This window comes from Taudactylus pleione, unplaced genomic scaffold (assembly GCF_031769625.1).
Source record: "Taudactylus pleione unplaced genomic scaffold, aTauple2 ptg001032l, whole genome shotgun sequence".
Lineage (NCBI taxonomy): Eukaryota > Metazoa > Chordata > Amphibia > Anura > Myobatrachidae > Taudactylus > Taudactylus pleione.
The window spans coordinates 11,638,972-11,711,060 of NW_028285433.1; the positions used below are offsets into that span (position 1 = coordinate 11,638,972).

Genomic DNA, 72,089 nt, shown 5'->3' on the forward strand with positions numbered 1-72,089 from the left:
AAATAAATCCCATGCTGGAAGAAACAAGTTGATGGATTAACGTGAGCAATAAATTAATAAACAAGTATGTGAAATGTTTTCTTCTTTATAATAAACTTTACAATAGAGTCTTTTTTTTTCTAAAAAAAAAAAAATTCTGGTGCACTACAAGTGCTAGTGGCAGGTATGTCGTGCCAGTATACTTTGGAAGTCATAGTTTTGATGGCACTTGTAGTTGTAATCAACATGGTAAAAAAATTTAGAGCTGCAAGGGTTTGCTGGAATCAGTAGTGCACCACGATTCTAAGAAACTTTCTACACTGCTTAGGTTACACAAGGTACGTGGAGGATTAAAAAATAACATTGCCAAAGTTTTCACATTACTCTGCTCCCCACAAAACGTACTGACGCATATGGTATTGGTAGTAGATCCCCCCTAACTCGATGCCTACTAGACAGTGCTTGAGCTCAACAATAGGTTTGCAGTCACCATATGTGGCTCGGTACTTCTAAAACAAACTTATGCACTCGAAATTGGGCACACAATGCAAGTTTTCTCAATCATGATTGCTCTAGTGATTATTTGGGAAATGTATAAAGCTACTCTGTGAGGTTAGATAACCAATCTTGTAGTCATCTATAGTCATCTATATTGCTTCAACTGCTTTAAAACTGAGCTTCAGAAGGACAACAGTCATGACCTCTACTACATCTCACAACTGTGTGACCTATCAGGGAAATGGACAAGCTACTGCTGGAAGGAGGCTCCATTCTCTTAGTAACACAAGGTCCCCTTTGCAGACTCAGCAAGATATCAAGGGGCCTATTTATAAAGCTTTTTTTTCATAAGTTATGTAGAAACTGTAGTTTCTACACAATTGTATGTTTTTTTTGCTATGTACTAATAGCACAATGCAGGTGATTTCACAGAAATCTCTGGCAGAGTGCTAATTAGCTCTGCAGATTGCAGGACTACGATGTGACCCCTATGTACCAAGCCCATGGAGGCTTTACGCACTGGAGAGAGATCTTCCGATCTCTCTCCGGAAGCTTCCAGACGGTGGCGGAAACTGACACTATGCGTATGTCCAGTGTCAACTTCTCCTGGAGAAGTATTTCACAAATTTGAAAGACTTCTACAAAATGCAGGGGATTTAACTCACAGTGACAGCGTTTATTGCAACTGCTATCCCTGCAAGTTTCCCTTAGTACATAGCGGTATCAAAAATCTAAATATCCCCAGCTAAATGTAACTTAATAAATGTGACAGCTCTGCAATTATTAATACATAGGCCCCCAAATCACACTTATACCACTAAATGGGAGACAACTCCAACTACCTTCACTTTTGATATACGAGGATTCTATTCGCTACCTTTACCACTGTCCATTTCGATATCTGCATTTCCGCCTATGCCTTATTATTGTATTAATACCAGTTACTTTTGTGCACAATGTCCATAAACAGGCCTCTGCTGTCCTCGTGTGGCTACATGTAAAATAGAAATCTACCAAGTTTCATGATAGATGCTACAAGAGCAACCATGCAATGCCCATCTATTTTGAGAGCTATATTGTAAAACAGCAAAAGGATTTACTGTAACCCTTTTATTTGCACAATTCCCAAATACCCATTATTTAGAATGATCAACATGTAAAATATATTAAGAAAGGGCACTACCTTTGAGACACACAGCACCTTACATGACTGGAGAACAAAGGGCCTGATTCAGCTTTGGAAAAAGAGTGAGATTTAGCACTTAACTGATCATCTTGGTGAAACCATGCTGCACTGCAGGTGGCGCAGATTTAAAATGTGCAGAGAGATTTACATTTAGGAGGGAGATGTCCTAACTGACATCTACATTATAGAGCAGTGTTGGCTAACCTTGACACTCCAGCTGTTATGGAACTACATAACCCAGCATGCACTGCTACAGTTTTGCTATTAGGGCATGCTAAAACTGTGGCAGGGCATGCTGGGATATATAGTTCCACAACAGCTGGAGTGTCAAGGTTAGCCAACACAGTAATAAAGCTGTGCAGTATTTGTGGGCTACATACAAAAGCAGCCAGTATTTACACTACATGCAAAAAATGCATGTATTTACACCCCTTGCATTGCAACATGGTTTGTCCAGGTACACAGTTAAGTGCTAATTCTCACTCTATTCCCAACTCTGAATTAGGCCCATAGTCTCTAGAAACTAAGCCTTCATTGACTCTATAGCAAAGTGTCAGGATCCAGTTATCCTTTCTGTAGGATTTAAATTGGTATGTGTTCCAACATATCAAGAGTTTAAGGTCTTGCAGCACCTCTGCACCTGGATATGTGATCAGTGTCGCTATGACCTGGCTGCGCTTCCATGAGATATGGGATCAGAAGACCCACCAGGTTGCTCCAACACTATGACACTGGACACAGCGCTCGCCTGGTCTCGTGACATCACTAATTGGAGGAGTGGCATGGTCCAATGAGTCATGTTTCCAGCTGTCTAGGGCTGATGATAGGGTTCAGGTGTGGCGCAGATCCCATGATGCCATTAACCCGTTATCAACAAGGTACTTCAGGCTGGTGGTGGTTCCATAATGATGTGGGTTGTATTCATGTGACACTGGTTAGGTCCGCTGGCCCACCTGAATACATCATTGACATGTACCACTCTGCTCTAATTGTGTGATGTACCTTGTCGTTTACCATAGGTCAGGATTTCTGCCTAACCTTGTTTGAAAACCATGCATTGACATCACCATCATGCACTATGTCTGCTGATAGCATTCTTCCAGTGCTCCTGCCTCAGCTGACCTTAGCAGCCTTTCAGGGACTTGCAGCAGATTCTTATCCCCTGTGAGAACCCCCAACTGGTGCCAGAGCAAGAGTTGCTTCTTTGTGTTACCTGGTATTCTGTCAGTGGTTCCTTTGTGCAGTATACCATTACTGTTATCAGGCCCCATATCTACAGTTGCTGTTTTCTCCTGATTCCTGTGTCCTGTGCTGCCGAATGAATATCAAGTTTTCACAGAGTACTCACTCAGCAAATGTCTCAGTTGCTTCTTATTCTCCAGCCCAGTGCAATCACTAGCTGCACTGATTAGGTTTCCTTGGTGAGCTTAACTTTCAGCCTGCTGTAATCAGCTCCAGCAAGTCTGTTTCTGACCTTGGCCTTGTTCCTGTCCCGTTTTCGTCTAATCCCTGGTACTGCGTTTGGTAATCTGGTTCTGACCTTGGCTAACCTGTGTGACCTGCATACGCCTGCTCCCTGGTACCGTCTTGTCCGTTTGGTTCTGACCCAGCCTGTTGACTACGCTGAAAGTGTCACAAGCCGCCACACTGCGAATACTGTGCGAGGTGAATGGCCGGATGAGTGTTCGCTGAATCTCCGTCCATCATTCTGGGATCAGTCCGGATTGGCTCTGGCATCTATATCCTTCTGGTGCAAACGCTGCTCTGATGCCGGTGAATAGAGTTCATGTGTTTCCGGTTTGGTGTTGTCTCCTGTATCCAGTCGAGTACCCAGTTCTGTAATCTTTTGCTATCTGCCGTTTGTGTCATCTAGGCGGCACGATCCACATATCTACTACCTGCTGTTTGTGTCATCCAGGCGGCACAGGCCGCACTCCTGCGTCCAGCGTACGCTGCCCAGCATACCAGCGCCTGTGTCATCCAGACGGCACAGGTCGCACTCCAGCGTATCATCGCTTGTCATCCAACCGGCACCGGCCGCACTCCAGCATCCAGCGTATAACCGCTGGTGTCAACCCGGCGGCACAGGCCACAGCCTACCAAGGCTGCTACACGGCCCAAAGGCCGCATCTTATTCTACAGCCCTCAGACCACAGCCTGCCAAGGCTGCTACATGGCCCAAAAGCCGCATCTTATTCTTCAGCCTTCAGGCCACAGCCTACCAAGGCTGCTACACGGCCCAAAGGCCGCATCTTGTTCTACGGCCCAGAGGCCACAGCCTGTCAAGGCTGCTACACGGCCCAATGGCCGCATCTTGTTCTACGGCCCAAAAGGTCAGAGCCTGTCAAGGCTGCTACACGGCCCAAAGGCCACAGCCTGCCAAGGCTGCTACATGGCCCAAAGGCTGCATCTTATTCTACGGCCCACAGGACACCACCAGCCCTCAAGGCTGCTCCACGGCCGCAGCTAGCCAAGTATACCAGACCTCAAGGCTGTAGCGGGACTTTATTCATAATACTATACCTCAGTTCATAACATTATCACCGGCCACAGTTGCTCTGAGAATGTTTTGTTACAGTGAGGTATTCTTCAGTTTTTCCTGTTAATCATGGATCCTGGTCAGAATCCTGCACAAATTCTTGCAGGCCAGATTCAGGTTCTGACCCAGAAAGTGCAGGAGCTTTCCCTCCGAGTGGAGGAGACTCGAGTGGCTCCTGTCCGTCCTACCTTAAACAAGCCTCAATTGAATATGCCGGACCGATTTTCAGGAAAGCGCAAGGATTTTCTAAACTTTAAGGAAAGTTGTAAACTTTATTTTAAGCTCAGACCCCTATCCTCAGGATCCGAGGTTCAATGAGTCGGGATTGTGATTTCCCCAAACTTGGGCCCTCAGCCTTCCCTCCACTTCAACTGCATTTCTGACTGTGGACTCCTTTTTCACCGCCCTAGGATTACTGTATGACGATCGGAAAAGAGCAGCCATGACTGAGGCTAGCCTGAAGTCCTTAAAACAGGAGAACAGGGCAGCGGAAGACTATCGTACGGAATTTCGTAGGTGGGCCGTTGACTCTGGATGGAACAACTTAGCTCTCTGCAGTCAGTTGCGGTGGGGACTTTCGGATCAGATAAAGGACATCTTGGTCCAAAATCCTACTCCAAATATCCTTGATGATCTGAGGAGTCTGATCATCTGCATTGATCAACGCCTCCGGGAACACAGGTTGGAAAAAAATTTGCTATCTCTGGCTCCTCGATCTCCTCTTTGGATACCTTCGACTGAACAGGAAGGACCAATGCAATTGAGGGCTTTCCGTCTTCCTGCAGAAGAAAAATGAAGGAGAGGCACACTGGGTCTTTGTATGTATTGTGGAGGAAAAGGTCATATAGCTCATCGTTGTTCCGTTAAGTCGGGAAAAGGTAAGGTGTAGGTGGTAGTGGGGAGTTGCATCTAGGCCTTGCATCTATCTCTCCAGAAAATTCTGTCCTTTTTCCCACCATAATCAAGTCACCATACGCTCAAGTTCATGTTCCACCTTTGTTGACAGTGGGGCCGCGGATAACTTCCTGGAACTGGCGTTCTTTGAGAAACTAGGACATACTCCTGAACCTTTGTATAGTCCAATCACAGTCATTGGTCTGGATGGAAGAAATCTCTCCAAAGTTCCGATTTCTTTCTGAACACCATCATTACAGATAACTGTTGGAGCTCTACATCTGGAACAAGGAGAAGAGGATGAGTGAAAGATGGCATTTAACACCCATTCGGGACATTTTGAATACCTGGTCATGCCATTTGGCCTCTCCAACGCCCCAGCCGTCTTTCAAGATTTTATTATGAGGTGTTGAGGGATTTCTTGGGAGTCTTTGCAGTGGTTTATTTAGATGACATCCTCATCTATTCTAAGTCTGTGGAGGAACATCGAAGACATGTGAGGCAGATCTTGCAAAGATTACTGGATAACAATCTGTATGCCAAACTGGAGAAATGCGAGTTTGATGTTAAAGAGGCCTCATTCTTGGGCTACAGTATTTCTTTGCAAGGTTTCTCCATGGACCCTGGCAAGGTGAAGGCCATCCTGGACTGGGAGCAACCCACTACGCTTATGGCCATCTAGCGGTTTCTGGGTTTCGCTAATTACTATCGCAGATTCATCAAGTCCTTTTCCTCCATAGTCTCACCCATCGTTGAACTAACCAGAAAAGGAGCTGAGGTCGCTAACTGGTCGCCTGGGGCCAATCAAGCCTTTGTCATTCTGAAAGTGGCTTTTGTGTCTGCTCCTGTCCTCCGGCATCCGAATCCAGAGATTCCGTTCATTGTTGAGGTCGACAGGAGATTGGAGTGGGCACTATCCTTTCTCAGAAGGATATCAAGGATGGCAAGCTGCACCCTTTTGCTATCTTTTCCTGGAAATTCGGTTCGGTGGAGAATTATGACGTTGGCAACCGACAGTTGTTGGCTATTAAATGGGCCTTTGAGGACTGGAGGCATTGGTTAGAGGGGGTTAACCATGTGGTGATGGTTCTCCCCGATCACAAAAACCTGGCCTACATCGAAACAGCGAAAAGATTGAATGCGAGGCAGGTGCGCTGGGCCCTATTCTTTACCTGGTTTAACTATGTGATCTCATTCCAACCTGGGTCTAAGAATATTAAAGCGGATGCCCTTTCTCGAAGCTTGTCAAACCGAAGCCCCTCTTAGAAAGCCATCAGGTGTGCTTTTTGTCCCTGAGAGACTTTGCGAAGCTGTTCTGAAGGATTTTCACTCCTCAAAAGGTGGAGGGTCCTCCCGGAATTTCTAGAACTTTGAAACTTCTGTCTCGTTCTGTTTGGTGGCAGTCCGTGTCTCGAGACACTCGTGAATTTGTTTTGGAATGTGTCTGCTCTAGAAGTAAGACTCTCAAAACTACTCCTCGTGGACCCATATTGCAATGGACTTTGTCGTTGACCTTCCTGAGTCTTCCCGTTGTACTGTCATCTGGACCATTGTAGACCGGTTCTCCAAAATGGTACTTTGTTAAGAGGAATAAAATGCACCATCTGCTAAGGAATTGTCAGCACTCTTTTTACAGCATGTCTTCAGGCTTCATGGGCTTCGATTGGATACCGTCTCAGATCATGGGACACAATTTGTTGCCCAGTTTTGGAGATGTTTCTGTGCGGATCTGGATATCAATGTTAGCTTATCCTTGGGCTATCATCCACAGTCCAACGAAACGGGCCAATCAGTCCCTGGAACAGAACAGTACCTCAGCTGTTTCATTTCAAAGTGTCAAGATAACTGGGTTCCACTTATGCCATTTGCAGAATTTGCATATAACAACTCCTGCCATTCTGCTTCCTCCGTCTCTCCTTTTTACTGCAACTCTGGGACGCATCCTAGGAGTAACTCTTTTGAATCCTCGACTAGTACTACTTCTTCATCATCCGTTTCTAGGCTACGGTCAGTCTGGAGGAAGCTGCACCATGCTCTCCTTCAAGCATCTGGACGGTCCAAAGTGTGGGCTGACAAACATCATAGGCCCAGTAAGTTCAGGGTAGGAGACTTGGTATGGCTGTCAACTAGCAATATTAATCTTCACCAGAAGTCACAAAAGTTGGGGCCCAAGTTCATTGGCCAAGTTAATCCTGTGGCCCTGTGGCTGAAATTACCGAGGACTCTTAGGATCAACAGTACTTTTCATTGTTCTCTCCTGAAGCCAGTGTTCCTGTCCTCCAGGCTTACTCCTAGGCATTCAATCAGGCCTCCACCAGTACTCGTCCACGACCGCCAGGAGTTTGTCATGGAGAAGACCCGAGACTCCTGAATTTCTCGTGGATATCTTCAGTTTCTAGTTCACTGGAAAGGGTATGGACCAGAGGAGCGTTCCTGGGTTCCGGAGAGGTCTTTGCATGCTCCTACCTTGAAGAGAAGATTCTTTGAGAATTTTCCGGACAAACCAGGGTCTAGGGGTTCTTTAACCCCTCGTCAAGGGAGGGGGTATTGTCACAAGCTGCCGCACTGTGAATGCTGTGCGAGGCGAATGCCAGGTGAGCGTTTGCTGATCTCCACCTACCTCCTGTCCATCATTCTGGGATCAGTCTGGATTGGCTCTGGCATCTATATCCTTCTGGTGCAAACGCTGCTCTGATGCCGGTGATAGCGTTCACGTGTTTCAGTTTGGTGTTGTCTCCTGTATCCAGTTCTGACATCTTTGTGTTTGTGTCATCTAGGCGGCACGATCCGAATATCTACTACCTGCCATTTGTGTCATCCAGGCTGCACAGGCCGTACTCCAGCATCCAGCGTATCACCGATTGTGTCAACCCAGCGGCACAGGCCACAGCCTACCAAGCCTGCAACACGGCCCAAAGGCCGCATCTTATTCTACGGCCCTCATGCTACAACCTACCAAGGCTGCTACACAGCCCAAAGGCCACATCTTGTTCTAAGGCCCTCAGGCCACAGCCTGTCAAGGCTGCTACATGGCCCAAAGGCCGCATCTTGTTCTATGGCCCAAAGGCCACAGCCTGCCAAGGCTGCTACACGGCCCAAAGGCCGCATCTTATTCTATGGCCCACAGGCCACCACCAGCCCACAAGGCTGCATCGATGGCGGCAGCTAGCCAAGTATACCAGTCCTCAAGCCTGTAGCGGGACTTTATTCATAATACTATACCTCAGTTCAAAACAGAAAGTCTTCTTCGCTCCATCGAGTTCACCAGCACCTGTATAGGGGACGCAGCCAAGTACATTCCTTCTTGCGAGGGTCGCTGGTGAACACCGCCGACATATTAGACTCTGCTACCTCAGAAATAGGTCTCGCCAATTCCCAAAATATGGGTTGCCTCCATTATTTAGCCGAGAGTTTTGACATACCTACTACATTGCAATGATTGATGACAATGTGCAGCCCTTTGTGGACTTCATGTACCCCCACATCTATGGAATATTCCAGCAGGATAACGCACAGTGTCATCGGTCCCAAGTTGTACAGAATTGGTTCGAGGAACTTTCTGAAGAGTTCAAACGAATGGTGTGGCCACCACATTCACTTGACATTAACCTAATCGAGCATTTATGGGACGTGTTGGAGGTCGATTTTCACCCAAGATCCTGCACCTACAAATTTTAAAGGAGCTGTGGGAAGCTATCCAGACAGCATGGGTCATCATCGCTTCAAAAGTCTTCCGTCCAGTTGTGGAAGCAATGCCACGTCGATTTGCTGCACTTTGCCAGGCTAGAGGAGGTCTTACATGATACTGGGCATCTATCCCTTGACTTTTGGCACTTCAGTTTACAACAATCCATAGCCATACATTGTAATGCATATCTAGGACGCAATATATGCTATTATACATATACAGGTTGAGTCTCCCATATCCAAATATTCCGAAAATACGGAATATTCCGAAATATGGAATATTTTTAGCATGACTCATATAGTGAACCTTTGTTTTTTGATGGTTCCATGTACACAAACTTTGTTTTAGACACAAAAGTATTAAAAATACGGTATCAAATTACCTTTAGGCTTTATGTATAAGGTGTATATGAAACAAATGAATTTCAGATATGTATACAAACTTTGTTTGAGCCACGAAATTATTGAAAATATTGTATAAAATGACCTGCAGGCTGTGTATAAGGTGTATATGAAACATAAATGCATTCTGTGTTTAGATTTGGGTCCCATTCCCAAGAAATTTCATTATGGTATGCAAATATTCCAAAATGCGGAATACTCTGATATCCAAAAAACACCCTGGTCCCAAGCATTTTGGATATGGGAGACTCAACCTCTATTTAAAATGATAAATTAAATCCAATTTATTTTCTCAAACTAATTGCTCTTAAATAAAAACGACCAGCGATGCGTGCTCCCGCTGGTCGTTTTTGACATTTATCATCGCCTGAACATGCTGGTCAATCTGCCGATAACGACACATTTCCCATGTTTAGTGATGAGGGAGGGTGCCTACACTGAACGGCTGATCGTTCAGTGTAGGCACAGCACAGACTGTGAGACGACTGCATGATCACAATGTCGGAATCGTGCAGTCTTTTCACAGTCTGCTAGTGGATGTGCCCCTTAAGACTATTGCTGGGCATACATGGTTCAATTATCAGCTGATAATCAGCTGATTGGACTGATAATTGATTAGTGTATTGCCGCGACTGAGCAGTAAATCATCTGTCAATAGAGATTAAAGCTCCCCTTTTCTGATTTCTGGGTTTATTTGCAAGCTCAACACCAGTTTTCTAAGCCTCTCTTTGGTGGAAATGCAGTTTAAAGGAACTTTCTAGGAGTTACAGGTGCCCCTCAAGTACTTGATGAAGAGATGTAAATCAGGCTTGAATTTCCCACTCATTATTTGCTTTGCTTGCACAGCCTTGCTACTTTCTCTTGTAAGGTCAGATAATATGCCAAGCAGATTGTGAAATGTCCATTTTGGAGGATCCAGATTTCCTAATACAAGATACATTACTTATACCCTTTTTCCACCAAACAAATAAGCCGGGTTATTGGTAGGGCAACCTGGGTTGACGTTTGGTGTAAAAGGGACTAATAAAAATAACCCGGGACGAGTTAACTGGAAATCCGACCCTGGAGGCTACCAGGGTCGAACCCGGGTAATGGTGCGGTGTAAGCAGCGCAACGCGGGTTATATGACCCAGGTTACGCAAAAAAACTGATGATTGGAGCTTCTGGTGCACTCAGAGATTATGTCATCTCTAAGCGCCCTGCAGAGCTCACAACATGGCTGCCTGGACACATGCAAAGGTGAAGGAGCTACTGGCTATAAGGAACTCAGGAATTCTGAGCTACACAGTGGTAACTCATCGGCCATGATTGATGCAATGCAGTGAACAGTCCACACCCACTATTGATGACCTCATCTACGTGAGCCTGAAAAAGGCCATTTCTAATGACATACAAAAGCCCTTGGCCCTCATTCAGAGCCGCTCGTTAGCGGCAGTACGCTCGTTCCGAGCGATGTTTGCACATCTGCGCATGCGTACGCTTTTTAGTACGCATGCGCGAACCAGTCAGTGCGGCCGAAAATCCTTTGTACGCTATATAGCGAGTGCCTGCTATTTTGAGTGACAGAATGAGGCGTATGTGGGTGGTAACAGGGGAAGGTGCTTGAAAATGGGGAGTGGAGATCCGAACGCAGGCGTGCTTAAAGGTCAAAACGGGCGTTTTATGGGTGTGTATATTTAAAACAGCAGCGTCATTGACCACGTCACTGGGTTATTTTATAGCCAGAACTGCACGCAAATTTGTGGTAGCAAACACCAACCACAAGAATAGCGAGCAATTCATACGCTGGTCGATGTACTCGATTAATCTAATAAATAGCGGACATGACGTAGGATGCGTGCGGCCAGGGGGCGTTTTTAACAAATAAACGAGCGTATGTTTTGCTCGTTCGTTCAGACTTAGAGGTGTGAACAGACTGCAATGTGCGTACGGATCATTTGAATAGCCACCCCTTGTTTTTAAACGAACGACCGCAAATAGCGAACGGCTCTGAATGAGGGCCCTTGTTTCCTAACTCTCTCTCTCCACTCCTCCACATTTATTGAATAAGAAAACTGTGACACTTGCTGCTTATTATTCCTTATTTCTGTATTCACCCTTTTATTTATTTCCATTACTGGAGTTAAGGTGTCAAAAAACCAGATCTGGATGACACTGTACATCATTAAATACAGATTAATCTGGAAAGATAGAGATCATTGTAACCATATTACTATTGTTACATTGTGAAATTAAACATTTTGACTCAAGTTTAGTGCTGTAATACAAAAAAAAACACAAAGAAGTGTTTGATCTTTCATTTTGTCAGATTAGTCAATACCTGAGCATTAGAGGTTTACTAATGAATTCATAGTAGACGGAAAACTTGCCTACATAATATGAAGCAGTTATGTCACACAACTCATTTATTTTGGTTCTTCAGCTTTTTCCCTAGGAAGTCTCCCAAGGGCATAAAACTCTTCATTGGGTCGCAAATCAGTTAAGTGAGCAATACGATTGGCCATGGCAAAAAAGGCAGTAACCATGGCAATATCCCAGGCATCTTCACGGTCCAAACCATGTTCCTCCAGTTTGCTGAAGTGCTTCTCCGTTATGTTTTCAGGTTTGGCAACAGCCAAAGCGAACTCTAGCATGGCTTGTTCTCTCTGGCTGAGATCAGCTAGATCACAGTTGACAACAACCTAAATTAAAAAAGTAAAAAATAGAAATAATTAAAAATAAGCTTGACAAGAGTAACAAACAGTTGTGTAGTTTTACAAGACATTTAGGTTTAACTCTTTGGCAAACCAAAACTGAAACTGCGACCTTTGATTTTTAGCCATCACCTGATGTCCCATGACCAGCAATCCAAACCAAAATTAATAGTGACCAGGAATTGCCCAAGGTATTTAGAACATAGCTTTAGCATATTGGAGGGCCAAATTAAGCTAAGCCCTCTATTCTCTAATCAGCACTGGGGGGGGGGGGGGTACATACAGTACATATAACAGCCATAATATTACTCAAATTGTGGTATTTCAGTAAATAAATGTCACTGGTTTACCTGGTCAGCCAATGTTCTGTTCTTTGAATATATTCTGTGTAATGCACTGTGAGCTGTTACACAATATGGACATCTGTTGTTTGCGCTGGTAGCTACAATTATTAGCTCTTTATCAGCTTTAGATAAATTGCCTGCAAGAAAAAGGAACATTACTTTCCATTTTACATCATCCCAGCTTTGCTTAAAATTTGGATGCATCTTGAAATAATATTTAATTATCACAAAAAACAAGTCCAGTTATATTTATGTATCATTGTACAGTAAATATTAAAACCTCTCCTCTTTATAACCTGCCACCAGAGGCATAACTAGGGTATTTGGTGTCCAGGGCAAGATGAAAAATGGCACCCCCCAACTGTTTGCCTAAAAATAAGCGTGTCCACATGCCACAAGGGGCGTGGCCACTGGAAAAGGGGCCTCGTCACTCTGGGAGCACTCCATTCCATTCCAGTTTGAAACCCAGGTAGGACTGTACTTTAGATTATGGAAAATGTGAAGTAGCTTGATATAGTTAGAATTCACAGGCTTTCGCTGTACAGCCATGGCCAAAAGGGTCAACACTGCAAATATTGACTCTTTGCATAAATTTAATGTAATTGTCAATAAAAGCATTTGACAGTTATGAAATGCTTGTAATGTTACTTCAGTACACAATAGTAACATCTGACAAAAAGGTCTAAAAACACTGAAGCCGCAAACTTTGTGAGAACCAATACTTGTTTCATTCTCAAAACTTTTGGCCATGGCTGTAGTAGCAGGTGGCTCCATTTGTAAGGTGACTGACTGCAAAGCATGAAGGTGCTAAATTCGAATCCTAGGTATGACTGTATTTTAGATTAATAAAAATGTGAAGTAGCGAAGTAGCTTGATATAGTTAGAATTCACAGTCTTCCCTTTTAATAGCAGATGGCTCATTGGTAAGCTGTGTGACTGCAAAGAATGAAGTGACAGGTTCGAGTCCCAACTATGACTGCATTTTGAAATGTGAATAGGACTACAGGGGAGGAGATGTGATCAGACGCAGAGAGGAGATGTCGGGACTCACAGAGCAGGAAGCTACATTGCCGAGGGACGTTTCTTCTATAACGGCAACCTTCGGATACGCTGCCCTGCCCAGTGGTTCCTGCAACGTACCCTGCTTAACGCCCCCTAGTTACGCCACTGCCTGCCACACACTCATGTACAGAGTAGTCCTTCCTCAGGTCTGACATTACTAAAGGACAGCACGGTTTACATGAAAGAGGGCAATGCAACTCATTGCAAACAGGACTCTACTATAGTATATCCATCTAGTATAACTAGAGCACTTTATTCTACTCTAATAAATGAGAATAGATGGACTGAGCCCTACCTTGCTATGAGCTGCAGCAACTGCCTTCACATAAATAGTGCAGTTTAGCTGTAGGCAACAGCAGAGGTTCTTTTTTAAATTTCAGATTTTTGATGACCCCATCACTATTAAAAAAAAAAAAACAGTCTACCATGAATGTAAAGTAGTTAAATGCCATCTACCTGGATTTACCACATAGGTTAAACATATTTTTTATTCCCCATAAGGCAACACACCTTATGGTAGGTTTATATTAGTATACCAAAATACGCACTGTGCATTATGCTCAGCCGATCTGCAGATGCCAAAATCCTGGCCCAATCTGATAAATCGAATGCATAATAAATACAGATAAATATAATGGAACATACAATAAAGTTTGGAACATTTATTTGCTGTAACATAAGAGTTTAACACAATAAAAATGGATTAGTGGCATCACATATTTACAAGAATTCAGCTGCCAGTAAATTCACCTTACTTCCAACCAAGGTTACAAAAAAAACAATATGCAGAGCTCTGTAGTAATACTGCACCATGTTTGTATTTGTTTATGTTTGCAAGTAAGTTCTTCACCTACAGAAAATGAAGTTAGGAAAAACAAAAAGTTTTGCTTACCAGTATCCTTGTTTATAATGACATCATAATAAGCAAAAAATGCTCTGAACTCATTTGGCCGATGCGCCATCACTTTAAAAACATTTGGCAAAAAACCACTCTAAAAAGGCAGAAGAAATAATAGATTTAAATACTAGTAATAGTAAAAAAAAAAAAAAAAAAAAAAAAACACAAAAAACCCACATTCAACATGGACATACTGTACATTGCGCATTCCTACACTTATCCCTGCAACGCTTATAAAATTCATATCGAACTCGTGTGAAATGCATTGTGTTTGCCTATTGTAACACAAAAACAATGCCAGCGTGTTTGAGGCCTTCAGTTTATTACAGTGTTTCCAGTTGCAAGTTGAATATGATGGCGTTATATAAATAAATGTTAAGAAATAAATAACCACCACATATGAATTATGACTGGGAAAGGATCTTTTGAGGTTCCCTGCTTTGGATGCTGTGAAATAACAGAGTCAGATTCCAGGAACAGAGGTGATCTAAAGTAAATGTTACAAACCTCCCAGAATCAGACATATCTAATTTAATAAACAAATTGGAAAAGGTGTGCGGCAGTGGGGAGCAGTCATGTAGCAATAGGCTAGCCACACTTACGACATAGCAATCCAAAACACTAGGCCTCCCTCAGCGCCTATCCCTTGAAATCGCTGTTTAGTTACCATAGGTAATATGGAGTTTGTCTGTGGCACCAGCTCCACATGGTTCAGCAGAACATACCTCTTGATTCCCTGCAAGTCGGGACAATCATGTCCACTGCAGGGCATTCCTTTGAAATTGAGATTATTCCGCTGAAATCGGGACTGGTGGGAGTTTTGATATTGTAATCAGTTTTCTTCTCTGTCTACGAGTGGGGTCTATTACTTCCCAGTGCCTCGCAATACCTGTATCTACCAGTGACATCCACCCAAGGACTAGACTGACTGGAAACTATGGGGTATATTTACTAAAGTGCGCGATTTTAGAAGTGGAGTTGTTGCCCATAGCAACCAGATTCTACTTATCATTTATCTAGCACCTGCTAGAAGGTAATAGCTAGAATCTGATTGGTTGCTATAGGCAACAACTCCACTTCTAAAAACCTGCATTTTAGTAAATATACCTCTAAATATGAATGCCCTGTTCCAGTACAAAAATACAAAACAAGACAAACACACGTCATCAGGAACACCGTTTGGCTCATGAGGTGATTCTTTCAGCACCAATCTCTAATTTACTCATTGCATCTGCCACTTTGGCTGCCCTTTAGTCAAACCATAAACAAAATATTTAAGTTTAGTTTATGCTGTTAACTCTTCATTCATTTGCAATAAAGGAAAACTGAGATTGCAGTTAGGTTGGAGCTCATTGGCATGGATTTTCTATGACCTACCTTTTGAGAGACTCGAACTGAGGGCCTGATTCAGACTCTGGTCTAATGTGTACCGGCCGCCCGATATGTCGGCCCATGGGTGGGGGGGTCGCCCGTCAGAACACTGCGTACACACGTCGTTTAGAGGGGTTGAGGGGAGCGGCAAGCTGGGACACTGAACTTTTATCAAACCACCACATACTTCCTAGTACATAAGCTGTAGGAACATGCTGTACTCTTTTTTTGTTGATATACATTTATTCTATTAGTGATCTAAATTCTAAGAAGCTTTTTCCCAACTGTAGCTGTACATGGGCAAACTGGAGATGGCCCTGGGTAGCCTTACTAATAAACCATCACTAAAATACACAAGTATATAATTAGCTAAAGAATACTTTGTGTTTTATTCATCCAGATATTTTGCTGAAGATTTTAAAAATCAAAGTTGAGCAAATAACGTAAAGCTTTAATATAATAACATGTATTTGAAGGATATATTTAACCCAAATTTAAAACTGTGAGACACATTGCTTCTACAGGTATAATTACCTTCCTCTCTACTTCTTCCATCAATTCCACTATATCATATGGTAAGTCTTTTTTGTACGGAATAGGGTAGCGACTGATTGGCCTCTCAGATTGTGTAACATATCCATGTTTTCCTCCTGCAGTAGCTCTGGGTAATCTCCAAATTCCATATGAAACATTTACCAAAAGATTCTATAACACAATAAGAGGACAAATACACATTTTTAGATTAGTATGCAACATAATCAGGGAACTTGGGCGATTCCAAATAATACATTTTTGCAAAATATACCCTGAGAAGTACGGGGGAGAGATTCGCAGAGACAGAGCTTTCTTGCAAACTGTCCCTGCATGCGATATTTGATACATCTTTGAAATGTATTCAAATATCGCATTGCGCTTTTTGGGCAAATTTATCACCTCTGAGATGCGGATTGTGATAAATATGCCCCTCAGACCTGTCCTTCCCTTCCTGTCATTCGTTAAACATAAAGACCTTTATATAATAGCCTGCAGGAAATAGTCTAAAAAACATCATATTCACATAAATGTAACATTTTATTGTTACTACTGACAAAACGAATTAGACAATGAAAATAGCTATTAATTTTTTTTTAATCATCATCAACTTTTATGCATATGATCTCACCAAGTGTCTGTAGCGCCATACAGAAAAAAATAGAAAGATAATTAAATGTCAATAGGTTAAAACAGACCATAAAAGGTAATACAGATGTGTTCACATACATCTTACCTCCTTGCGCATTAAACAGCCCTTCTAGTTGTGCCATGCCGTGGAGTGACTCGTTAGTGCTGCGCATCTTTTCATGTGACTTTTTACCTTCAAATGCATCTAAGTGATGTGAATCGATAGCAAGCTTCTGCTGATTAAAATGATATGCAGCATGCCTATATTCTGTGTGCAACTGCTGGTGTATCTGCATGTGAAACTCTACGTTACAGTGTCACATCCAGATACAGCCACAGTCGCACAGAATATGGGCATGCCACATATTTTAATCAGCAGAATCTGCTTGTGCATCACTTTACGAATAAGACACATTTGAAGGTAAAAAGTTGCACAAAGAGATGCTTGGTGCTACTGAGTAGCACGGCGTTCACTCATTATATTTACCACGACCTATAGCACTCGGAGGTAAGATGTATATGGACGCGTCTGTATATCAAACATTGAAATAATAAGACAACAAAGTGTGCCTCAAATTAAAACCGTAGCACTCAATGACCCATTGCCCTAAGAAGGGCAGGCAAACAGGATCAGAGTTGCTGACTGTGAGTTTGAGTGCACTGGAGACAAGAATAAAGCTGCAAGAGAACAAGAGGATGGAGGGCCCTGCTCATGAGAGTCCATGTGGAGTTGGAGGTACAGTATACAGAAACTGGGAGGTGAGCTAGGAAGAAATGAGAAGGAAATACAGAGTTGAAATTCAAGAATGTGAGGAGAGCTGATTGTCTTTAAGGAACATGTGCATTTTCAAGACATGTTAAAAACAATGCAGGTTGGTAGCTAGTCTGATAGGGTGGGGGAGCGAGTTCCAGAGGAAAGGAGCACTGGAGAGGTCTTGGATGCGGGTGTGGGAGGAGGTAATCAGCGCACAGGCAATGTGACAGAGGAGGAGTGAAAAAGACAAGAGGGAGTGTGGATTGAAATGAGGTTGGAGATGTAATAAGTAAAGGAGCAATTAAGTGCTTTGAAAGTTAGGGTGACTAGCTCAAACTGGATTCTGTACAAGAAAAGAAGCTAGTGAAGGAGTTGGTGGAGGGGTTGAATCAAAGCGACAAGATAGGAAGATAGGCCAAGCAGCAGTATTGAGGATAAATTTAAGAGGAGAGAGAAAGAAAGAACAGAATGGAGGAGGTTACAGAATGCCAGGTCGGAGATAAGAAGGGCTTGGGAGATAAAATGAATGTTGGCAACAGTAAGAAAAAGGTGTGAAGGAAAAAGGATCCTGGCTAGTGGGGTAAGGTAGGACAAGTAGCAAGTGCGTGTGACATCCAGAAGCAAAGATAGACAGTAGGAGATACTGTAGGAGATGAATTGGAGATATATTTGTATATCATCACCATATAAAGGTGGTATTAGAGGCCAAAGGAGCTTATAAAATCTCCAAGAGAAGGTGTACAGAGAGAAGAGAAAGTGACCAAGGACAGAGACTCGCGAAACACCAACAGGAAGAGAGGAAGATAGTGAGGTTGATTTTAAAGTCCAGACAGAAGAGGAGGGGTTAGAAAGGTAGTAGGAAAGCCATGAGTGGGCAGTATCATGAAGCCCAAGACAATTAGGGGTTTAAAGCAGATGGCGGTGAAAAGCAGCTGACAGATCAAGGAGGATAAGAATGGAAAAGTGACCCTTAGATTTAGCAGTCAAAAGGTAATTAATGACCTTGGTAAGGGGAGTTTTGGTGGAGTGACATAAGCTAAAGCTAGATTGAAGCAGGTCATGGAGGGACTGATAGGAATGAAAAAAAGATAAGCAATGTAAGACAAGACATTCTAAGAGTTTGGACACAAAGGGGGGGATAAATGGAAGGGGGGTTAGAAGGGAGTCAGGAACAAGAGATGTTTTTTAAATTTTTAAAGGGGGAAGGAAAGTGGCCAGTGGACAGACCTTAATTAGATGATTGAGATGGGAGCAAGCCTCAAAAGAGAGGGTGAAGAGAAGGTAGGAAGGAATGGGGTACAAGGGACAGATGGAAGGGGGGAGAAGGACAAGCCATGACAACATCAGTAATATGTATATGGTGCACCATATACAGATTCCTTTCCTCGTCTTTGTCTGTAATAAACGTATCTTCTGGATCTGTGGTAGCACCCCCTATTAGAATTAAGATTGAATAATCACTGTTATTAGGGGCATATATAATTTTGGTATATTCTATTATTCCCTGTGCAACAGATCTCTTTTTCTACTTTATTGAACAGTAATATCAAAGCAAGCCTAAAATAACCAACAAAGAATGTTTTTCACTACATTGGAAGTCTTTTAGTTTGGGCTGAAACAGACAACTGCTTTGTTGATGCCCTTGTGCAATAAATGGGAAGTTCATGGGGTAGTTAACAACAACATTGCTTCCTGTAAGACTCAGAAAAGAGGAAAGCAGAAAGTTTCAGAGCTGTAAAGACAGTGCTGTAAAGACAAATATAATGCTATAGTTCGCTTTCCATTTACACTAAACTTTATTGATAGGTCAAATGTACAAAAATCCAGCTTTCTGCGGGGCCCAAACATCAACAATCAATTTCGGGAAAACCCGTTTTGCAGATGATTGTGTAAAGATATTTGCAATGTATGGGGTTCACCAATTGCCGATTCTGACCAAAAAGTGATAGGAATCTGTAAATCAGGGTGTCCAACATGCTGGATTTCACGACCAATTGGGGATATAGATTGCCATGTGTGGTACTGATCAGCCGAACTGATGAGCCTTTAATGATCGTCTGATCTGTTATTTGCTGAAAATTATCTGCATATCACTGAAAACTATCTGTAATGTATGGGCACATATTGGTGGATTGGAGAAACGGGAAATCAGGGGGAAAAAAAACAATCGAATAGGTTTTTTTTCTGAATGCTGATGTAAGGTGTCAGGATGCAGTTTGTGATCAGCCGCTACTCACCTCTGCGCCGGCGTCCTTGGGCTTAGGTGTTCAGTCGCTAGGAGTGGAGGTGTGTGGTGACTGAGTATTCTCCCTGGGGTCTGCTAGGGCTTCCGTGCATGCGTCCTGGTTTCTGGGTTGCCAGGCATGGGCTCAGCCATGTTGGTCCATATTACCTGACTAGTCTCTCCCAATGGTAGTCCTGTAGTCACTCAGCTGATCCTCTGATCCAATGATCAGCTACCCAGGAGTATTTAAGTCTGACTCCAGGAACAGGAAACTGCTGTTCAACTTCACTGTTCTAGTGACTGATACTCAACAGTGTTACTTTGTGCTATTTCCTTCAGAGTGTTGCTTCAGCCTACTCACAGTTCTCCAGTATTTCTTGTATTAGCTTCCATGCTATTTCTCATTCTGAGACTTTAGCTCTCTCTCAAATTCCAGCGTTTTATGTAATTATTCCTGTGTGTCTTGTAGTGTGCTGCTCAGCCTCTATTGCAGCTTCTCTGTGGTACTGAGGTGTCAGGTTTCCTGCTAATTACTAGTTAGATGGACTTCTACCAAATCCCAGTACATGCCTTTCTCCACATTTCTCAAGAGTTTCTCTGTGCAAATCAGCACCTGGATCTCTAGCAATTACCAGCACATGTCCCTGTGTTCTCAAGCAAGCCTGCAATTAGGGTCTCTAATACCTTTTACACCAGAGCTAAAACCCAGGTTTTTGAAGGGTTAACCCAGGCAGCTCCCTGGTGTAAAAGGGGAGAGTTGGATCGCCGGGTCAAGTGACCCGGCAATCCAACCTGGGTAACTAGCAGGGTTTAACACAGGCGTAGCCCGTGAAACCCTGCTGTGAGAACAGCGCACTCCGGGTCACGATGACCTGGAGTGCCCTGCTAGCCAGCCGATTGGTCCGGCTTCAGTGGCACTTGGAGATGACGTCATCTCCAAGCGACCACTTTCACTCCGCAAAAGCCGGGTCTGTGCAGACCCGACTGCGGTGTGAGCGGCGCTGACTCGGGAATATCCCGAGTCGGCGCTGGCAAAATTCCGGGTCTGATCCGGATAGGAACTTTGTTCCAACTCCGGGTCAGACCCGGAATTTAGGTGGAAAAGGGGTATTACAGTAGTAAGCTCATTTCCAGTGTTCAAGTATTTAGTTCATCTCCAATATTCAAGTATTCAGCTCATCTACAGTGTTCCAGTATTCAGTCCAGTGTTCCAGTATTCAGTTCCTTTCCAATATTCAAGTATTTAGTTAATCTCCAGTGCTCAAGTATTCAGTTAATCTCTTGTGTACTAGTTACAGTGTCATCCTTGTTTCCTCGTCTCTCCCAGGTACCTAGTCAGAGGGCCGCGACCTGCTCACTCGGTGTGGCAAAACCCACATGCCAATTATAGGGGTCACTGGTGAAGACCACCAAGTGGGTTAGACTCCGCACCTCTGGCTAGATCTCACCAACACCTGGGTTTGACCTTTATTGGGGAGACTAGGACTGTCACTTCCTAGCCATCCGAACCCCCTGGCTCACCGTCCTCCACAGAAGAACTCTTGCACCGGATCGTGACATATGGGCCCCATTATAATACAATAGCAGTCAATGAATTTTCACAGAATAATTTAACGGAGAAAGTTTTGTATGATGTTGCAGCATCATGAGAAAGTAACAATGTGACTCCCTGAAACATGTACTGTAACACAGTCTTAATTTCTATCATGTTGTATAATCCCCATGAAATCATACTAAACTATACCTAAATCTGGATTTAATGTATTGATGGACCACCACATATAAACACTTAATAGTTTTTAATTTGAACCTCCAGTGAAAGCGAAAATAAATAACAGTATAAATCAGGGGTAGCCAACTCTGGTCCTCGAGAGCTACCATCAGTGCATGTTTTCCAGGTCTCCTTACAAAATAACAAGTGAAATAATGAGCTCCATCTGTGGATCTTTTCAAATATGTTAGTGAGTAATGAATACACCTGTGCCCCTGCCACGTGGTCTGGAAAACATGAACTGTTAGTAGCTCTTGAGGACTGAGGTTGGCTACCCCTGGTATAAATCATGCTTACCTGCATTTTAATCTTCTTGGAGGGGTGGTCCAGCTGGCAGGTGCAAGGGGTGTGGTGCCACAAATTTTCTTGTTGTAGTACACTCAATACCATGATTTCGATTCCATGGTTTAATCATCGCAACCCACTCAATATTGTGATTGACCAACAGGTCATGCAGCCAAGGTGACACTATTAGCAGCAAATTGTTTTAAGTCCAGATCACCACTCCACTGAGGAAGTGAGAATTATCCAGGAGGCTGGTCTATCTCCTGGGAGTCTGGGTAGGCTCCCCCAAAATCCAAGAGTCTCCTGGACCTTCTGGGAGAGCAGGCAAGCATGATGTAAATTGCCCATCACTCTCTTCTGGTGTCCAGGACTCTTTTGCTGCCGACATGCAGCAGTACAATAGCAGCTACATTGCCAAGTACACTCCATGAAAAGCTAAAGCACTTGTTAGAAGGCACATAGGTTATAGAGATAGATTTATATTTTATACTGGCATAAGTCTGCTACCATGACAGTTATCTTAGAGCAGCAATGACATATTTTAAAGTTAATTTAAATAATTTAAAAAAAGCTTAATTTTATTTTCTTGGGATACATGCTTTAAAATGTGTTGTATGATGCTGTATACACAGAGGGCAAAATACATTACTTAGAGCAGCGGTTATCAACTGCAGTAACCAAGTACCAACAACAGGTCAAGTTTTCTAGATTTCTTTAACCATGCACAGGTGAGTTAATCTATTTTGCTTGGTCAGTAATTATCCCACCTGCTTCCACTGACAGAAATCCTTGGGTTGAGGTTGAAAACCATTGCCTTAAGCTGGGTAGGGATGTAGTTATGATTCCAGCGGTGGGAAACCGGCGCTCAGAATGCCAGCACCGGAATACCAACACCAGTCTGAATCCCGGCGCCAGCATCCCGATGGTAAGTATTGGGATTTGGGGGGGGGTTAGGTGTAGGCTGCGGGCAGGGAGGGTTATGGGTAGGGTTAGCCTACTTACCGGTAGGTGTCAGCATTGTAACCCAGTCGGGATGCCAGCATTGGAATTCTGAGCGCTGGCATCCTGTACCCAACCTGCTAGGTACACACTTCTTACCAGACGAAACGGCCGATCAGTCGATTTGGTAAGCAATACAGACTTATCAATTGGCAGCTTGATATGACATTTAAATTTGCCCGCCCAGTTGGGATGTCCATGTCAGCGGGTCGCCCGTACACATATGCAGATGCACAGATATATCTTTTCAGATATACTGGAGGGGCTGCAGGGCTAACCTCATATGTCTGTGAACGACTTACACAGACATATGAGGTTACACACCCGCCAATCCACTACAGATATATCTTTCGTCATTCGATCCTGATATATCTAGTAGTGTGTACCCTGCATTAGATGCAGAAATGTATGCTTGCCTATTATACAAGCTGGACCTTGCTAGAACCTAAAAACTAAACTTGAGGTGTAAAATAAATATTTGCTCTCAAGCCGGGTACACGCTAGACATATCGTCCACATCGGCCAGTGTGTACACGCTACAGATGTGTCCTGCTACATCTTTGCCGATCACTCTACAAACGTGCACACGCATTCCACCATGCAATTACACGCAGCAGTATATGCTATGGCGCGCACTACGATCGCACCATGCACTATGGCGGCGCAGGTGCGAACACAGTGCAGGTATATCCGCTCACAGCTCGCACCATGCATGGCGTAATTTGCTGCATATGCAGCAAAGATGTAGCAAGACACGTTTGTATGTCGCTGACTGTGCGCTCCCACACGACTTCGTTAGCTGGGGCCATGCAGCTGAATGCAGCATGGACCCCACCGTCGTTCCCGGGCAGGGCCGGATTAAGGATTGTGGGGGCCCCGGGGCAACTAAGTTGTGGGGGCCCCATAGAAAAAAAAAAAGTAAAATGCAGGATTTAAGTGGGGGAGATTTTATATATATATATATATATATATATATATATATACACACGACAGGCTCAATCCACGGCACTCGACCATCTGGGGTGCCCTTGGTATGTGACCACACCATCTACATAATAAATATCATACAAACTCGGCACTCACATGCTTTTCAAACTGCAACTCCTTTGAACATAGGGAATGTTGGTTCCAAAATATTGCAATAATTTGTTAAGCTGGCCACTGCTTCACGGTCATTCCCATCTAGCCAGTCCCTACACTGATTCTCAGATAAATGAACTTGATCTGCCATCTTGGCCTCAAGCTTGCATACATTTTAAACAGAAAACTGGGTCCTGCCTTAAAGAGACAGGACCACACCCAGGGCTATCAGTTAATAAGCACCTGGAAAAAGAAAAAAGTTTGTCTTACATTTGAAAAACAGGGTGCCCTAGCAAGTGTGACCACAAAATTTAAATAAACGACAGGCTCAATCCACGGCACTCGACCATCTGGGGTGCCCTTGGTATGTGACCACACCATCTACATAATTTTATGGTGCTTATTAACTGATAGCCCTGGGTGTGGTCCTGTCTCTTTAAGGCAGGACCCAGTTTTCTGTTTAAAATGTATGCAAGCTTGAGGCCAAGATGGCAGATCAAGTTCATTTATCTGAGAATCAGTGTAGGGACTGGCTAGATGGGAATGACCGTGAAGCGGTGGCCAGCTTAACAAATTATTGCAATATTTTGGAACCAACATTCCCTATGTTCAAAGGAGTTGCAGTTTGAAAAGCATGTGAGTGCCGAGTTTGTATGATATTTTTTTATATATATATATATATATATATATATATATTATATAGATAAATAAATTGAGATATATAAATATATATATTAATAGATAAAGATAGAAATATAGAGAGAGTGGGGGGAGGGGGAGAAAGGGACAAGGAGAGAGAGAGATGGGGTGGAAGTGAGACAGAGAGGGAAATAGAGGAAGGGAGAGAGAGGGATGAGGGGACAGAGGGGGAGAGAGAGATGGAGGAAGGGAGCTCGCACACTAACCTCTTGCAGCTGCAGCAGGCAACCCTGCAACCGTTCTGATGGGGCAGGCACTTCACTGCATTAAGCCTCGCCCCCTACTCGTGCACCCGCGAATCGCGGCATTGTCAACAAGGGGGCGGGACTTCCATACAGCCACTGTCGGGTGAAACTGTGGCAGTGAGGCTGTGATGCTGCCGGGACCGGAAGCTGGCCAGTGTGAGTGGCCAGGTTCCAATAATTCTTGTCAGTGTGGGGGCCCCAAAGGTGTGGGGGCCCCTGGACGATCGCCCCGCTCGCCCCTCCTATAATCCGACCCTGTTACCGGGTCCCGTCGCGAACGAGATCGTGCTGGGTACAATTCGTTTAGTGTGTACCCAGTATCAGACAAAAATGCCACTGACAAGAAATGTAGCAGAAATATGTTGAAATATAGGTTCTTTACAAGTAACAATGCAACATGTAGGTTAGTAAATACTAGCAATAAATGGAATTACTATATTCACTAATTGTTTTTTGGGGGGTTTTTTTAAAAAGGAAAAATAAAAAAACACAATGGCTATGGGTCATATGTACTAAACAATGGATTTACCAAACCCTTGACTTTTACAGATTTTTCCTGCCATATTTAAAAAGGAAATAATAGAAAATGCTAATTCAGGCTTGTTTTACATTTAGGTGTCTATAGAGCAGTCCTGTTCAGCTGAAAACAGAGCTTTTCACTGATTCATAAGGCCGGATTCAATTAGAGGCGAAAAGTGCAGTTTGGAGAAAAGTTTTCGCCGATTTCGACTGATTTCAAAGTATCTCCATATTCAATTCCAGGACGATTTCTCCTAAGCAGAAACTCAATGCATTGTAATAGGCGGAAAAGTATCTCTTATGAATAGCAGGTGAAAAAAAGTGCAAAATCTTTTCTTTTGGGTGCAAACATGGGAAAAAGACTATTGGGACAGCCCCCCAAAGGACAAATCAGTCAAAAAAAAACTGTAAAAAAAATTACCTCAGAACATCCCAAAAAAGACATGTAATTTTTGGGGCGAAAAAGTAAAAAGTGGGTGGACAAACATAAAAACTAAATAGACTTCTGGAGGGGCTGCAAGAATGGCTCAGGTGTTGTTAGGATTACAGGTGGATGTAGCAGGTAGATTTTTCATGTTCTTTAAAAGTTCACTTTAGAGAATTAAAATATGCTTGCACCCATTTTCAAATAGCCCAAATTTGACTGGACTACTTTTTTTTCACTAAAATATACTGCTTTATGCCATTCTTCAACACTTTTACAAAGACGCTAATAGCAAGCTATTTACACAACTTAAGTACCCAAAATAGCTTTATTAGAGCTATTAGTACACATCTATATTGATTTCTTATGTTAGTGTATTTTTTGGAGGGGTACAGACTGATTTCCACAATCCTTTCATTACTTTCTGCCTGTTCCGCATTCACCGCTTTCCGTATGCCTGTTTTCGAATTGAATTAGGCGAAAAGCGGGGACGCACACGGAAAGATTTCGCCTCTGAAACAGGCGAATGAGGCGGAAAGACGGACAGGTGAAACTTTGCCGACTTTTCGCCTGTAATTGAATACGGGCCATAGAGGGGGTTACCATGAAGAAGCTTATTACTTCTCCAGCGGCACCCCGGCTTCATGCCTGGATCACATCACCATACTTTTGTATGGCGAGCGCAATTCATAAAGGAAACGAAAGATCAGCCGTTCCTTTGCTGCGTACAGATTCGTCATCTGAGGATGTCGTAGTCTGTACCGCAAGCCAAACAGATCCGGGAAGCTGCATACCTGGTGCTGGCTCTGCCTCTTTTCCCAGCGTCCGTTGCAGCAGGGCTGACCTGACCTGCTCCTCTCAGACGCCGATGCATACGCAGTTTGAAGCAGATATATCAGGCTCACTGCTTCCAGGATCCCGGAGGGCCCGGATAGAGTATGAAGACGTCGGAGAGGTGAGTATGCATGAATGGCTACTAAACATCACTATATATCGCATCAATGTGATGCGATATATAGTGATATTTTTCGTGAGCCACTTCATGTAAAAACTGAGGGTTTTGTAAATTCACTGTTTAGAAAATATTCTCCTAAATATCAGTGTATATGTATATCTGTATGCATGTGTAAATAATTTAACGGACTTTTGGTTACTTAGATAACATACAAAAAGCAATATATTATAAAATTGTGATTAGATATTTTAATACATTTTATTTACCAACAACACAACATAAGATCGTTTTCACTTCTCATTCTCAGGATTCCAGCAATAGTCTTGTCTACCTCTATTATTTGCAAAGTAAAAGGATTATAAAATAATCAAATAGTTTACAGTACATACATAGCTTTCTATTGTAGCACACAAACAGTTAAATGAATAGTGGCTTATCCAAGGCCTTAAAGTGACAAGAAACTAACAAAGTACTACAGTAGTGTCGCATCAGGGGATACTCACATTGGGGAGACTGAACCTGCTGCTAAGCTTTAGTACAGCGGTAATAACTTTCATGGTGATCAGATCCAGGCACCCCGAGCTGCTTACTTATAGCTAGTGTTACTGTTTCCTAGTTCAGGGTCATGCACACTCCCTCCTCCCATGTATGAAGTAGGACCCTCCTCTCCGGCACACACCCACACAAGCTGGGCTGACACTGGTCTGTCTCTTACAATAGTAATTGTGCATGCTTGTCAGTACTGAGCTTCTAGACATAAACCACTGTATGAGGATGGCCAGTTGCCCACAGCTCCTGGCAGAGCAATGACGTTTGGTAAGAGCTTTGGGCTCTATTATGCACATAAGAAAATCATGAATTTTGATTGTGTACATTATTTTTATATACTTTACAATTAGTATACAATTGTGGATTTAAATCATTATAAATACTAATACTAAGTATTGTTTGCATGCAAGCATTAACCCTTTGATGGTGTGTGAATGTCATAGCAACATTCCAAATAATTCACAAATAAATACACAGATATACGCATACTGTACATTTATTTATTTAATTTAGTTATCAACCATTACTTATATTTCACCAGTATGTTCTGTCGCGCTTTACAATTGGGCGGCCAGGAAGATGGTCGCAATGATCAAGACCATCGCGACCATCAGGCTTGCGAAGAGACTCTTGCAAACCAGTGCGAGCGAACGGGAAGCGTACGCTCGCTGCGCATAGACAGCCCGGCTGATTGAGTGACAGCAGAAGCCGTTTGTGGGTGATGACAGGGGCTGGCCACTAGAAATGGGGGAGTGGAGAATCAAACGCAGGCGTCCCTGATCATCTTAACGCCGTTTCAGAGGCATGCATAATTAAGAGGCAGCGTCATAGTACATGTTACTTGGCTGATTTTTACTCTGAACTGGTCGCAGTGCTTGCAGTAGGGTATGGTCAACCACAAGCGCTGCGTATGCATCCGATGGTACTCGATGTTACCGATTGTTTCATACACTTCCTGGAAATAATGTGCGCAAGTGGGCGTCTTAAGACAGGCTGGTGGGCGTCTGCAGACACAATGCGATCGCACGCCAAGACATAGTGGGCGTGCTAATGCCTTGCCGTGCGATTGCCTGCCTTGCCAAATTTGCATACGCATCTAGCGAGCGAACGCGTCTAGCGTGCGGGTCTGAATCAGGTCCATAGTTCTATGTGAGCACAACATATTTAACAATACTTAAATTACATTGGGCGGGATGCATCAAAGCTAAAAATTGGGTCAAGCCCCCGAAAATGCTGTTTTACGGGGGGTTTAACCGCATTTTCCATATGCTTCACTTTCTGGGCTTGTACACAATAGGCAACGCCGAATATAGATGGCATTGCTTAATAGAAGCCTATAGGCTTCTTATCAGGAAACTTCCCAGAGAGGGATGCAATAGTATCCATCCCAGGGTAATCCACGATTCACGTATGTTCAGAGGGACTCCTGGGTAATGAACACGGAAGTTCTGACACCACAATAAGGACAGATCTTTCGGAAGAGCTGTCCTTTGCTTAAATGATCATGCATACAACGTTACTAATGCCAGTATGCATGCAATCATTGGCGAGATGCATCGCATGTACACCCATTGTATTAAAACAGTGCACACTATGAGCTGGGTTCTAGTGGTATGATGGGGGGACAGTATTCTCTCTCGCCCAGGGCATTAAAATTTCAATTTACGGCTCTAGGTTACCATATTCCTACACCTTGTATACGTTTAATTACAGATGAAAAAAGATAGATGAACATTTTATAATTTTCAAGTACAGATTTTATTGTACAGAATCCTGCTTTTTAAAAGGTGGATTATTGCCAAAGCAAGAACCGCAAAGTATTTCTTGGTGGTATTTATAACAAAAAATATGCATATTTGCTTTAAGTACACTTTCTTGCTATTTCAATAAAAAACATGTTTTTTTCCAAAAATGCTAAGTCTTCTGAAAACGAAAAGAATTAATATGAGTAAGTTGACCTGCATGCGAGGCCAGGGGTGTCAAGAGGGGATTGCGGATACTAATTACCAGGACCCTGGCTTGTTGGAGGGGCCTGGCGGGGGTCCGGGTCTGCCCCCCCATTGGCAAACGCAGGGGGGTTTCCAGTTGCCTGGAAACCCCCCATCCCAGCCCACACCATAACCGCAATAGAAATAGTAATATAATAGAATTTTACTAGTGCTGCATGTTCTACTCAGTATCACAAATTAAATAATTAGCACCGCCTGTGGATCTTTTAATGTGTGTAAGCCAGGCAAGATGGCTCTACTGCCGCATTTAGTGGCTTACTGTGATCGCTGGTCCTGTATATGCTGGAATTATGACACAAAATACACTTTGTATGACTCATATTACAGCTGGTTAAGTGCTAATTATGCCCTCTTCATGGACTGGCCACACTCGCTCTAAAATCAAGAATTTGGAAACCCCTCTCTAGAAATCCTGCGTTTGCCACTGCCCCCCCCCCCTCCTTGTTACAGCGACAGCAGCCTCTTTCCTCAGCCTAGCACACGGGGAGGCTGTTGCCGCTGGAGAGCAGCAGTCTCCTCTGCCTGCATGATGCGCAGGGAGGAGTAATCGCACTGATCACTCTCCCTGGGTAATGTAAACTCTTCTTTGTAGGGGTCATGCCTCTCTCTTTACGGCCCTGCCACAGACAGGTAAGGAAGGGGAGGTGGACGGCAATCCGGGCCCCCGTCGGACCTCTCCATCAAGCCCGGGTCCCAGTAATTAGTACCCGCACCCCCCCCCCCCCTCTCTGCGCTCCTGTATGTGCACAGACCTGTGCCAGAGTATTAGGCTCATTAACTGTGCTTCAGCATTCCTGGTTCCTGTGTTATGTATCCTGGTCCTGTGTATCTGAACCTGTCTGTTGCTGACATTCCTTCAATCCGCTTGGTTTTGATCCAGCTTGCACTGACATTTCTTCTCATGATCTGTTTTATCTTAGCCACTGTCCACAAGTGCACCAGTCCCGGTTTGTCGACCAGCCATTCATAATTGGTCACCGTTACATCATATTTTGAGGCATAATGGAGGGCTGTGACCTAATAGCCCACTAGCAGCAAATCCTAAAACCTCCTTGCAGGTGTCCCTGGTGAAGGCCGGGGGCTTGTTATACTCGATGGCTTTGCTCCTGCTAGCACAAATCCAGATTAGCGTAAGTGAATAAACAAAGCCTGAATTGTGACAACTTAATCGTAGACCTTTGTGAAGACTACTGTGTTAGAACTGTGCCACTGTACCGTTCATACCCCATACACATCCATTGATGCAACTTTTGCATTATTACATTTCATATGCGAGACATCACATTGGGCTCATTCAGCAGTACACGCAAGTGCATGCAGATTCCTGATTGTCGGGAATATTCGCGTGTGCAGGACCCATTCCACGCATGTGCATAATGGGTCCTGCGTGATCGCATGCAGGCCCCCGTAAGCATCTGCCTGACTGAGAGGCAGAAGCGTTCATGAGGCAGTGTGGGGGCGAGGACGGCCTGTGTTCCCGGAAATGGGGTTTGTTGCTCCCATTTTCTGGGAGTAGCAAGGCCAGGATCTGCGTGGGTTCCGGACTATAGATAGACAGTAATTAGATAGACAATGTCTAGATAGACACCAGGGGCCAAATGTAATAGGGTGAGAGATTAGAAAATGTGAGAGTTTAGCAGTAAAACTCTCACACTAATATATTGATCGAGTTGTATTTTCAATACAGGAAACACCTGGATGAGAGTTTAAGCCTTGAGAGTTTTTTGAGTCTGAAAAACATGCAAGTTTTCATGTTCTGTAACTTTATTACATTGGCTGAGTTTAAAAATGTGACAGTTTTCTCTCACATGTTCTAAACTCTCACCCTATTACATTTGGACCCAAATGTTAGACAGTCAATAGTTAGACAGGTACAAAAGTTCAACAGGGACAAAAGTCAGACACACTAAAGTTCGAAATGTAAAAAGGTCGACAAGTACAAAAGGTCGACAGGGTCAAAAGTTCGACATGAAAATGGTCGACAAAAAAATTGTCGACACATAATTAATTTTTTTAAGTTTAGGGTTAGGCACTTACTGGAGGGTTAGGGTTAGGCACTTACCCCCACGGTAGGGTTAGGCACTTACCCAGACCGTTAGGGTTAGGCACCAGGAGGGAGGGTTAGGGTTAGGCACGAAGGGGAGGGTTAGGGTGAAGAATAGGGCTAAAAACAAAGAAAAAAATTGTCAACCATTTTTGTGTCGACCATTTTCATGTCGAATTTTTGACCCTGTCGACCTTTTGACCCTGTCGACCTTTTTACATGTCGAACTTTAGTGTGTCTGACTTTTGTCCCTGGCGAACTTTGGCCCTGTCTAACTATTGACTGTCTAACATCTGGTGTCTAGCTAGACATTGTCTATCTAATCACTGTCTATCTCTTATACCACACCTGATCTGCGTCCAAGGACACCGATTCTTGGCCTCGCATGCAGCTCAACTTGCGTAAGCTGAGGCTTACTCAGCTGGCTGGTGCCGTCCAACATTGTGACTGATGGTCGCAATGGTGATCCCAGGCTGGAATCACAAATGCAGCAGGAGGATATATATATATATAATATTGTCCAATACCAGCACTCACTGTGGTAAAAGGTAAATCCTGTGAGGGGAGCCCGCAAAATTACCAGCGGAACACATGTACAATGTACAATGTCTTATGGTGCGGCACTCCCACCTCCAATAACGAGTCTTTACAATAGCATATCTTGCAATGTTTCAGCGCCTTTATTACGGCGCTTTCATCAGGCAAGGCAACGTATGCATACATTGCTATTTGTCAGCAGGAACAAGCAGGAACTCAGGACCTCATTCAGACACGCTCGCTAGATGCGTATTCAAATTGGGGAAGGCAGGCGATCGCACGTCAAGGCATTAGCACGCCCACTATGTCTTGGCATGCGATCGCTTTGTGTATGCAGACACCCACCAGCCAGTCTAAAGACGCCCACTTGCGCACGTCATCTCCAGGAAGTGTATGCAACCATCGGTACCATCGAGTACCATCGGATGCATATGCAGCGCTTGTGGCTGACCATACCCTACCGCAAGCACTGCGAGCACTTGAGTGTAAAATACAACCAAGTGACGTGTACTATGACGCTGCCTCTTAATTATGTATGCCTCTGAAACGGCGTTAAGACGCTCTGGTACGCCTGCGTTCGCACCTCCACTCCCCCGTTTCTAGCGGCCAGCCCCTGTAACCACCCACAAACGGCTTCTCCTGTCACTCATTCTGCCAGGCTGTCTATGCACAGCGAGCGTACGGTTCCTGATCGCTCAGACTGGTTTGCGCACACGCACTGTGATGCGTATGCATGCAAAGGATGCAAAAATCGTCTGGCTGTGTGCGAACGCTTCCTAGCGAGCGGGTCTGAATCAGGTCCTCAGTTCCTGAACCTCTCATTAACTATGACGTAATGTCATGGGCCAAAATGTATTCTTCATAAGATAAGTTTAATTGTAAAGTCCCTTTTGTGTGCCTTCTTTTCTAAATACTATTTATATAGTGTATCTGTCTATCTGTCAATCTATTTGTCCTTTATGCATGGCCATAGTTTTGGACCTAGCTCTACAAAATATGGCATGGTGGTGTAGTTTGACCAGGATTAGGTTTTGGCCTAGGTTTGAATTTCGTTGGGGCCACACACTGTCATACAAGCCCTAAAAATGGGGACACTCTTAAATTACACAGGTTTCAGTGCTAGCCCTAGTGGAAATTGTCAGTCTGCCACAAACCTGCAGGAAAACTACAAAAGTGTCCTTTTAACCTCAGTCTGAGCAAACTTGATAACTCATGCAAGTTCATATTAAATCCATAGCCTCTGTGTTTGCATGCAAGGGTGTAACTAGAACTTTGTAGGCCACATAGCAAGATCTTAAAAGGGCCTTCCAGAGGTAAGAAAAAAACACATTAATTTGCCCCCACACAGAGCCCATTCATATTATGCCACATAGACCCATTCAGGTGTCGAAGCTGGATAATTGGCTGAGACAAGATCAGTTTAAAATTGGATCGCAGTGACGCCATCTTGCGACTGGCCGCAAGACGCCATCTTGGAAATGAGATTGCAAAGACACCATTTTTCGAATGGCCATCTAAGCACCATTTTAGATAAACTCACACTTTAGTACATGTAGCGATATTACTATTAGCATCATGCGATTGCACCTTTCACCATTTCTCATACACACATTAATACGCACAATTGCGCTGTTAACTAATCACATATTAGCGAATGCATAAGATCCTGTATGAAAACGCTGATTAGCTTCATGCGCACGCATCTGCCCCAAGTTAACTAGCGTCTTTACATCACACCCCGCATACTCACACATTACATATTCACATAAAAGGTTTAATAAGCTTTATGGTATGATTCAAGTATGCACATTTACTATAATTGCTATGAAATAAAGGTTATTTCGTAACTAAGGTTTTATACGTGATAAGTAAGCCATGTTTGGAATTGTACTGATGCGTACTCTCTCAACAGTATTCCGGTACCATCGGTGTGGAGATTGCATCATGCATTCTCAACTTATGGACCGCAGAGACTTCAAGCAACAAAATGTACATAATATGAACAACTGTTAGGATGTTGCATGAGGCAGGAAACCAGAGACCCCCAGTTGTTAGAGGCTGGGTTGTGTCTATTTGAATCAACCTGTTAAATGCCTTGTAACATATGCCCTCTCCTTTACGACCAATGGTATTAGCAACAAACTTCTCTATTGTGTTGTTTATTTCTGGGGGTATAAATATGTGCTCTGACCCTGGGTTCCTAGTCTTTCTGCTGAATGCTGATTGACGAGGGGTTTCTTGCTGATGCCTAACATCTGGACCAGAGAGCGCTGCATATGTATAATTGTACTTGGGTCTGTATAATCTCTTTGCGCTAAGATTATATGAGGATCATAGCGTGTAACTGCTGTACTTTTACTTGAATAATACTTTGTGCTTTGGAACCACAGATTCTAGGTCTGGAGTCTTTATTTACTGTATGACTGCGTACGCAAATTAGCGTCATCCTTAGAGGTTTATAGGTAGGATACTAGAAGGTATAGGCAGGGGTATATAGAGGTTCAAAGGCAGTATCCTTAGTTGGGGGCTCATAGTGAAGTCACTTACCTACTCACATGGCACATATGGTTATCGATATCTCAGCAAAGGGTGGAGTGGCCACATGCAGGGTTTACCTGCAACCGCTTTGTGCTGAAAGATCGCTATCCATTTTCGTGTGAGCCAAGGAAGCTGACTAGAATCCAGGGACAAGAGAGGAAAAAGTTTGTTTTCCTTTGTTGATAGAACCTAACGTTTAAAGGGGTGCCGCAGTATAGAGCAGGTGGCTGAGTCGCAGTTTTGCCCACAGTAAAGAAGCACTTTTGCATACGCAGCTAAAAAGTTGTCATACGGTTGTGTGGTAGTCGCATCATTGTATACGTACAATAGCGTATACGTACTTCCGGTTGTGCTGTCACGTGTTTAAATAAAGCCGTTGAGGTTTACATTTTTCAATTGTTATCAATATCTGGGTTAATGTGTATTTTTCTGCGCAGGAAAAAGTGTGTAACAGTGAGTATTTTTTGGTAGGGGTAACTTGTTCCCTACAGTTAGAGGTACTGTATGACCTTTAAGGGCTAAGTGCTAGTCGCTCGGTAAGCAGCTTACCGTTCTGTACACAGTAGCAGGTGTACATTTTGTCTTTGTTGTAGAGATGTGCGTGGAAGTAGCCTACTTAAACTTCCATAGGTGTGGAAGTTGCCTTACTAAATCGTATCCGGGTGTGGAAGTTGCCTTTTTCAAATCTTATCCAGGTGTGTGGGCGCTGCTGTTTAAATCGTCCACAGGTAAGTGAAAGTATCTTGATTGTCTTTCACCAGTTTAAATATTTATTGGAAAGCATAGGAGTTGTCTCAGAATGGAGGCCATGCAAACAATAGAGATGTTAGACAATGATGTGCTGCTAATGGAAGCGCCGTTTGGATCGGCCCGTCGTATTATGCATACTAGGTACGGTACTTATGCGATAAGGTATTGTGATGTATGGTTTAAAATGACGATGAAGAGTGTTAGACCGTTTCCCAGAATTGGTAGTTTTGATAAAAATGTACTAGATAAGTCCGGGATCACATCAGTCTGATGCGCTCCCGAGAGAAAATGGTAAAATATTATGAATGTTTAAAGTTGTGGCAGCATGAAGGGGATGCGTGACTTAAAAATGTGTAAGGACGCAAACTAGCGTTGCAATCGCATTGCCAGAGAATACATCCGCGACGCTAAATTTCAATACGGGAGAGCCGCAAAATGGCACGCACGTGCAGCAAGGTAGCGTTGTGGAGAGTATTGCCAGCAGTTCACGCTCACCACCCCCACCTTATGTGGATGGAGGTGCAAGTACAGTTACCAAAAATACCCATAAAAATGTAACAAGCAATTTGTACCCTCTCCTAAGCAACCATAAAGAAAATGTTTATGATGTGGATGATGAGCCTATTGTAATGTCTGCCATTTCCCAAACTGTGCAAATGATAGATGCTGCATCACCACAATCATGAGTGGTGCCGCCATCTTCATCGGTAACAGCAAGGGAAGTGCTAACACCCTCTGCACCCGTAGAGGAAGTTGTTAATAACATACGTAGCAGCAGCAGATTGAACCCCCAGCCAGGTAACAAGGTCAAAGGTAGCAGCGCTGCCGGTCTGCATCCCATTCGGACAATAACCGTTCCGAATGGAAATGCAGATGCGAACGGTGTAGTGCCCACGAGGGAAGTAGTAATGCATTGTCCCTGGACAAGAGCAGAACTAAATTCCATCATAAATGATTTCCCCGATCCTAAAAAGGAACTAGCCAAATGTCAAAGATTTTTGAGAAATTTGGGTAGTTCTCATGAGCCAACTAATAAAGATTGGCGTGTGGTGTTAAGGGCCTGTCTACCACGCAATACCGACGTGACAAAATTTATCACGGATTGTGTATTGGATGGTGACATTCCCTTAACAGACCAAGTAAACCAAGGTAACATTTCCCGCATTGTAACTCAATTGGGTATATATTTTTCGGTAGTAGATAACTGGAACAAAATTTTCACCATTAAGCAAAAGGAGAGTGAATCTGCAGAAGATTATTGCGACCGGGCTCTGCAGGCTATCACCCAGTACACTGGGTTAGAAGATATTAAAGATAGCACTCACCACAGGGGAATGATAGTCACGGTACTCATGGACAGTCTGAAAGAGAATTTAAAGACTCGGGTTCAGACCTCACAACCTGGCTGGAGGGGAGTCACAATAGATACCCTCATAGAATCTGCCATAGAACATGATAAAAACATCTTAATGAAGACAGAGACCCAGAGCGAAAAACTAATGGCTGTCAGTATTCAAGCTCTGGAGGGAATGACGGTAACATCACAGCCAACAGACACACTCGCATCTGCACACACACTTACACCTGAACAGTTATATGCCCTCACTAACCCCACGCAACAACAAACACAACTCTATTCCACAAACCCTATACAACCACAGGTCCCATACTACTCACAAACCTCATATCCCCCACAATACCCTTACCCTCCCTATCCTTACCCATATCCACCACCTTTACCCTCTGCTCAAACCTCACAACAACACGTGTCTTCACCCGATCCACGAACATGTTTCAATTGTAAACAAACAGGACACTTAAGTAGAAACTGTACAGTAAAAAGAGTAGGAACCCCAAATCAGGGAAGACCTGGACATCCCCATAAGGGATATGTACAGAGACCAGCAAATGTCCAGCAGGCACCAGCTCCAAATGTGGCCGTAAATGCTTTATTGGAGAATGGTAGCCAACGCTAGGGGTCAGGTCATACCTGTAGTCTACAGATAGTCAGGTTAACGGGAAGTACTAGGGAAGAACTGGTCATGATGGTTGATGTAGCTGGTACTGAATATCCTTTTCTTGTAGACACAGGGGCGACCAGGTCAGTGATAAAATCTCCCATTAATTTACAGGTGACCAACGAGACAGTACCAACAATGGGTGTAACAGGTAAAGTGGAACATTATCCATTAACAAAGTCCACAGAGGTTACTATTGGGCCGTTGCATACCAGACATTCTTTCCTTCTGGCTGCTGCGACTCCTACTAACCTGCTGGGTAGAGACTTGTTATGTAAGATGGGATGTGTTATATATTGCACCCCTGATGGTGTATTTTTAGATATCCCAGAGAGAGTTGCACACGAGGTGCGGAATATATGTTGGACACTCCCCAAAGGATAATGTATCACTCTACAAGTTTAAATGAAAATCCATCTCAGGTAGATGAAATGTCCCAAATTCCAGATTCTCTTTCGACTAAGGATGGACAGGACACTGGATTAATGGCAAACGTAAGCCCTGTAATGGTAAATTTAAAAAGCAGTAGGCAAGCTCCATAAATTCCCCAGTACCCACTAAAACAGGAGGTAGAATTAGGGGTTTTTCCAATAATTGAGCGATTATTGCAACAGGGAATTTTAGTTTGTACAGCTAGTGAAGCCAACAGTCCCATCTTTCCGGTGAACTGGCAGCAGGCAAATCTGCTAACATTTACACTGACTCGAGGTACGCGTTCGAGGTGGTGCACGATTTTGGGGCTCTATGGCGTCTGAGAAATGTTATGACAGCAGCAGGCACACCAGTTGCACATTCCCGACACATAAAACATCTTTTAGAAGCAATCCAACTGCCCAAAGCGGTGGCAGTAATTAAATGTAAAGCCCATACATGTGAGAATGATCCGGTGTCACTGGGCAACAACAGAGCCGATGAAGCTGCTAAATGGGCAGCAGGGTTAACAATGTTTTCTCCCACTGAAAAAATTATGTCTCGCGAGCTTGTTCAGGGAGGATGGAAAAGGTCGTAGTGAGATACCTGAACTAAGAGAAATTTGCAGGTCTTGTTGTGACAATGGACGGGCCTGCTGTGTTCATTTTCATATTCTCTTTTAGAGTGTTCACCATCCTTGTCGGTTCGGGAATATCCAGTTTCTGTGATGGGAGACCGATTGAGGAAATGGGAGCTGATGGCAGTGCTGATCGAGTGGAGTCAGGAGGAGTGCAATGCCAATCAGGGGAGTGTCTGACCAATCTTAGTACTGTTATTGTTAAGAGAGCTGCCATTCCGGATACTCGGGGATGGTGTGGAGGTTTATTGTCTGAAGATTCCTGTATTTGTGAGCTTTGTGGGTCCCTAGTTGATGAGAACTGTATCCAACGGTGCCAACCTAAATATAACCCGTACTGGGGTGGGTATCCTTTAGAGGATTATCATAGCATGGTAGGCAAAGTGTTAAATCAAACTGATTGCTGGGTGTGTTCACATGTGCCACAGGGACAGCATAATGTAGGGTTGGTGCCATTTCCGCTGAATATCACGGAAATTTTAGAATTACAAAAAGGGAAAACATTGGATGGAAAATTTCTCTCATCCAAACCACCTCATTTCAAACTCTATCAATTCCAAGTAGATAGATCACTTTTGTGTTTAAACATAACCAACTCCAATAAACCCGGGAGTTGGGAAGTGATGGGGAATAATCAGACGATGACCTTCTCACAAAGAGCTGATAATGAGTCCATAAACCATGATCTGTTACGCTCAATTAAATCTAGTGGGAAACATTTTAGGTATCGGTATACATTGAGTTCCACCAAAGGAAATTATTGGTAAGGTGCCAGATAGTTATTGTGCTAAAATAATACAGCCAGAAACTTGCATGTACCAGATGGAAGACCCTGAAATAGGATTGTTTGCAAGGGAAATGTGCTTAATGATAATGATGCATACCATTCCTTATGTTCTCTCTGATAATGTATATTTTATATGTGGGAGAAAAGCGTATAAGTGGCTCTCCCCGAGTTCCGAAGGTTTGTGTTACCTGGGAAGAGTAGTCCCAGAAGTTATGACCCTCACACATGTTGAAATGCTTGGTATACATAAAAACAAACCGTCACCATATCTTCACACACAATATGAACACAGAGGCAAACGAAATATGATACCTGGTGACATGCACAAAGCCACTCAGTTAATTAGTGAGACAACTGGCTTTCAAGTTTTAGTTGCATTTGATCCCACCAGGATCACTCGGGGTACATTAAACTTTAGATATATTCAGGAACCTGCTAAATTGATAGATAATATCACAGAGATGTATGATGACACATTCAGGTATACAGGGAGAGAATTGCAAGTGTACAAGAAAGAACTGGTGCAACACAGGCTAGTGTTAAATTATTTAACTGCTGTTACTGGAGGGTACTGCGTAACGTTGGCAACCCAATTTGGAGTAAAATGTTGCACCTATGTCACCAATGATACCAGCGACCCCAAGGAGGTGATAGACCGCAAGATGGATGAAATTCTGCAGCTAAAATGGGAGTTTCGTAAGAACCATAATACTTCAGTGGCTGAAGTAAGGGAGAAGATAGAAGGATGGGTTTCATGGCTGAACCCAGTGAAATGGTTCTCAGGTCTAGGGGAATGGGTCCAGGAAATGATCGCTAGTATAGGCAAATTCTTAATCCTTATACTGATTGTCATCATAATAATTGGCATATGTGTCTGGTGTGTTCCTATTGTGTTGAAGTGTGAAAAATTTAAAAATAGAGTAAAACGAAAGAATGAAATTATGATGGTGGTCAGTATGAATACCGAGGTAAATATAGAACTGCATTACAACCCTGAACTAGGAAATACCATCATTTAATGTATTATATTTAGACATGCATAGAATGTATTATTGAAATGTTATTTTTAAAAACACCTCAGATAATGTAAAGTCTCAAATTCCCCTTCAAGACTGCCTTTATAGGACTGGTGTATCCCCACACCTTTCACATGATCTTCCAAGATCCGTGGTGTGCATATAATAGTAGTTTTATGTCCCCACTCAGAGACACATTATTGATGGATTAAGAACCACCTTGTGCCATCCCATAATAACACTTAATAGTATATAAATGTTAGCCTAAATTATATTTTAAAATCAGATTGTGATAGCATGTTGTTCGCTATCAAAGGGTGGACTGTTGAAGCTGGAATTTTGCGAACGGCCGCCTAAGCGCCATTTTAGATAAACTCACACTTTAGTACATGTGGTGATATTACTATTAGCATCATGCGATTGCATCTGTGACCATCGCCATAAGTTACGGCGATTCATCAAAAGCCCATTTCATGACTTTACGTAGTTTGGGTGCTCTGGATAAAGTGTATATTATTATAATTCCCCTAAAGGATATATTTCAGAAAGGGCTGTACAGTATGTCAAAATTGGATTGCATTAGCTAAACAGAGCAAATGGCCACGTGACAACTAGCCTGTGTAGACAAGCTTCCTGGACATAACGTCTGCTCTCACTCCAGGTGGCCCTGCTCGAATACAGCAAGAGGGTCGTTTGTAGCACCTTACATTAGCAGGCTTCCTGCAATAAAATACCTTCAAAGCCAAGAGTGTTATCTGAGGTTTGGGTCTTGTAGCTGTGCTAATTTGCATTTACACAAGAACCTGGGAGAACAAAGGACTGTACTTTTGAGCCTGGGAAGGGTTGGGGCTGCTGAGAGAGGGGGGCGTGTGGAACTATAAGGCTCAGCATTCCACACTGCTAGGTGTTCACTTAGTTTAAGTGAGATTTAAATGCACCATTTCTCATACACACATTAATACGCACAATTGCGCTGTTAACTAATCGCATATTAGCGAATGCATAAGATCCTGTATGAAAACGCTGTTTATTAGCTTCATGCGCATGCATCTGCCCCAAGTTAACTAGTGTCTTTACATCACACCCCGCATACTTACACATTATATATTCACATAAAAGGTTTAATAAGCTTTAAGGTATAAGATTCAAGTATGCACATTTACTATAATTGCTATGAAATAAAGGTTATTTCGTAACTAAGGTTTTATACGTGATAAGTAAGCCATGTTTGGAATTCTACTGATGCGTACTCTCTCAACAGTATTCCGGTAATATCGATGGAGAGATCGCATCATGCATTCTCAACTTATGGACCGCAGAGACTTCAAGCAACAAAATGTACATAATATGAACAACTGTTAGGATGTTGTATGAGGCAGGAAACCAGAGACCCCCAGTTGTTAGAGGCTGGGTTGTGTCTATTTGAATCAACCTGTTAAATGCCTTGTAACATATGCCCTCTCCTTTAGGACCAATGGTATTAGCAACAAACTTCTCTATTGTGTTGTTTATTTCTGGGGGTATAAATATGTGCTCTGACCCTGGGTTCCTAGTCTTTGTGCTGAATGCTGATTGACGAGGGGTTTCTTGCTGATGCCTAACATCTGGACCAGAGAGCACTGCGTATGTATAATTGTACTTGGGTCTGTATAATCTCTTTGCGCTAAGATTATATGAGGATCATAGCGTGTAACTGCTGTACTTTTACTTGAATAATACTTAGTACTTTGGAACCACAGATTCTAGGTCTGGGGTCTTTATTTACTGTATGACTGTGTACGCAAATTAGCGTCATCCTTAAAGGTTTATAGGAAGGATATTAGAAGGTATAGGCAGGGGTATATAGAGGTTCAAAGGCAGTATCCTTAGTGTGCAAGTACAGTTATCAAAAATACCCATAAAAATGTAACAAGCAATTTGTACCCTCTCTTAAGCAACTATAAAGAAAATGTTTATGATGTGGATGATGAGCCTATTGTAATGTCTGCCATTTCCCATGCTGTACAAATGATAGATGCTATGCCACGACAATCACGAGTGGTGCCGCCATCTCCATCAGTAACAGCAAGGGAAGTGCTAACACCCTCTGCACCTGTGGAGGAAGTTGTTAATACCATATGTAGCAGCAACAGGTTAAACCCCCAGCCAGATAACAAGGTCAAAGGTAGCAGCGCTACTGGTCTGCATCCTATTCGGACAATAACTGTTCCGAATGGAAATGCAGATGCGAACGGTGTAGTGCCCACGAGGGAAGTGGTAATGCATTGTCCTTGGACAAGAGCAGAACTAAATTCCATCATAAATGATTTCCCCGAACCCCAAAAAGGAACTAGCCAAATGTCAGAGATTTTTGAGGAATTTGGGTAGTTCTCATGAGATAACTAATAAAGATTGGCGTGTGGTGTTAAGGGTCTGTCTACCACGCAATACCGACATGACAAAATTTATCACGGATTGTGTATTGGATGGTGACGTTCCCTTAATGGACCAAGTAAACCAAGATAATATTACCCGGGTTCAGACCTCACAGCCTGGCTGGAGGGGAGTCACAATAGATACCCTCATAGAATCTGCCATAGAACATGATAAAAACATCTCAAAGAAGAGAGAGACCCAGACCGAAAAACTAATGGCTGTCAGTATCCAAGCTCTGGAAGGAATGACTGTAACATCACAGCCAGTAGACACACCTGCACCTATACACACACTTGCACCTGAACAGTTACATGTCCTCACCAATCCCACACCACAGCAAACACATCCTTACCCCACATATCATACACAACCACAGGTCCCATGCTACCCACAAATTTCATACCTCCCACCATACCCTTATCCTCCATATTCCTACCCATACCCACCATCTTTCCCTCTTGCTCAACTCCCACAACAATCCTTTCATCCACGTCATTCAAAAAGATGTTTTAACTGTCACCAAGTGGGACACATAAGTAAGTACTGCAAAGTGAAGAACACCACACATGAACACGGGTTTCCCATGGGTTCATAGGCAACCCCAGTATATTCTCCCAGGCCTTATATGACTGTTTACAATCTTTTCAACCTGCCAATGGTTCTGTTCTAATATAAAATGTGGACGATTTATTGTTGTATTTAGGTCATGTTTAAATGATATTTAACTGTTGTGCTTTATCTCTCACACACAGGACACAAGGTTGCTAAGGATAAACGGCAGCCATGCCAGGCTAAGGTCGGAATACTATCCAACCCAGGGGCCCTGGCATTATTTAGAGCAGTAGCTATTAATAACAAGATTTAATTGCAGGAACCTGTATGCAGATACTATATCCCTAGAATTATTCAAAGTGATAGGGGGACTCATTTTACAGGTGACGTTTCCCAGAACATGTGTAAGGTGATGGGTAATAAAACCAAGATCGTTCCAGACTGTCGTTTCTTTTATCTGTCCCCCCTTTGAGATACGAAGATGAATAAGAATAACCGAAATTGAAAGTGTTATTAACTAACATGTCTAATGCAAACTGTCATGATGTCAAACCTGGGAAATTTTTTATGATCCAAATTTTTTTAGCTCAGGTCGTTTGACTGATTGGTGGAAAGGTCCGTATCTGATGATTGTTGACAAAGTACCACATCCTCAAAGGGTGGCCGGGAAAGATACGTGGGCCCATTCCACTCACTATAGGGAGGTTAACCAACCGGTGGAGATACAAGGCAGAGACTAGGCCGATAACGTGGACCTGTCAATTGCGAGCTTGTGCCGGAAGGATTAAAAAGGTGACGGTGAGATACCTGAGCTAAAGAAATGTGTAGATCAGTGCTCCCAGCAATGGAGTGGTCTGCTGTGGTCATCATAGTTCTTTCTTCCAGAGTTTTTGTCGTGATGATCTGTTTGGGGATACCCAGTTTCTGTGATGGAGGACCGATAGAGGAGATGGGAGCTGATGGAGTGGAGTCAGGAGGAGTGCTATACCAATCAGGGGAGTGTTTGACCAATCTTAGTACTGTTATTGTTAAGAGAGCTGTTATTCCGGATACTCGGGGACGGTGTGGAGGTTTATCGTCTGAAGATTCCTGTATTTGTGAGCTTTGTGGGTCCCTAGTTGATGAGAATTGTATCCAATGGTGCCAGCCTAAATATAACCCGTACTGGGGTGGGTATCATTTAGAGGATTATCATAGCATGGTACGAAAAGTGTTAAATCAAACTGATTGCTGGGTGTATTCACATGTGCCACAGGGACAGTATAATGTAGGGTTGGTGCCATTTCCGCTGAATATCACGGAAATTTTAGAATTACAGAAAGGGAAAACATTGGATGGAAAATTCCTCTCATCCAAACCACCTCATTTCAAATTCTATCAATTCCAAGTAGATAGATCACTTTTGTGTTTAAACATAACCAACCCCAATAAACCCGGGAGTTGGGAAGTGACAGGGAATAATCAGACGATGACCTTCTCACAAAGAGCTGATAATGAGTCCATAAACCATGATCTGTTACGCTCAATTAAATCTAGTGGGAGACATTTTAGGTACCGGTATGCATTGAGTTCCACCAAAGAAATTGTTGGTAAGGTGCCAGATGGTTATTGTGCTAAAATAATACAGCCAGAAACTTGCATGTACCAGATGGAAGACCCAGAAATAGGATTGTTTGCAAGGGAAATGTGCTTAATGATAATGATGCATACCATTCCTTATGTTCTCCCTGACAATGTATATTTTATATGTGGAAGAAAAGCGTATAAGTGGCTCTCCCTGAGTTCCGAAGGTTTGTGTTACCTGGGAAGAGTAGTCCCAGAAGTTGTGACCCTCACACATGTTGAAATGCTTGGTATACATAAAAACACACCGTCACCATATCTTCACACACAATATGAACACAGAGGCAAACGAAATATGACACCTGGTGACATGCACAAAGCCACTCAGTTAATTAGTGAGACAACTGGCTTTCAAGTTTTAGTTGCATTGGATCCCACCAGGATCGCTCGGGGTACATTAAACTTTAGATATATTCAGGAACTTGCTAAATTGATAGATAATATCACCGAGATGTACGATGACACATTCAGGTATACAGGGAGAGAATTGCAAGCATACAAGAAAGAACTGGTGCAACACAGGCTAGTGTTAAATTATTTAACTGCTGTTACTGGAGGGTATTGCGTAACGTTGGCCATCCAATTTGGAGTAAAATGTTGCACCTATGTCACCAATGATACCAGCGACCCCAAGGAGGTGATAGACCAAAAGATGGATGACATTCTGCAGCTAAAATGGGAATTTCGTAAGAACCATAAAGTTTCAGTGGCTGAAGTAGGGGAGAAGATAGAAGGATGGGTTTCATGGCTGAACCCAGTGAAATGGTTCTCAGGTCTAGGGGAATGGGTCCAGGAAGTGATCGCCAGCATAGGCAAATTCTTAATCCTTATACTGATTGTCATCATAATAATTGGCATATGTGTCCGGTGTGTTCCTATTGTGCTGAAGTGTGGAAAATTTAAAAATAGAGTAAAACGAAAGAATGAAATTATGATGGTGGTCAGTATGAATACTGAGGTAAATACAGAACTGCATTACAACCCTGAACTAGGAAATACCATCATTTAATGTATTATATTTAGACATGCATAGAATGTATTATTGAAATGTTATTTTAAAACACCTCAGATAATGTAAAGTCTCAAATTTCCCCTTCAAGACTACCTTTATAGGACTGGTGTATCCCCACACCTTTCACATGATCTTCCAAGATCCGCAGTGTGCTTATAATAGTAGTTTTATGTCCCCACTCAGAGACACATTATTGATGGATTAAGAACCACCTTGTGCCATCCCATAATAGCACTAAAAAGTATATAAATGTAAGCTTAAATTATATTTTAAAAATCAGATTGTGATAGCATGTTGTTCGCTATCAAAGGGTGGACTGTCGAAGCTGCATAATTGGCTGAGATAAGATCAGTTTAAAATTGGATTGCAGTGATGCCATCTTGCGACTGGCCGCAAGACGCCATCTTGGAAATGAGATCGTAAGACGCCATTTTTCGAATGGTCGCCTAAGCACCATTTTAGATAAACTCACACTTTAGTACATGTGGCGATATTACTATTAGCATCATGCGATTGCACCTTTCACCATTTCTCATACACACATTAATACGCACAATTGTGCTGTTAACTAATCGCATATTAGCGAATGCATAAGATCCTGTATGAAAACGCTGAATATTAGCTCCATGCACATGCATCTGCCCCAAATTAACTAGTGTCTTTACATCAAACCCCACATACTCACACATTACATATTCACATACAAGGTTCCATAAGCTTTAAGGTATAAGATTCAAGTATGCACATTTATTATAATTGATAGGAAATAAAGATTATTTCGTAACTAAGGTTTTATACGTGATAAGTAAGCCATGTTTGGTATTGTCCTGATGCGTACTCTCTCAACAGTATTCCGGTAATATCGATGGAGAGATCGCAACATGCATTCTCAACTTATGGACCGCAGAGACTTCAAGCAACAAAATGTACATTATATGAACAACTGTTAGGATTTGCATGAGGCGGGAAACCAGAGACCACCAGTTGTTAGAGGCTGGATTGTGTCTATTTGAACCAACCTGTTAAATGCCTTGTAACATATGCCCTCTCCTTTAGGACCAATGGTATTAGCAACAAACTTCTCTATTGTGTTGTTTATTCCTGGGGGTATAAATATGTGTGCTCTAACCCTGGGTTCCTAGTCTTCGTGCTGAATGCTGATAGACAGGGGTTTCTTGCTGATGCCTACATCTGGATCAGAGAGCGCTGCGTATATATAATTGTACTTGGGCCTGTATAATTTATTTGCGCTAAGATTATATGAGGATCATAGTATGTAACTGCTGTACTTTTACTTGAATAATACTGTCACAAGCGTGGAATTTAGGAGCTGTGTTCCCGGACTGGGCCTTGGATCTGTATTACTTGGCGCAGACGCTCGCTGGAGGAGGCTTGGCTTAATGAAGTTTCTCCGCATGAGAGGGTGCAGCGAACTGACAGGAGTTTGAGGAATGCGGCAGTAACGAGATAGCTAGGAAGCTACGTGGAGCGGCTGGATAGCCTAGGGTAGACGTTGGTAGCTGAGTGGCTACGTGGAGCGGCTGGATAGCCGTGGGTAGACGTTGGTAGCTGAGTGGCTACGTAGAGCGGCTGGATAGCCGTGGGTAGACGTTGGTAGCTGAGTGGCTACGTGGAGCGGCTGGATAGCCGTGGGTAGATGTTGGTAGCTGAGTGGCTACGTGGAGCGGCTGGTTAGCCGAGGGTAGACGTTGGTAGCTGAGTGGCTACGTGGAGCGGCTGGATAGCCGTGGGTAGACGTTGGTAGCTGAGTGGCTACGTGGAGCGGCTGGATAGCCGTGGGTAGATGTTGGTAGCTGAGTGGCTACGTGGAGCGGCTGGATAGCCGTGGGTAGACGTTGGTAGCTGAGTGGCTACGTGGAGCGGCTGCATAGCCGTGGGTAGACGTTGGTAGCTGAGCGGCTACGTGGAGCGGCTGGATAGCCTAGGGTAGACGTTGGTAGCTGAGTGGCTACGTGGAGCGGCTGGATAGCCGTGGGTAGACGTTGGTAGCTGAGTGGCTACGTAGAGCGGCTGGATAGCCGTGGGTAGACGTTGGTAGCTGAGTGGCTACGTGGAGCGGCTGGATAGCCGTGGGTAGATGTTGGTAGCTGAGTGGCTACGTGGAGCGGCTGGTTAGCCGTGGGTAGACGTTGGTAGCTGAGTGGCTACGTGGAGCGGCTGGATAGCCGTGGGTAGACGTTGGTAGCTGAGTGGCTACGTGGAGCGGCTGGATAGCCGTGGGTAGATGTTGGTAGCTGAGTGGCTACGTGGAGCGGCTGGATAGCCGTGGGTAGACGTTGGTAGCTGAGTGGCTACGTGGAACGGCTGCATAGCCGTGGGTAGACGTTGGTAGCTGAGCGGCTACGTGGAGCGGCTGGATAGCCGTGGGTAGACGTTGGTAGCTGAGCGGCTACGTAGAGCGGCTGGATAGCCGTGGGTAGACGTTGGTAGCTGAGTGGCTACGTGGAGCGGCTGGATAGCCGTGGGTAGATGTTGGTAGCTGAACGGCTACGTGGATCGGCTGGATAGCCGTGGGTAGACGTTGGTAGCTTTGTGGCTACGTAGAGCGGCTGGATAGCCATGGGTAGACGTTGGTAGCTGAGCGGCTACGTGGAGCGGCTGGAGCGCAGTGGGAAGGCTACTTAGCTAAACTAAGAAACTAGTTGCACTGGCAACTTGTGTGAGCATTGGGGATCCTTTTATAGTGGACACTGGGAGCTGACAGGCTGAGAGAGAAGGAGAAGGCTCCTCATTGGTGGTAGTGGGGTCACATGGGCAATCCAAGATGGCCGCGCCCATGGACCGGAGGACAGCGCTTCCTGGAGGTAGTCAGCGGGGACCAGCGGTGAGCAGGAGCCGGCGTGGGAGCAGCACAGCAGCGGGACCCTCCAGAGGACAACAGCGGAGACTGCCTTGGGAGAAGAGGAAGGAGCGTACAGCGCGGGAGCCGGAAGACAGCGCGGGTCAGCGCCCGCACAGGTAAGCGACGGGGTCTGATTCTGGGGTCTCCAGGCCGGCGTGTGACAAATACTTTGTGCTTTGGAACCACAGGTTCTAGGTCTGGAGTTTTTATTTACTGTATGACAGCGTACGCAAAATAGCGTCATCCTTAGAGGTTTATAGGAAGGATATTAGAAGGTATAGGCAGGGGTATTTATAAGGTTCAAAGGCAGTATCGTTACAGGTTATGTCACACAGAGCCCATTCAGGTTATGCCACACAGTAGTACCCCTTACACATTATGCCATGCAGTAGTAGTGCCCCTTATAACATTATGCCACACAGTAATGCAATGTCCTTACACATTATGCCCCCCCCAGCAACTCACTTCCTCGTGTCCCTGCAGCAGCCTCTCGCCTCCCCCTATGTGCCATCAGCAGCCGGCAGGTGTGGATTTGGGGCCGGGCCGCCAACTAATTACAGCTGGCGCAGAGGCAGACATGGACAGATAGCACTGGCACAATTTTAATCTTGAACCGGTCGCAAGCCATTTGGATCCCGCGGACTGGCAGCCAATCAGGAGCTGTCACTGCTGATTGACTGCTGGTCCGTGAGCTCTCATTGCCTCGTGACCGGCAGCGCTGTCTCTCCATGACTGCCTGCCAGTAGCTGTAATCAGCTGGCGGACCAGCACCAAATCTACATTGCTGACCCCCTGGCCCCCCTCAACCAACCTGACTGGACTGGCCCACCTTGTGTGTGTGACTGGATGCAGGGGGAGCGGTGGGCCACAGAGGCATCTCGGGCACCATAGCAGCTGCACCCCTTACACCCACGGTTGTTACACTACTGTTTGCATGCATGTTAGTGAACAGTGGGGTCTTCTTCAGGATCAATGGAATGGGGTTATAGGTGAGGACAATGTAAACAAATAAAGGCTGCAGGTGTACTTCAGGGTCCAGTCTTCAACCTGGGTAACGCCGTGTAGTATATAATATATATAATTGTCTTTCTATAGCTCCACCCCCAGTAGCTCCACCCACAGTTCCTGAACCTTTTCTTCACATGTACTGTACTACTAAGATCCAGTATGAAACTTAGGCGCTCATGCAGACCCGCTCGCTAGTTGCGTTTGCTCGCACCATGCATATGCAAATCCAGCGCACGCCTAGCAAGGCAGGCGATCGCACGGCAAGGCATTAGCACGCCCACTATGTCTTGGCATGCGATCACTTTGTGTATGCAGACGCCCATCAGCCATTCATGCGACGCCCACTTGTGCATGTCATCTCCAGGAAGTGCATGAAAACATTGGTACATCAAGCACCATTGGATGCGATCGCAGCGCTTGAGGTTGACTATACCCTGCCATAAGCACTGCGATCACTTCAGTGTGATTTTCAACCAAGTGACGTGTATTTTGATGCTGCCTTTTAATTATGCACGCCTCTGAAACAGCATTGAAGCACTCAGGCACGCCTGCGTTCGCCCCTCCACTGCCCCGTTTCAAGTGGCCTGCCCCTGTTAACACCCACAAACTGCATCTCCTATCACTCACTCTGCTGGGTTGTCTGTGCGCAGTGAGCGATTGCTCCCAGAGTGTTCGCAATGGTTCACGCACGCGCAGATTATAACTATCGGCCAGCTACGAGCACTCGCATTCTATTGAGAGGGTCTGAATCAGCTCCTTAGCTCCAGGGCCGGTGTTACCAATAGGCGCACATGGGCGGTTGCTTTGGGCACTAATGGTTAGGAAGAATGTAAAACACTGAGTAGAATATTTATCACAATCCACATCTCAGAGACGGATTGTCTGTGATAAATTCGCCCAATATCGCAATGCGATATTTGAATACATCACATGGATGTATCAAATATTGCATGCAGAGAAAGAGTTTGCGATAAAGCTCTGTCACTGCGAATCCGCTTCAATCACTTCTCAATGTATTTTTCACAATAAATACAGTGAAAAGATGTCCCTGAATGCATTGCCGCCTCACCAACACCCCCTCCCCCCAGCGAGTGCACAGTGCAGGAGTCCGGAGACCAGCTGATTGGAGTCCCAGTGGACCTCACAGGAGCACCAGTCAGTGCAGGTAAGCATTTGGGGTTTTTTTAAACTATTTTTTTTTTAAAGTCATCAACTTGTGGTAATTGCTATGGGAGCACTTCACGGTGCAGGAGAGGTGGCTGGAGTCCACCTGCAGGTTCAGCATAAGGATAGACATCGGAATCTGATGGTTACTAACCGTCAATGTTTTTGTTCCGATGGAAGTGTTTTTACCATTTTATGGTGGCGGTCTGATGTTTGCCACCATCGAATGGAAAACATTCGATGATGTTCAGATGGTTACTATTGTTTTTTTTTAATTCGTGATAGCTATGCCTCCCTAGCTCCTTCCTGGTTACTGTTTCTGCATCAGGGCATCTTGATGGGCTCATTAGAGGTTGTCTCCCACTCTATGTCTGCCTCAGATGTGACCCTGCTCAGTCCCTGACTCCCTCCTCTCTCTAGGCTGTTGCGAAGTAACAGGGCACATTGTTATCTCTGATTGGCTCAGTTTTAGATGCTCTCTTGCTGTTTCTGTACCCTGGCCAGCTTCTATACAGGAGCTTGGAGGAAGATTTTTTTCTGTGACTTGCTTCACTAAAATCATGACTGCTCTGCTCCCTTTTGTCACAGATGAATGGTTCGTACATCTAAACCTTCCTCGACCAATGCTGTATCGAATTGTGAAAACCCCATTAAAATCCGTCCTGTGGTCCAGGAGATTAGCCCGAATGAACAGGCAGACTCCTAAACCGAGGACTTTATTTTATATATATATATAGAGAGAGAGAGTAGACAAGTTCCTAGCAATTCTAACAAAAAAAAATTACTACTGGGAATAAAAATGAGTTTTTAAGTTGTATAGCAGATGGGTGTTAATATTACACTACTAGGATGCTCTTAGAATGTTAATAGTGGGCCCGATTCAGCAAGGAGCGCATGGATGCAGATGCACCCACTCGTCCACTGCGAGAATATGCTAATCAATGCATACACACGGAGGCTGCAGCATAAGATGCAGACGCCCAGCCCCATACTAAGCCGCCCATCTCCCTTTACACACAGCCTGATCAGCACGCAAGATAGCGTAAACATCGGTAACATCGAGAACCACCGGACCCATTAGCATAATAGTGGTTGACCTGACCTGCTGCGGGAAATTGGCCGCTTCCTGTGTACAGCTTACGGTATGGCTGCGTATGCCGCTGCACTGCCTTAATTATGCACGCCCCTATAATGGCATTATAACGCCTGCGTTCGCCTGACCCCCCCCCCGTCACCGCCCACAAACGGCACTTCCTGTCAATCAATTTTGGAAGGGTCTGTGTACACATTGCTTGTGGTCTGCGTACCGTAACCGATCACACTGGCTACTTTGCGCACACGGAGTGCGATGCTTGCTCAGTGCAAAAACATTGTCCAAGTGCGTGCGTTCTCTCCTTTGCGTTCCTTGTCTGATAAATCCAAACCAATGGGTAGTTAAGTTAAGTTGACATACAGAAAGTGTGTGTATTTACTTGCGTGTCCTTGTTAGTGAGTGTATGTGTCCTAGTTAGTGTACTGCAGTTTTTGCTTTCTTTTATACTAGAAAAACCTAATATCGGATGTGTTGTTAAATACAAAATAATACCTTTTTTTTATTTTTTAGTAGAAAGGGTGATTTCAAGTTTTCCTATTATACCTAGCAATTTATATATATGCCTATAAGTATATTTATGTCTGTTTATAAGAAAAATATATACAATTTTCTATGCAAAGTAAACAAAACATTTTACTTAAACTAGATCACGAGAAATGTATAAGTAGTTATTAGTTAGTTTCCATGAGAAGCATCCAGCATTGCTGGCAACATTACGCTTAAGCTATGTGACATGGCATATAAAACAGCTGCTTAAGATAATATATTTTTTCCAAGAGGGAAGTCTGCCTTAAATTCAGGATGTTTCCATAAGAGAAACTATTTCATTGGATTCTGTAACCCATCACATGACTTTAGGGAAAAATTGTGAAATTAAAGATACATTGGGGTAAATGTAATAGGGTCCGAGTTATTTTGAGTTTGCGTTCGCCAATTCTCACTGCAAGTGTGTTGCGAGTTTGTTCCGAAAGTCACAGCATATAATAGCATGTGCGTTATAAGGTACCTACGTAACTTGCATTTGACAACATGGGGGCTGCTGCTGTCAGAAGGTGCAAAAAACTTGCAAATCAAAATGCGAGTTTCATTACATGCGGTGTGTTGCCTTTGAAACCAGTGCAGGCATTGGTCTATAAAAGTCGCTAGAAATTGACCTCATTGGTCCTATATAGTTATCACTTCTGCATATTTTTCTCTGATAGGTTTTGGGAAGGAGACAGGCGTAGGAGAGTGTAATTGAGGAGCAGATTAGTGTTTGGATGGTTGTGAGTTGTGATATTGATTTTTGAGTATGTTATCATTGTGCCTTGTTTGTCTTGGTTCTTATATTATTTTGCAAAACTATTTAGTGCTTGTCTAATATCTGTCTTTTGTGTTGTCCTGTGTTATTTGTGAGTGTGAGTTGTTTAATTTGTGTGTGCTAGCAACTTACTACCACAAACACTGAACATTTTTAAAATAAAGTCAGTACTAACACTTACTAATAGTACAGTAAGTGTTAGTACTGTCTTTATTTTAGAAGTGTTCAGTGTTTGTGTGTCCTTTGTGTGGTACATGATGGCATGTAGGAAGAGGTTTGGGGTCAAGTCAGCAGAGAGGAGGAGGTTATAGGAGTCCTCCCTGAGTCAGTGGAAGAGGGTGGAGAGGAGAAATTATAGGTAGAGTCTGGAGTGTGTGCCCCAGGCAAGACCAGAAAAGGGCGCAATGTGCATTTTTCCTATGAGGAAAAATACACTAGTGCATGAGAGGTTGCTAGGGGCTGAAACAAAACGTACAGGATAACCCTGCCCCGCAAGAAGGCTTTATGGCAGGAAGTATGTAATGCAGTGAATGCAGTTAGTTCCTGCAAGTGCTATGAAATGTAAAAATCGCTTCTCAGATGTGAAGAGGTTCTCAAATCCAAAATGGCAGAGGAGCTACAGTACATGGAACCCATGAAACACAGCAGACAGCTGCTCCATCTCAGTGACTAAATGCATATGTTTCTAAACTGTGGAAAATAACTGACATACTGTATGGATTTTAACGCATAACAGTCTGCAGATCCATGTTGGTATCAACCTCCTAAATGAACCACACTTTTTATATACTGAACTTTTATTTGTCTATTGTGTTTTTATATATTATATATTTTTTTTAAATATTGCTTTTTTTAATATATGCCTATTATGTGCAAATTTAATTAGACTTATCCATACAGCATTAATATTTAAGACTATAGTAAACCACACCGTTTGATACCCGCGCAGTCTTCTTGTACATATTCTTTGTTTGAGGAAACTTAGCATGACTCCATTTTTAGACAGCTGCAGTGTCTGGACCATCAGAACTTCTGAATAAGCATCTGGTTCTGACAGATATCTTTTATATACTGTATGAGGGCTATTTAATTGTTCTGCTTAATCATTTGTCTGTAATTAACCGAAAAAGACGTCACACAACCTTTCATTAGATTATCAGACAGTCAGTAGCAGGATGATTTATGTATGAGCTATTTCATATCAATATACAGTAAAATCTTTAGTACCTTATACCACACTGTAGACAGCGACATTGTGCAACTGAGAAAATTAGGTGATACATGATGGTACAGTAATAGTATATTATAATTTTAAAAAGGTAATAAATATATAGTTCACATATAAAGAGGTTAGTCCTCAATAATATACAGTAGCTCTAATTTAATAATTTAGTGAGAGTGTAATTTGTAATATGAGTTAAGGGTTTCTAAATAATAGAAACTGATAAGAGGCTTCAATTGATATAGGTAATATATATATTTAGATTATCTAAAATTTAATGGATTCTAATAAAAGATAAACCTGTAATGATTTTATTGGTCTATTGGTAATTATTCACTCCTGTAAGTCTGTAGTAATATTGCAGATATATGCCTACGTAAATACCTTGTTCAGTGTGTAATATATAGTTTAGCAATCAAACAACTATTAAATTATGTCATTAATTCGTATTAGTATTATTATTTTTTTAATATATCTTTAATTCATCTTTAGAAATATCAGTTATACATAACTAAAATGCAATATTTTTTATGTATTTTAACATATATACTTATAGACAAGAAAAAACACACAAAGCAAAAGCAAAAAAAAAACTTTTTCCAAATCCAGGGAAATATTTATAGACTACAATACTCTTTTCAACCTTAAGAGTAAATTTGGACCTTATTCCTATATCTTCCAGTATTTAGAATACTAATTTCCCTTATTCTAACTCCTTAAAGCGATTTTGTTCTTTGGTCAATATATATCCTCCATTTATGCCACTTTTTTAAAATATTAAAGTTATTATACATTTTATTTATTTTTAAAGACATGTGTGGTATTTGGTTTTGTTTCCAAAGCTATGCAATAGTTATTTTAATAGCCACAAGGATATGGTTTAAGATACATGAACCATTTGAAGATTTATTTTGATATTAATTTCTAAAACTTGATAAATCAATTTTTCTATCACAACCCATAAAGTTCTTAACTTGGTACATCCCCAAAATATATGTATTATATCTCCAACCCCTTCCTAACATCTCCAACAAGTATTAATCTGGTCTGGCCAGATTTTATGTAATTTATTAAGGAGTCAAGTAAATATGATGAAAAATCTTTAAATAGTTTTTTATATGCGATATGTATTTTTACATTTTAAAAATTGATCGAAATAGCTGGGACCATTCCTTCATATCCAATTAAAATTTCAACTCCCATTTAAGTTGGGGGTCAGATTTCTCAGTCACATTTTTTTTTGACAATCTAGATTACCAACAAAATATTCCTCTCCTTTGTAATGGGGAAGTTATTTGTTTTATGAAATGATTTGAAAGGTATCTCACTACATTTGGAGATAAAGGATTGTAACCAATGTCTAATCTGGAGGAATTTATAGAATTCCATTGTTGGCACATCAAACTTTGTTTGAATCTGTGCAAAGGACATTATCTCTTTAATTAAGTATATATCTTTTAATGTGCAAATTCCTTTCACAATCCATATATCTAATTTCAAGTTTGGGATATAATTTATAACCACCTGGATTAGAAGATATATTATAGGCCCTAAAAATTGGCCTTAGTAGCCTATTAATACATCCCAAGCTTTAAGGTTAGCTTTTATAGCTCTCTGTGTATAGTTTGGGAGGATTCTACTTCAAGGTGGCATCCACATCAGGTTACTCATTGGAATGTCACCCACCAGTCCCTTCTTTTACTCAGATTTTAGCCTTATCCTTTACTGTCCAGTCGCTAATTTGGTTTAGTAAGGTTGAAATTTGATATAATTCTAAATTGGGGAATTTAAGACCTCCTTGTAGTTTTGGAAGTACTAGGTGTTTCTTTGCTAATCTAGGTCATTTGTTTCTCCAGATATACCTGTTAAAAACCGCATTAAATCTATTTAGCCAATATTTAGGGGGCAATCTTAGTATAGATCGAAATAAATATAGAATCTTCGGTAAAAAATGTTTTTTTTCAGACAGTAGCTATTCTTCCAAGCCATGATAATTCATGACTCATCCAATCTTACGCCTTTTGATTTAGTTGTTGTAAAAGTGTGCAATAATTATAGTCTAAAAGGTTTTATTCTAGTGCAACTAGATATATCCCTAAATATTTTAAGGAATTATTTTTCAAACTGAATTTATATTCAGATTTAAGAAATATGAGGTCTATCGTTTAATATTTATGGGGAAAGCTTCCATTTTAGCTTTGTTTAGTTTGTAATAAGAAACTTTTGCATAGCTATCCAACAAATCCAAAACTACAGGTAGAGATTCTTTAGGTTCAGTGAGGAATAAAAGAACATCATCCAAAAATAGAAGGGTTTTTTGTTGTATTGTATTTATTATAGGCCCCTTTATCAAATGATTTTTACGAATATTTTCTGCCAATGGTTCTATCGATAAAAAAAAATAATTGGAGATAGAGGACATCCTTGTCTAGTACCATTACTAACACAAATCCATTACAATAAACATGGGCCACTGGATTTGAATAGAACGCTAAAATTCTGCAGCTTCCTCAGGTACTGTATCCACCAATAAGGCCTCTGACTGCTCATGGAGGAATTTTAACATATCAAAGTACCAGACTGTACTTGTGCACACATTGGCAGCCCCTGCTCCAGATGCCCGAGACTCCATCTGCTTACGATTCTGACGGACATAAACTGTGCACAAATTCTGTATCTTGCGCTTAGCCCAATCTGCATTGGCACCATTATAATATGGCTTTAATAAATCCAAAAGTGCCTGTACTGCAGCAGCTCGCATGGGTTTGTTGCGGTAATTTGGACTTTTAATCCGCCATAGACATTCATGATGCCGGTACTCTTCAATAAATTCACTTAAGAATCTAATCTTAAGAATCTCCATTGCACTTGACATTCCTGGTTGAATAAATGATAACTAAATGCATCAATTTTTTTTTTTTATCTACACAAATTTGACATTTGCAAAGTTTGAAGGTTATCTATTTGTGAAGGTTTTGAAATTTGACATGTTTGCAATGCATTTATATGTTTGAAACTTTTGGATTAAATCTTGAAAAAGTTAAAAAAACAAAAACAAACTTATAGTTGTTTTTAAATTTGAAAGGGCAAAAATAAGCATGGTCTGGTGTATTATAAATAAAACATTTGTGGTGAAGGGGTTAATACACATTGGTGGGGCAGGGGTTAATACACATTGGTGGGGCAGGGGGTTTAGTATACACATTGGTGGGGCAGGGGTTAATACACATTGGTGGGGCAGGGGGACACATTGGTGGGGCAGTGGGTTTAGTATACACATTGGTGGGGCAGTGATGTATATACTCACTTCCAAACACTGAAACGATCGCGCTCCTGCTTGATCTATTCTGCTTGTACACGACGTCTGTGAAAATGGCGGAGGGGAGTGGCCAGGGACAGTGCAGATCGTACGTCGGATCGTACATGACCAAAAGTACATACGATTGGGCCCCAATCGTACACGATCGTTTGAGATCTCTCTGCAAAACCATCTGATCTGCGATCCAACTAGACGACAGCGGGAATGCGCATCAGGGACGCAGAAGACTCAAAATTCAACTATTTAAATGATTGGTCTGTCCAACCTGTAGAAAATGCCAAAATTGTGTGAAAAATCATCCCATGTATGGCCAGCTTAAGGCACACACAAACACAGAAAAAGATTTATTTATTTTTTCTGTCATTTTGGGGGTTACACCACCCTTCAGCCGGCCCTTGGCTTATGACTCAGGCGCATATTTGGCGCTGCTACTTTGTTGATGCACGTGCGGCTAAGACGCACACAAGTCACAAACACAAAAAAATTATTTATTTTAATTTTTTTCCGCCACTTAGGAGATTACACCACCCTTCAACAGATGAGCCAGCTGGCCCTTGACTTATGACACAGGCGCACGCTTGGCGCTGCTACTTTGTTGATGCACGCGCGGCTAAGCCACGCCGCACACAAGTCACAAACACAGAAAAAAATGATTTTTTATTTTTTCCGCCACTTTGGGGGTTACACCACCCTTCAACAGATGAGCCAGCCGGCCCTTGACTTATGACACAGGCGTATGCTTGGCGCTGCTACTTTCTTGATGCACGTGTGGCTAAGGCGCACACAAGTCACAAACACAGAAAAATATTTTTCATTATTTTTTGGAGCACTTTGGGGGTTACACCACCCTTCAACAGATGATCCAGCCGGCTCTTGACTTATGACACAGGCGCACGCTTGGCGCTGCTACTTTGTTGATGCATGTGCGGCTAATGCGCACACAAACAGAAAAAGAAAAAAAAAACATTTTTTTGCACTTGGGGGGAGCACCCCTGATGAACAGAGCACCCCCTGGACCACACTACAGCACCCCTTTAGGACTACAGCCTTTATGGGACAACATCACTGCACAACACAGCACAGCCAGCCTCTATGAACTTGGGCCCTGATTCAGAGCCAGACGTTCTGAAAGAGCACTTGCTCTGAATCAGGGCGTTTTTTGTTTTTTTTTGGAGCGGCCTCCTGGCAGCTCGCATAGCTGTGGGTGACCACCCATAGCTATTGCGAGCGGCCAGGATAATGGTCACGATGGTCAAGACCATCACGACCATCGGGCTTGCGACGAGACCCTTATGGTAGGGTCTCATGGCCGCAAGCCCCAGAGAGCTTCTGGCTTTAATAGAGCCGGAAGCTCTCCCACTGACAACACTGGTGATGTCAGTGGGGCTGCCCACAAACGGCAGGTGTTCGCTTGGGAAGGCCTCCGTTTGTGAAGCCACCCCCCGGCCACGCCTCCAAAATGGTGCGAGCTGTCGATCAAAATCGACAGCCGCCCCCTTTTGGTGTGAGACTGAGAGTGGCAGACCGCCCGTCGCTAGCCGGGTCTCTCGCATGCGCACGTCGGAGCCGGCTCCGGCGTGCGCATGCGCAGTGGCCAAACATTGACCCGCTCGCAGACGATGCAGCCCTTTGGAAGCTGGTGAAATGCACTTGCTTGGCATACGAGTCCTGGTCAGAACAGTGGGCCTGATTCATTACAGTTTGCAACTGCAACAGCGCAGTGAATGTGCGTGATTTAGCATTGCGATCACCTATGCAGATACAAAGCCATCGAAGACCGAGGAAAGGGACGTCAGCATTTGGCGGGTGGTGACGGGGGAGTGGTTGGAAAAACGCAGGTGTGCCGTTTGAACGCTGTTGGTTGGGCGTGCATAAATTAGACACTGCGACGGCATACACAGCTTGTGTACTCACTGCGTGCGACGAGATTAGCAATGTCTGAGTAAGGTCAGACCTGTTGTAATTGTGCATGAGGGGCCAATGTTACTCAATGTTCCCGATGTATACACAAGACTGCAATGTATTACGGATGTGAGATTGTGATAGTGGGCATTTCTATGCTGGCTTTGCAACTGCTTTGCGATTACATTCCTTAGCATATTTTCGAAGCAGACCTGCATGCGTAATCACAGTTGCAATCGCAATAGCGATCAGTAGTAAATCAGACCCAGTGTGTACAATCCAAATGTAGTGCTGGTCTCGACTGCAGAGATTGAAGATGTAATTGTTCTCTGTGCATGCTGTTCCCCCTACAGTTCCACAGGATGCCAGTACTCAGACTACACGCCAGAGTTCCCTCCAAAGCTCAGTATGGGTGTAGCCATGTTGGACTCAGTCATCTGACTCTCCTCCACCACTCTGAGTGCTGCTCCCAGACCAGCTGATCGCAGCATCCAATCCCTGGAGACACAGGACCTCATTCAGAGCCATTCGCAAAATGCGAGCGCTCGCTCTGAATGAGGGTTACCGCATCTCTAAAAAGAGCCGGCATCCTGGCCGCTCGCTAAGCTGTGGGTAACTACCCACAGCGTTAGCGAGCGGCCAGGTTGATGGTCGCGATGGTCTTGACCATCGGGGCTTGCGAAGAGACCCTTGTGGTGGGGTCTCATCTGCCGCAAGCCCCAGAGAGCTTCCGGCTCTAATAGAGCCGGAAGCTCTCCCACTGACATCACTGTCACTGACATCACTGTCAGTGGGAGAGCTTACAAACTCACCACGCATACAAAACTGGGCGAGCTGTCGATCACCATCGACAGCCGCCCCTTTTGTAGTGAGCCCCGGAGCGAGAGAATTTCTCTCTCGCTCTGGGGCTTGCACACGCACAGTGTGGCCGCGGCGCGTGCGCAGAGCCCAACATCGACCCGCTTGCGAGCGCTCAAGCACTTGCGAGCGGGTCTGAATGAGACCCCCAGTCCTATAAATTTACTTTCCTGACTCGCCCACATTGCAGTACAACGTCGCTTCTGCTGAAGTTACAGCTCTGTGCTGAGGGCCTGATTCAGACCCGCTCGCGAGCGCACAGTGCTCGCAAGCGGGTCGATGGTCCCCCACTGCGCATGTGCACCCTGGAGCCGGCTCCAGCGTGCGCATGCGCGAGACCCGGCCAGCGATCGGCGCTCCATCGCTACGGGTCTCGCACTAAAGCGGGGCAGCTGTCGATGGTGATTGACAGCTTGCCCCGTTTTGAGGCGGGCAGGGGGGGTGGCTAGGCAAACGGAGGCATTCCTGAAGGAACGCCTGCCATTTGTGGGCGGCCCTACTGACATCACTCGTGATGTCAGTAGGTGAACTTCCTGCTCTATTAGAGCAGGAAGTCCACTGGGGCTTGTGGCCACGAGACCCTACCACAAGGGTCTCGTCGCAAGCCAGATGGTCGCGACGGTCTTGACCATCGCTACCATCACCTGGCCGCTCGCATAAGCTGTGGGTGGTCACCCACAGCTATGCGAGCGGCCAGGAGGCCGTCTTTAAAAAAAAAAGGGAAGCCCTGATTCAGAGTGAGCGCTCTCAAAGAGCGTTCGGCTCTGAATCAGGCCCTGAGTTCCCATGTACTCTGTATCTGTACCATCCCAGTCCATCCAACTCCTGTTCCAGTCTGGTGAATGCAAGTCTGTATTGGAATCGATATGAAATACCGCCGGCCGCATTGCCAGCGGCTCGATTCCCGACAGCGGCAGCCCAACACTGGAACAGATCCCGGCAGCGGCAGCCCGACAGCGCTGGAAATCACGATCGTTGTAAGTTAACTAATGACTATAATGGGGTAGAGGGTGCGGAGGGTGCGCTCGCCCTATGGGTGTAATGCTGGAATGTGTTGTGGTCTTTTGTGTTCGATGTTGTTTGTGGAGTGATGGGGTGTAGGGAGGGAAGGGGGTCTATAGGACTGGAGGTGGTGGGTGAGGAAATGAAGACAGAGGCAGAAATGGGGGCCAAAGGGTTTATTGGAAAAAAACAGTACTAATCCTGTTTGGTCCCAGGCACCCAGGTGGGGTGAGCGATCCACTTGGGGGTGTGTGTGGGTGGAGACTGGGGAGGTGAGTGGACCCTTTTAGGGGGCTCCTTTCCGTGCAGTTCAATAGACCGGCACGTTACCCCTGATGGACCTTTGGTCAACAGTCTTAGGATGTCTCGGGGGAGGGGAGTGGTGGGTTGGCAGCGGGTCTGGCGGTTGTGGATGTACACCCTGGCGGCGTCCCGAGCAGGGGTATAAGTCTCGGAGTCACTTACCTACCAGTAGGATTTGTTGGTGAAAAAGGCTTGGGCTGCTGGTAGCTGGTGTTAGTTTCCTTTTGCAGATGCGGTGTTGGATGGCTGTTGCGGTGTCAGCGGTTGGAGGAAGCTCTGTGTGTGGTAGTGGCTTGCTGGTGCACTGTGGGGCTTGGTGCACCACGTTGCTGGCGTTCTGTTCCCGCTGCCTGGTGGGTGCCTGCTGGTGTGGATCGCTTAGGGATTGCTGCTGGACGAACAGCTGTGAGTGGAGCTGGTGTTGGTTGCTCCCAGGGGGCGGTGCGTGGTCATCTGGGTCTAGCAGGTGGAGTGGTGATCAAGAGGGGTGCGAAGGGCTTTGCTTGGTGTGATGCCCAGCGCGGCCCTGCGGGTGGTGGGTAGAGAGGGTTCTGGAAGCAGCAAGGCTCGACCGAGTTCTCCACAGGAATGAAGAGCTCTGGTGTAAGCTGGCTGTGGTGTCAGAATGTAGGGGGTCTCCAACGCATTTCGGCAGGGGCTCTGCCTTCTTCAAGGAGGTAAGAAGTGTGGCTATGCATGTGTGAGGTTTAAATGTGGAACTTCCGGGTTCTGTGTTTGTCAGGTGGTGGAGATGACCAATCAGGGCTAAAAGTGGGTGTGGCCCATGTATCTGATAGGTCGTAGGTGATTGTGCGAGGCTAAGCCTGTGGTTGGGTGATAACGTCACGTGGTTTGGGCAGCCAATGGTTTACTGTGCAGTTGTGGTTGTGTTAGCTGGAGCTTGTGTCTGGGTGCATATGTGGCTGCTATGGGGATTGTGACCGGCAGTGAATGGTCAGCGGCGGTCATGTGGTGTCGGCAGCCAATCGTGTGCTCTGCTGGTGTGGGTGTGTATGCTGGGGCTGGTGTGCTTTAATGCATTATGCAGCTGCTATGGGGATCGAGACCGGGTGCGGTTGGTTGGAGGTGGTCACGTGGTTCTGGCAGCCAATCTTGTGCTGTGTAGGGTTTCCGTATGTTTACATGGGTTAAGGTGACAGCTGGCTCTGGTGTGCGTTGGGCGGAGGAGGTATGCGGAGTGTTTTGTGCTGTGTGAAGGATTTAATGAGCGGGCAGGGGCATGTGGCGAGTAGGGTGGGGGTCAAGGGCACCGGGGTGTGTAAGGCAATTATTGTGGAGGTGGGGATGTGAAACAGCATTGTCGTGGTAGTTTAGTCCCGTGGTGCAGGCGGCCAAACGTGTGTGTGTGGGGGGGTGATTATGAGGGTGATGGTTGGTGGCTCGGGTGACCGCAGGGGTCCGGGGAGGTGTGGATGGGCATCTCTCTGGGGATGGTGGCTAGGTGATCGGGCAGGGGGAGATGGAATAAGACTGGTGCGTGTGGCATGTGTCAAGCTGGCAGTGCTGTAGTGGACATTCCTGTTATGTGTATAATGGTGTCTAGATGATGGCCGCGTGTAGTGGGAGGGTGGGAGTAGTGGTTAGTATCGCTAACCTATATGATGTGTGGAATGCCAGGGTTGTGTAAGTATATATGTGGTGTGGGCAAGTGGTTAAATCGACTGACACGGGGAAGTGTGTGTCAACGTGTGGCGAGGAGGAGTAAGGTTGGTGTGTTGACTAATAGGTTCTTAGTGTGTGGAATGTGTTTGGTGCAGTAGTGTGTAAATGGTCTTGTTGTGGAGATGGGGGGGGGAAGTGGTGCCGTCTTGGGGTGGTGTGGTCACTATAGAGGCAGGAATGTGTGTGGGGGCTGGGATAAAATGTAGCATGAGGGGGGGTAGGGGGCAGGTGTGTGTTCATGTTACGGATCGGTGATGTGTGTCAGACAGGAGCCATAGCAACATAGAGAAGCGGGGGCGGGGTGTGTCTTAAATGTGTGTGGCAGTGGGGTGTAATGGGTGCTTAATGTGCTGGGCGATGAGGTGAGGGGGACGGGGGTGGCTCGGATGAGGTCGTGACTAGGTGTATAAGTGTGAGGGCCGCTGTCTGTTGTGTCGGGGGGAGTCCGTTTGGGATGTGGGTGGGGGTGTTGGAATTGGTGGTGCGGGCGATATAAAGGGTATGGGGGTGGTAGTGATCAAGGTGTCAGGATGTGTATGTGTTAGGGCAGGGTTGGTTGGGGAAGGGGATGTCAAGGTAACGGTGATGCGGGGGGTGAATGGGGATCACTGATTCTGGGTGTCAGCATTTGAAGGTGAGTATGGCTTGATGGGGGCGGTAGGGGGAGGTGGTAGATGATTTAGTGGAGGTGGGGTTTGGATGGTCAGAGGGTGGAAGGTCGGATTGTCTTGACATTTTAAGAGGTTGAGTACGCGGGGTTGCGTGGGGATCGGTGTTGTTAATGTGTCAAGTATATGGTGGCCGTGTTCATTTGGAGATGACTGAATTTAATCTCGTTATCGATGTTTAGTCCTTTGGGTGCTAGTGTTTTGAGGGTGAAGATCCACCGGAGTTCTTCCTTGTTTAGGGTCTTGGTGTGGTCCCCTCCCCTCCAGTTTTTCTTGATGTGTTTAATGCCTGTGAATCTGATGCCTGTCGTGTTGCTATGGTGGTGTTCTTGGAAGTGTATCGGTATGCTGTGGTTGTCTGTCTGTTTCGTGATGTTTCTGAGGTGTTCTTGGATCCTGGTTTTAAGTGGTCTGGTGGTTCTGCCGATGTATTGTTGGTTGCAGGGGCATTGTATAAGATATATGACGTTCGTGGTGTTGCATGTTATGTGTTCCTGTATTTTGTATGTTTCTCCTGTCTGTGTTGATGTGAATGATGTGGTGGGTCGGATGCTGCGATATTTCAAGGTGGTACAGTTGGTGCACGTACCGCAGTGGAAAAAACCTTGTGTGGGTCTAGAGTTGTCCAGGGTAGTTTGTGAATGTTGCAGGGGTGGGATGTGATTGCGTACCAGTTGGTTCTGTATGTTGGGGGCTTTCCTGTAGATGACTTTTGGTTTGCTGGGTAAGATGTCGATGAGTTGTTCATCTTGTAGTAGTAGGTGCCAATGTTTGTTCACGATGCGTTTTATGCTGTTTGCGTGTGTGTTGTATTGCGTGATAAATGGGATGTTGTTCTGTATATCTTGTGGTTTTTGTTTGTAGTCAAGAAGTGGCTGTCTGTCTTCTTTACCTATTTGTATGAGGGTGCGTTCTAACTTGTCTGGTTTGTATGCTTTGTCCAAAAATAGTTTTTTGAGGGTGTTGGCTTGTTCCTTGTAGTCTGTGAGTCTTGTGCAGTTGCGTCTAATGCGTTTGAATTGTCCTGTGGGGATATTGTCAAGCCAGGTGGGGTGGTGACCACTGGTGGATAGGATGTAGCTGTTGACGTCCACTGGTTTTTGGTAGGTTCTGGTATGTATCTGTTGGTTTTCAATGAAGACTTCCAAGTCGAGGAAGTTGACTGATGTCTGGCTGTAGTGTGTCGTGAAATGGAGGTTTCTATCGTTATCATTGATGTACTTGATGAAGTCAAGTAATGTGTTGAGGGGGCCTTTCCAGATGCAGAGGACGTCGTCGATGTACCTCGTCCATAGGACCAAGTTCGCGTCCCAGCCATGGCCCGTCCATATGTGGGAGTCTTCCCAGCTACTCATGAACAGGTTCGCATAGCTGGGCGCGAACTTCGTCCCCATGGCGGTGCCCGTCCTCTGCAGGAAAAACTCCCCATTGAACCAGAAATAGTTATGTGAAAGGATGTAGTCAATGCCTTGTAGAATGAAGGATAATTGGTCTGGTTCCAGTGAATCATCGTGTTTGAGGTGTTCGTTGATGCTGTCGAGTCCTTGTGTGTGATTGATTACAGTGTAGAGTGATGTAACATCGCTGGTGACCAGCCAGTGGTCATCACCCCATGTTATGTTGTCGAGGATTTTGAGTACATGGGTGGTGTCCTGGAGGTGTGATCATTGGAGTTTGACGTGTGGTTGCAGGAAATGGTCAATGTATTGTGAGAGGTTGCTTGATATGGAATTGATGCCGGATATGATTGGTCTGCCTGGTGGATTGGTGATGCTTTTGTGTATTTTCGGGAGATAGTAGAAAACTGGAATGATGGGGTTGGAGTTGTATATGAAGTTGTATTCGTGTTTGTTCAAGATACCTTTGTCTAGTCCGTTTTGGAGTATGTGTTTGAGTGTCATGTTAAAGTTATGTGTGGGATCTGTCCTAAGGGTCTCGTATGTGTTTGTGTCTTGTAGTATGCGTAGGGATTCTGTGATGTAATCGGTTTTGTTCAAGAGTACTATTCCCCCTCCCTTATCAGCTGGTTTAATTATGAGGTTGGTGTCAGTTTTGAGTTCTTTGAGTGCACTGCGTTCGCCTGCCGTGAGGTTAGGGTTGCGGTGTTTGATTCGGGTGTCAAGTTTGTTCATGTCTTCCGTTACCATGTGTTCGAAGGTGTTGATGAAATGTCCTTTAAGATGGCTGGGGAAGAATTTGGAAGGTGGTCTTAGTGTTGTGTGCTTGAATTTGTCAGGGTTGGTTTCTGAGGTGGTTTTGTTGGATAGGAAGTACTTTTTTAAGGTTAGTTTGCAGACAAATCTGTTGATGTCTAGGTAGGTTTCGAATTTGTTAAGGTGGTTGTTGGGTGCGAACTTGAGGCCTTTGTTGAGGAGAATGATGTCTTTTGGTGTGAGGATGCGTGAGCTGAGGTTGAAGATGCCATTGTTGTTGGGTGTTGGGGGGTCGGTGGGTGTTTGGGATCTGGTCGGGTGTCCGCCTCTGCATCCACGTCTCGTTGGTCTAGTTTTCTCTTTATGCTGTGTGGGTGTATGATTAGTGATGGTGCTAGGCAGGTGTGGCTGCCTGCCTCCAAATCTAAAAAATTATTGGACTTTTGTTCTTCTGTGTTTGTGGGTGTACATCTTGCTGATGGTGAGGTGGTGGTGAGGTGTGTTGATAGTGTGTGTTTTGGATTGTCCTGTGTGGTGGTGAGTGCAGAGGTGTCTCTGAGAGTGTTGACCCACCCTTGTCTCAGGGAGTTTCTGGCTAGGTCTTCGTATTGTTCAGAGTCCGATGGGTCTTCTATCTCGTGTATGCTGAAGGATGTGTCTATGTCGGAGTCTAGTTCCTGGACGTCTGTGTAGTCTATGTGTGTAGGTTGGGTGTTTGTTGGGTTGTGGTTCTTGTGGACTTTGGACATATATTGTTGGTAGGTAAGTTCTAATTTCTTGTAGATGGGTGTATCTGGGGGGTCGGTGCTGCGTCCTTGTCTTCTCCCTGTTCGGGGGTTGTGTTTTGGTTGTGATTTTGTGTCTGTCTGTGTCTTGTTCCTGTGGTTTTTGATGGTGGGTTTGTGGTTGGAGTTGCTGCGGTTGGTCTTACCAAACTTGTCTCGTAGAATTTTGTTTTTTTTTGTTTCTATGATGACTTGCTCTGTTTTATGTAGTTTGGTCCTGGTGAGTGTGACCAGGTTCCTAAACTCCTCCTCGCTTTTGTAGGGGTCTAGATCCTTATCCAGGGTGTTGATTTGTGTGTCGAGTGTGGATAATTCCTCTTTATGGTTGGTGATGATAAGGTTGATCAGTTGTTTGGAGCAGTTATGTAGAATGTGCTTCCATTGGGTCATGAAGTGTTGGTTATCTTGACTGTGTGATGGTGTTTTCTGTACTACTAGGCCTTTTGGTATGATGTCGTTGTCAGAGTACCATTGGAGTATGTGTGTGTCCCACCATAGTTTTGTTTCTCTGGTGATTAATTTCTCTAATTGTAGGTAAGTATGGCAAAATGTGTTGCTGTTGTTATGTAGTTTAACGCTGTGTTCTAGGTCACGGAGGAGAGTATTGGCCCTATCTAATCTTGTCTCTCTGATGTTGAAAATTCCCATGTGTGGATGTGATGTCGTTGGTACTATTGGGGTGTAGTGGGTGTTTCTGTGTGTTCTCTGCTCAAGGACAGAGTGCAGCAGTTCTGGGTACAAATGAAGATAACTGCAAATGATGGGTTAGAACTGCGCTCTGCTGTATGGGCAGATGGGATGTGAGATGTATTGTTTGTGTCGGGGTGCTGCACCTTCCTAAAAGCAGGAGTACCGGGTCCTGTGTAACGATATAATGGGGTAGAGGGTGCGGAGGGTGTGCTCGCCCTATGGGTGTAATGCTGGAGTAATAGTGTGTTGTGGTCTTTTGTGTTCGATGTTGTTTGTGGAGTGATGGGGTGTAGATCTGGAGTAGTCCACTCACCTCCCCAGTCTCCACCCACACACACCCCCAAGTGGATCGCTCACCCCACCTGGGTGCCTGGGACCAAACAGGATTAGTACTGTTTTTTTCCAATAAACCCTTTGGCCCCCATTTCTGCCTCTGTCTTCATTTCCTCACCCACCACCTCCAGTCCATTAGACCCCCTTCCCTCCCTACACCCCATCACTCCACAAACAACATCGAACACAAAAGACCACAACACACTATTACTCCAGCATTACACCCATAGGGCGAGCGCACCCTCCGCACCCTCTACCCCATTATATCGTTACACAGGACCCGGTACTCCTGCTTTTAGGAAGGTGCAGCACCCCGACACAAACAATACATCTCACATCCCATTTGCCCATACAGCAGAGCGCAGTTCTAACCCATCATTTGCAGTTATCTTCATTAGTACCCAGAACTTCCGCACTCTGTCCTTGAGCAGAGAACACACAGAAACACCCACTACACCCCAATAGTACCAACGACATCACATCCACACATGGGAATTTTCAACATCAGAGAGACAAGATTAGATAGGGCCAATACTCTCCTCCGTGACCTAGAACACAGCGTTAAACTACATAACAACAGCAACACATTTTGCCATACTTACCAACAATTAGAGAAATTAATCACCAGAGAAACAAAACTATGGTGGGACACACACATACTCCAATGGTACTCTGACAACGACATCATACCAAAAGGCCTAGTAGTACAGAAAACACCATCACACAGTCAAGATAACCAACACTTCATGACCCAATGGAAGCACATTCTACATAACTGCTCCAAACAACTGATCAACCTTATCATCACCAACCATAAAGAGGAATTATCCACACTCGACACACAAATCAACACCCTGGATAAGGATCTAGACCCCTACAAAAGCGAGGTGGAGTTTAGGAACCTGGTCACACTCACCAGGACCAAACTACATAAAACAGAGCAATCCATCATAGAAACAAAAAAAAACAAAATTCTACGAGACAAGTTTGGTAAGACCAACCGCAGCTACTCCAACCACAAACCCACCATCAAAAACCACAGGAACAAGACACAGACAGACACAAAATCACAACCAAAACACAACCCCCGAACAGGGAGAAGACAAGGACGCAGCACCGACCCCCCAGATACACCCATCTACAAGAAATTAGAACTTACCTACCAACAATATATGTCCAAAGTCCACAAGAACCACAACCCGACAAACACCCAACCTACACACATAGACTACACAGACGTCCAGGAACTAGACTCCGACATAGACACATCCTTCAGCATACACGAGATAGAAGACCCATCGGACTCTGAACAATACGAAGACCTAGCCAGAAACTCCCTGAGACAAGGGTGGGTCAACACTCTCAGAGACACCTCTGCACTCACCACCACACAGGACAATCCAAAACACACACTATCAACACACCTCACCACCACCTCACCACCAGCAAGATGTACACCCACAAACACAGAAGAACAATGGTCCAATCATTTTTTAGATTTGGAGGCAGGCAGCCGCACCTGCCTAGCACCATCACTAATCATACACCCACACAGCATAAAGAGAAAACTAGACCAACGAGACGTGGATGCAGAGGCGGACACCCGACCAGATCCCAAACACCCACCGACCCCCCAACACCCGACAACAATGGCATCTTCAACCTCAGCTCACGCATCCTCACACCAAAAGACATCATTCTCCTCAACAAAGGCCTCAAGTTCGCACCCAACAACCACCTTAACAAATTCGAAACCTACCTAGACATCAACAGATTTGTCCGCAAACTAACCTTAAAAAAGTACTTCCTATCCAACAAAACCACCTCAGAAACCAACCCTGACAAATTCAAGCACACAACACTAAGACCACCTTCCAAATTCTTCCCCAGCCATCTTAAAGGACATTTCATCAACACCTTCGAACACATGGTAACGGAAGACATGAACAAACTTGACACCCGAATCAAACACCGCAACCCTAACCTCACGGCAGGCGAACGCAGTGCACTCAAAGAACTCAAAACTGACACCAACCTCATAATTAAACCAGCTGATAAGGGAGGGGGAATAGTACTCTTGAACAAAACCGATTACATCACAGAATCCCTATGCATACTACAAGACACAAACACATACGAGACCCTTAGGACAGATCCCACACATAACTTTAACATGACACTCAAACACATACTCCAAAATGGACTAGACAAAGGTATCTTGAACAAACACGAATACAACTTCATATACAACTCCAACCCCATCATTCCAGTTTTCTACTATCTCCCGAAAATACACAAAAGCATCACCAATCCACCAGGCAGACCAATCATATCCGGCATCAATTCCATATCAAGCAACCTCTCACAATACATTGACCATTTCCTGCAACCACACGTCAAATGCCAATGATCACACCTCCAGGACACCACCCATGTAATCAAAATCCTCGACAACATAACATGGGGTGATGACCACTGGCTGGTCACCAGCGATGTTACATCACTCTACACTGTAATCAATCACACACAAGGACTCAACAGCATCAACGAACACCTCAAACATGATGATTCACTGGAACCAGACCAATTATGCTTCATTCTACAAGGCATTGACTACATCCTTTCACATAACTATTTCTGGTTCAATGGGGAGTTTTTCCTGCAGAGGACGGGCACTGCCATGGGGACGAAGTTCGCGCCCAGCTATGCGAACCTGTTCATGAGTAGCTGGGAAGACTCCCACATATGGACGGGCCATGGCTGGGACGCGAACTTGGTCCTATGGACGAGGTACATCGACGACGTCCTCTGCATCTGGAAAGGCCCCCTCAACACATTACTTGACTTCATCAAGTACATCAATGATAACGATAGAAACCTCCATTTCACGACACACTACAGCCAGACATCAGTCAACTTCCTCGACTTGGAAGTCTTCATTGAAAACCAACAGATACATACCAGAACCTACCAAAAACCAGTGGACGTCAACAGCTACATCCTATCCACCAGTGGTCACCACCCCACCTGGCTTGACAATATCCCCACAGGACAATTCAAACGCATTAGACGCAACTGCACAAGACTCACAGACTACAAGGAACAAGCCAACACCCTCAAAAAACTATTTTTGGACAAAGCATACAAACCAGACAAGTTAGAACGCACCCTCATACAAATAGGTAAAGAAGACAGACAGCCACTTCTTGACTACAAACAAAAACCACAAGATATACAGAACAACATCCCATTTATCACGCAATACAACACACACGCAAACAGCATAAAACGCATCGTGAACAAACATTGGCACCTACTACTACAAGATGAACAACTCATCGACATCTTACCCAGCAAACCAAAAGTCATCTACAGGAAAGCCCCCAACATACAGAACCAACTGGTACGCAATCACATCCCACCCCTGCAACATTCACAAACTACCCTGGACAACTCTAGACCCACACAAGGTTTTTTCCACTGCGGTACGTGCACCAACTGTACCACCTTGAAATATCGCAGCACCCGACCATCATTCACATCAACACAGACAGGAGAAACATACAAAATACAGGAACACATAACATGCAACACCACGAACGTCATATATCTTATACAATGCCCCTGCAACCAACAATACATTGGCAGAACCACCAGACCACTTAAAACCAGGATCCAAGAACACCTCAGAAACATCACGAAACAGAGACAACCACAGCATACCGATACACTTCCAAGAACACCACCATAGCAACACGACAGGCATCAGATTCACAGGCATTAAACACATCAAGAAAAACTGGAGGGGAGGGGACCACACCAAGACCCTAAACAAGGAAGAACTCCGGTGGATCTTCACCCTCAAAACACTAGCACCCAAAGGACTAAACATCGATAACGAGATTAATTCAGTCATCTCCAAATGAACACGGCCACCATATACTTGACACATTAACAACACCGATCCCAACGCAACCCCGCGTACTCAACCTCTTAAAATGTCAAGACAATCCGACCTTCCACCCTCTGACCATCCAAACCCCCCCTCCACTAAATCATCTACCACCTCCCCCTACTGCCCCCATCAAGCCATACTCACCTTCAAATGCTGACACCCAGAATCAGTGATCCCCATTCACTCCCCGCATCACCGTTACCTTGACATCCCCTTCCCCA

At 44.3% G+C, this 72,089-nt stretch overlaps 1 protein-coding gene across 1 annotated transcript; it reads right to left on the reverse strand.

Annotated features, from left to right (window-relative positions):
• Window positions 1-11,255: 11,255 nt before the first annotated feature.
• Window positions 11,256-27,285, reverse strand: LOC148454086 (uncharacterized). Its single transcript, XM_088461276.1, has 5 exons — window positions 27,173-27,285; window positions 16,088-16,258; window positions 14,177-14,276; window positions 12,229-12,359; window positions 11,256-11,866 (listed from the first exon to the last, which is right to left on the reverse strand). The coding sequence occupies exons 1-5, from the start codon at window positions 27,224-27,226 to the stop codon at window positions 11,591-11,593; spliced, it is 732 nt and encodes a 243-aa protein (XP_088317402.1). The 5' UTR covers window positions 27,227-27,285; the 3' UTR covers window positions 11,256-11,590.
• Between the last annotated feature and the right edge of the window lie 44,804 nt (window positions 27,286-72,089).

Bases quoted from the DNA above. Each gene is read 5' to 3' on its own strand.
- LOC148454086 (XM_088461276.1), bottom strand. From the start codon at position 27,226: ATGAAAGTTATTACCGCTGTACTAAAGCTTAGCAGCAGGTTCAGTCTC. The intron at 14,277-16,087 runs GTAATTATACCT...CTGCCTTTTTAG, and splicing joins TGGAAGAAGTAGAGAGGAAG to AGTGGTTTTTTGCCAAATGT. The intron at 11,867-12,228 runs GTAAACCAGTGA...TTTTTAATTTAG, and splicing joins ACAGAACATTGGCTGACCAG to GTTGTTGTCAACTGTGATCT.